This window comes from Salvelinus namaycush, unplaced genomic scaffold, assembly GCF_016432855.1.
Source record: "Salvelinus namaycush isolate Seneca unplaced genomic scaffold, SaNama_1.0 Scaffold773, whole genome shotgun sequence".
Lineage (NCBI taxonomy): Eukaryota > Metazoa > Chordata > Actinopteri > Salmoniformes > Salmonidae > Salvelinus > Salvelinus namaycush.
The window spans coordinates 46627-118438 of record NW_024061501.1 but is presented as its reverse complement, the minus strand read 5'-3'; the positions used below and the strand labels follow the sequence as shown (position 1 = coordinate 118438).

At 45.4% G+C, this 71812-nt stretch overlaps 2 protein-coding genes across 2 annotated transcripts; one reads left to right on the top strand and one right to left on the bottom strand.

The window, feature by feature from the left end:
- Window positions 1–22567: 22567 nt before the first annotated feature.
- On the bottom strand, window positions 22568–24908 carry LOC120042768 (uncharacterized PE-PGRS family protein PE_PGRS54-like). The gene is made up of 2 exons (XM_038987570.1): window positions 24849–24908; window positions 22568–24706 (listed from the first exon to the last, which is right to left on the bottom strand). Exons 1-2 carry the CDS (start codon window positions 24906–24908, stop codon window positions 22568–22570), a joined length of 2199 nt encoding a protein of 732 aa, XP_038843498.1.
- A 1070-nt stretch (window positions 24909–25978) lies between these two features.
- Window positions 25979–70803, top strand: LOC120042767 (phospholipid phosphatase-related protein type 1). Its single transcript, XM_038987568.1, has 5 exons — window positions 25979–26182; window positions 39645–39777; window positions 55289–55539; window positions 69558–69734; window positions 70651–70803. The coding sequence occupies exons 1-5, from the start codon at window positions 25979–25981 to the stop codon at window positions 70801–70803; spliced, it is 918 nt and encodes a 305-aa protein (XP_038843496.1).
- The last annotated feature ends 1009 nt before the right edge of the window (window positions 70804–71812 follow it).

Here is a 71812-nt window from a genome sequence, read left to right as displayed (position 1 = left end):
GAATACATTCTACACAACACACTGAGCTATTCCTGGAATACATTCTACACAACACACTGAGCTATTCCTGGAATACATTCTACACAACACACTGAGCTATTCCTGGAATACATTCTACACAACACACTGATCTGTTCCTGGAATACATTCTACACAACACTGAGCTATTCCTGGAATACATTCTACACAACACACTGAGCTATTCCTGGAATACATTCTACACAACACACTGAGCTATTCCTGGAATACATTCTACACAACACACTGAGCTATTCCTGGAATACACTACACAGCACACTGAGCTATTCCTGGAATACATTCTACACAACACTGAGCTATTCCTGGAATACATTCTACACAACACACTGAGCTATTCCTGGAATACATTCTACACAACACACTGAGCTATTCCTGGAATACATTCTACACAACACACTGAGCTATTCCTGGAATACATTCTACACAACACTGAGCTATTCCTGGAATACATTCTACACAACACACTGAGCTATTCCTGGAATACATTCTACACAACACACTGATCTATTCCTGGAATACACTACACAGCACACTGAGCTATTCCTGGAATACATTCTACACAACACACTGAGCTATTCCTGGAATACATTCTACACAACACACTGAGCTATTCCTGGAATACATTCTACACAACACACTGAGCTATTCCTGGAATACATTCTATACAACACACTGAGCTATTCCTGGAATACATTCTACACAACACACTGAGCTATTCCTGGAATACATTCTACACAACACACTGATCTGTTCCTGGAATACATTCTACACAACACTGAGCTATTCCTGGAATACATTCTACACAACACACTGAGCTATTCCTGGAATACATTCTACACAACACACTGAGCTATTCCTGGAATACACTACACAGCACACTGAGCTATTCCTGGAATACATTCTACACAACACACTGAGCTATTCCTGGAATACATTCTACACAACACACTGAGCTATTCCTGGAATACATTCTACACAACACTGAGCTATTCCTGGAATACATTCTACACAACACACTGAGCTATTCCTGGAATACACTCTACACAACACACTGAGCTATTCCTGGAATACATTCTACACAACACACTGAGCTATTCCTGGAATACATTCTACACAACACTGAGCTATTCCTGGAATACACTCTACACAACACACTGGTCTGTTCCTGGAAGACACTACACAACACACTGAGCTATTCCTGGAATACACTCTACACAACACACTGATCTGTTCCTGGAATACATTCTACACAACACACTGAGCTATTCCTGGAATACATTCTACACAACACACTGATCTGTTCCTGGAATACATTCTACACAACACACTGAGCTATTCCTGGAATACATTCTACACAACACACTGAGCTATTCCTGGAATACATTCTACACAACACACTGAGCTGTTCCTGGGATAATACTCTTGTCTTAACCTATACATTTTGATCCTAGACTGTAGTATTCTATAGTCAGCCATCCTAGACTGTAGTATTCTATAGTCAGCCATCCTAGTCTGTAGTATTCTATAGTCAGCCATCCTAGACTGTAGTATTCTATAGTCAGCCATCCTAGACTGTAGTATTCTGTAGTCAGCCATCCTAGACTGTAGTATTCTGTAGTCAACCATCCTAGACTGTAGTATTCTGTAGTCAGCCATCCTAGACTGTAATATTCTATAGTCAGCCATCCTAGACTGTAGTATTCTATAGTCAGTCATCCTAGACTGTAGTATTCTATAGTCAGCCATCCTAGACTGTACTATTCTATAGTCAGCCATCCTAGACTGTAGTATTCTATAGTCAGCCATCCTAGACTGTAGTATTCTGTAGTCAGCCATCCTAGACTGTAGTATTCTGTAGTCAACCATCCTAGACTGTAGTATTCTGTAGTCAGCCATCCTAGACTGTAGTATTCTATAGTCAGCCATCCTAGACTGTAGTATTCTATAGTCAGCCATCCTAGACTGTAGTATTCTGTAGTCAGCCATCCTAGACTGTAGTATTCTGTAGTCAGCCATCCTAGACTGTAGTATTCTATAGTCAGCCATCCTAGACTGTAGTATTCTATAGTCAGCCATCCTAGACTGTAGTATTCTATAGTCAGCCATCCTAGACTGTAGTATTCTATAGTCAGCCATCCTAGACTCTAGTATTCTATAGTCAGCCATCCTAGACTCTAGTATTCTGTAGTCAGCCATCTTAGACTGTAGTATTCTGTAGTCAGCCATCCTAGACTGTAGTATTCTGTAGTCAGCCATCCTAGACTGTAGTATTCTATAGTCAGCCATCCTATACTGTAGTGTTCTGTAGTCAGCCATCCTAGACTGTAGTGTTCTATAGTCATCCATCCTAGACTGTAGTATTCTATAGTCAGCCATCCTAGACTGTAGTGTTCTATAGTCATCCATCCTAGACTGTAGTATTCTATAGTCAGCCATGTTATACTGTAGTGTTCTGTAGTCAGCCATCCTAGACTGTAGTATTCTATAGTCAGCCATCCCAGACTGTAGTATTCTATAGTCAGCCATGTTATACTGTAGTGTTCTGTAGTCAGCCATCCTAGACTGTAGTATTCTATAGTCAGCCATGTTATACTGTAGTGTTCTGTAGTCAGCCATCCTAGACTGTAGTGTTCTATAGTCATCCATCCTAGACTGTAGTATTCTATAGTCAGCCATCCTAGACTGTAGTGTTCTATAGTCATCCATCCTAGACTGTAGTATTCTATAGTCAGCCATGTTATACTGTAGTGTTCTGTAGTCAGCCATCCTAGACTGTAGTATTCTATAGTCAGCCATCCCAGACTGTAGTATTCTATAGTCAGCCATGTTATACTGTAGTGTTCTGTAGTCAGCCATCCTAGACTGTAGTATTCTATAGTCAGCCATGTTATACTGTAGTGTTCTGTAGTCAGCCATCCTAGACTGTAGTATTCTGTAGTCAGCCATCCTAGACTGTAGTATTCTATAGTCAGCCATGTTATACTGTAGTGTTCTGTAGTCAGCCATCCTAGACTGTAGTATTCTATAGTCAGCCATGTTATACTGTAGTGTTCTGTAGTCAGCCATCCTAGACTGTAGTGTTCTATAGTCATCCATCCTAGACTGTAGTATTCTATAGTCAGCCATGTTATACTGTAGTGTTCTGTAGTCAGCCATCCTAGACTGTAGTGTTCTATAGTCATCCATCCTAGACTGTAGTATTCTATAGTCAGCCATGTTATACTGTAGTGTTCTGTAGTCAGCCATCCTAGACTGTAGTATTCTATAGTCAGCCATGTTATACTGTAGTGTTCTGTAGTCAGCCATCCTAGACTGTAGTGTTCTATAGTCATCCATCCTAGACTGTAGTATTCTATAGTCAGCCATGTTATACTGTAGTGTTCTGTAGTCAGCCATCCTAGACTGTAGTATTCTATAGTCAGCCATGTTATACTGTAGTGTTCTGTAGTCAGCCATCCTAGACTGTAGTGTTCTATAGTCATCCATCCTAGACTGTAGTATTCTATAGTCAGCCATGTTATACTGTAGTGTTCTGTAGTCAGCCATCCTAGACTGTAGTGTTCTATAGTCATCCATCCTAGACTGTAGTATACTATAGTCAGCCATCCTAGACTGTAGTGTTCTGTAGTCAGCCATCCTAGACTGTAGTATTCTATAGTCATCCATCCTAGACTGTAGTATACTATAGTCAGCCATCCTAGACTGTAGTGTTCTGTAGTCAGCCATCCTAGACTGTAGTATTCTATAGTCATCCATCCTAGACTGTAGTATACTATAGTCAGCCATCCTAGACTGTAGTGTTCTGTAGTCAGCCATCCTAGACTGTAGTGTTCTATAGTCATCCATCCTAGACTGTAGTATACTATAGTCAGCCATCCTAGACTGTAGTGTTCTGTAGTCAGCCATCCTAGACTGTAGTATTCTATAGTCATCCATCCTAGACTGTAGTATACTATAGTCAGCCATCCTAGACTGTAGTGTTCTGTAGTCAGCCATCCTAGACTGTAGTATTCTGTAGTCAGCCATCCTAGACTGTAGTGTTCTGTAGTCAGCCATCCTAGACTGTAGTGTTCTATAGTCAGCCATCCTAGACTGTAGTGTTCTGTAGTCAGCCATCCTAGACTGTAGTGTTCTGTAGTCAGCCATCCTAGACTGTAGTGTTCTATAGTCAGCCATCCTAGACTGTAGTATTCTATAGTCAGCCATCCTAGACTGTAGTGTTCTATAGTCAGCCATCCTAGACTGTAGTGTTCTGTAGTCAGCCATCCTAGACTGTAGTGTTCTGTAGTCAGCCATCCTAGACTGTAGTGTTCTGTAGTCAGCCATCCTAGACTGTAGTATTCTATAGTCAGCCATCCTAGACTGTAGTATTCTATAGTCAGCCATCCTAGACTGTAGTATTCTATAGTCAGCCATGCTTGTTTCTCTGCATGATGTTAATTTAGTTGTTATGATTTGACTAGTGAAACGGTTTATGGCTCAACACTGACCTCTGCTGGTAGAGGACCTTGTAAAACTGTTTATGGTTAAACACTGACCCTCTGCTGGTAGCAAGGAACTTGTGAAACTGTATGTTTAAACTCTGACCCGTGCTCAAAGAGAGGATCACACTGTATATGTTTAAACACTGATCTCTGCTAGTAGAGAGAGGAACTGCATCTGAATAAGCTCCATCTGATACATGTTTTACCTAATAGTTAATTGCACTCACCAGTTTCTCCGGGTCTAAATCAGTCCCTGACTGTCCCTGACTGATTTAGAATTTAAATCAGCAGTGAAAATAAAGTTAAGGTTCAGATTTGAGTTTTATTTATTTATTTCTATTTGCTCATAGAGTCTGATATGACTTCAGGTTTAACCAGTAACAGAACATTAACACAGCGAAACCATTTGCCGAATAACTAATTATTTCAAGTTGTTATGATAATTATTTCTGTTATTAAACCGGAAATGATTGACGTGTCAGATTGGATCACAGGAGGCTGCTGGGGGATAGAACGGATCGTAATAACGGCCGGAACGGAGCCAATGGAATGGCATCGAACACCTGGAAACCATGGAAACCATGCGTTTGATGTATTTGATACCATTCCACTGATTCCGCTCCAGTCGTTACCACGAGCCCGTCCTCCCCAATTAAGGTGTCACCAACCTCCTGTGCATTGGACCATTGACCAACAGGCTGTGATATGTCATTCAGCATCTTGTGGTTAGTAGGCTATGCCAGTGGTGGGAAAAGTTCTCAATTTAAAGATACATTTACATTTACATTACATTTAAATTTAAATTTGTATAAAATGATTCAAGTAAATAGTGAAAGTCACCCAGTAAAATACTTCTTGAGTAATTTTATTTTATTGGTTTAAAATATACTTAGTACTCAATGGTCATGTTCCAGTAAAGTAAAAGTAAATACTATACATCACATTCCTGATATTTAGGAAACCAGAAGGCACAATTGTCTTATTTAAAAAAATATATACTGACAGACAGGGGCAGTAGGGATGACCAGGGATGTTCTCTGTTTAGTGAGTCCTCCAGATCAGAGACAGTAGGGATGACCAGGGATGTTCTCTGTTTAGTGAGTCTTCCAGATCAGAGGCAGTAGGGATGACCAGGGATGTTCTCTGTTTAGTGAGTCCTCCAGTTCAGAGACAGTAGGGATGACCAGGGATGTTCTCTGTTTAGTGAGTCCTCCAGATCAGAGGCAGTAGGGATGACCAGGGATGTTCTCTGTTTAGTGAGTCCTCCAGATCAAAGGCAGTAGGGATGACAACACTATATATTGATAGGTGTATGAATTGGACCATTTTGCTGTCCTGCCTGAGCATTCAAAATATATCGAGTACTTTTGGGTGTCAGGGAAAATGTATGGGAGTAAAAAGTACATATTTTTCTTTTAGGAATGTAGTGAATTAAATACTACCACAAAAATCAACTGAAGTAGTACTTCAAAAGTATTTTTACTTAAGTACTCTGCACCACTGGGCTGTGCTATGATCAAATGGCACTATGGGCCCTGGTCATGAGTAGTGCAGTACGTAGGGAATGATGGCTTCCCTACAACGGTTTTTCTTGGGCAGGGCTCCGCAGGTGCTCTCCAGATTAGGGCCGTTGTTAACAAAACAAAGAGGCACTGGTGACAAAACATTTGAGAACATTTGAAGCACGCTGGTTTTCGCAGAATGTCTCTGTTATTTGGAGAAGGGTTTAAGCTGCAGCAACAGGGGGGAGAAATGGTTTACAACGTTTAATTCGGACATTTCTGAAGTGATATTTGGCTTTGCAGGCTAGCATGAGTGACAAGAAGTAGCTAGCCACAATGAGATTCGTTTTGAGAAAAGTCGGCTAACCTAAGCTACTAGAGTATAACTAGTTAGCTAGTAGCTAGTTCAATTTCTCTCAGGATTATTAAACCAACTAAATGTTAATAAACATTTTAATGAACTAAAAGGTTAGCTGTGTTAGCCCAGTCGCTAGCTTATCCAGGGTCAGTGATACATAGAGCAACCATGTATTGTCTATCTATGGGAACAACTCCAGTCATTTTGCAAGCAACGTTGCTAACTAAAATTGAAAATAAAACGAACCTCCAGAAAATGTTACCTGTAACGCTCATCTCCTGTAGCCTAATTGTCATCTCTTTATTTTTCATACTATATCTATATTACAAGGGTTGGATTTGCACTAAACAAATGTATATGTCAGCACCTTAAAAGGTACGTACAAAATCTGGTATATTTTCAATTGAGAACATTTAACTCAACATGTATACGGTGTGAGTTGAGCTATTCTCTGCTTCAGATGACAAGGGGTGCATTGCACATGCCCGTAAGGTCAGTAATGCCATGGTAACTCTCTATTGTATGGTTCCATTGGCGATGCCATATGATAGGCTGACAAGCCAATGAAACAGGCCATATGATAGGCTGACAATCCAATGAAACAGATTGGAGCGTCTACAACCAGACGAAAAAAGGAAATGTTAATTTGAGAAAACGACACAGACACACAGACGCATTACAGACAGAACCACCCCTTCCCCTCTTTATTGCAACATTGCCATGTGTGATTCATCGACATTGGCACTAGTTCAACATGTACAAATAAACTAACTGGTATGTAAAGATTAGACATCTGTCTAAACAACACTTAGAAAATGAATTAGTAACAAATAGACTATTATTACTAAAGCATACATTCAGGTGAACAATCCCCCCAAAAAAACTCCATTGGCTGACTTCTCTCCCAGCCCAGCCAATCATATGCTAGGTTTGATAAGTTGAATCAGGTGTGTTATCCTGTACACCCAGCAGATCTCCAGCAGGGTTGACCTGCTCCCAGTTTAACAGGTTTATACATTGTGTGTGATGTTTTAACTGTGTTTTCAGCACCTGCTCCCAGTTTAACAGGTTTATACATTGTGTGTGATGTTTTAACTGTGTTTTTGTAAACAACATTCGCTAACGTAGGTAGTAGGCCAACACATATAACCCCATGGCGTATAGGATATACCCTTAGTCTCTCGGGAGATTCATTGGGACCTCTCTCTTCATCTGCAAACAAGCTTCCATAGCTGAGGACAGCCTTCATTATAGTCAAATTAGAATGCACTGAATAATATGTTGCTATTATCTCTCTATCCTCGTAGTTTTCCCCTCTAAGGACTGGAACTGGAGAATATTTTCATAATGTACTCCCACAAAGTGACCTACCCTGTCCAGTAGCCTACACTCTCCTGTCCAGTAGTCTACACTCTCCTGTCTAGTAGCCTACACTCTCCTGTCCAGTAGTCTACACTCTCCTGTCCAGTAGTCTACACTCTCCTGTCCAGTAGTCTACACCCTCCTGTCCAGTAGCCTACACTCTCCTGTCCAGTAGCCTACACTCTCCTGTCTAGTAGCCTACACTCTCCTGTCCAGTAGCCTACACTCTCCTGTCCAGTAGCCTACACTCTCCTGTCCAGTAGCCTACACTCTCCTGTCCAGTAGCCTACACTCTCCTGTCCAGTAGCCTACACTCTCCTGTCTAGTAGCCTACACTCTCCTGTCTAGTAGCCTACACTCTCCTGTCCAGTAGCCTACACTCTCCTGTCCAGTAGCCTACACTCTCCTGTCTAGTAGCCTACACTCTCCTGTCTAGTAGCCTACACTCTCCTGTCCAGTAGCCTACACTCTCCTGTCCAGTAGCCTACACTCTCCTGTCCAGTAGCCTACACTCTCCTGTCCAGTAGCCTACACTCTCCTCTCCTGTCCAGTAGCCTACACTCTCCTGTCCAGTAGTCTACACTCTCCTGTCTAGTAGCCTACACTCTCCTGTCCAGTAGCCTACACTCTCCTCTCCTGTCCAGTAACCTACACTCTCCTGTCCAGTCCAGTAGCCTACACTCTCCTGTCCAGTAGCCTACACTCTCCTGTCCAGTAGCCTACACTCTCCTGTCCAGTAGTCTACACTCTCCTGTCTAGTAGCCTACACTCTCCTGTCCAGTAGCCTACACTCTCCTGTCCTGTCCAGTAGCCTACACTCTCCTGTCCAGTAGCCTACACTCTCCTGTCCAGTAGCCTACACTCTCCTGTCCTGTCCAGTAGCCTACACTCTCCTGTCCAGTAGCCTAAACTCTCCTGTCCAGTAGCCTACACTCTCCTGTCCTGTCCAGTAGCCTACACTCTCCTGTCCAGTAGTCTACACTCTCCTGTCCTGTCCAGTAGCCTACACTCTCCTGTCCAGTAGCCTACACTCTCCTGTCCAGTAGCCTACACTCTCCTGTCTAGTAGCCTACACTCTCCTGTCCAGTAGCCTACACTCTCCTGTCCTGTCCAGTAGCCTACACTCTCCTGTCCAGTAGCCTACACTCTCCTGTCCAGTAGCCTACACTCTCCTGTCTAGTAGCCTACACTCTCCTGTCCAGTAGCCTACACTCTCCTGTCCAGTAGCCTACACTCTCCTGTCCAGTAGCCTACACTCTCCTGTCCAGTAGTCTACACTCTCCTGTCTAGTAGCCTACACTCTCCTGTCCAGTAGCCTACACTCTCCTGTCCTGTCCAGTAGCCTACACTCTCCTGTCCAGTAGCCTACACTCTCCTGTCCAGTAGCCTACACTCTCCTGTCCTGTCCAGTAGCCTACACTCTCCTGTCCAGTAGCCTACACTCTCCTGTCCAGTAGCCTACACTCTCCTGTCCTGTCCAGTAGCCTACACTCTCCTGTCCAGTAGTCTACACTCTCCTGTCCTGTCCAGTAGCCTACACTCTCCTGTCCAGTAGCCTACACTCTCCTGTCCAGTAGCCTACACTCTCCTGTCTAGTAGCCTACACTCTCCTGTCCAGTAGCCTACACTCTCCTGTCCTGTCCAGTAGCCTACACTCTCCTGTCCAGTAGCCTACACTCTCCTGTCCAGTAGCCTACACTCTCCTGTCTAGTAGCCTACACTCTCCTGTCCAGTAGCCTACACTCTCCTGTCCAGTAGCCTACACTCTCCTCTCCTGTCCAGTAACCTACACTCTCCTGTCCAGTAGCCTACACTCTCCTGTCTAGTAGCCTACACTCTCCTGTCCAGTAGTCTACACTCTCCTGTCCTGTCCAGTAGCCTACACTCTCCTGTCCAGTAACCTACACTCTCCTGTCCTGTCCAGTAGTCTACACTCTCCTGTCCAGTAGCCTACACTCTCCTGTCCAGTAGCCTACACTCTCCTGTCTAGTAGCCTACACTCTCCTGTCCTGTCCAGTAGCCTACACTCTCCTGTCCAGTAACCTACACTCTCCTGTCCTGTCCAGTAGTCTACACTCTCCTGTCCAGTAGCCTACACTCTCCTGTCCAGTAGCCTACACTCTCCTCTCCTGTCCAGTAACCTACACTCTCCTGTCCAGTAGTCTACACTCTCCTGTCCAGTAGCCTACACTCTCCTGTCCAGTAGCCTACACTCTCCTGTCCAGTAGCCTACACTCTCCTCTCCTGTCTAGTAGCCTACACTCTCCTGTCCAGTAGCCTACACTCTCCTGTCCAGTAGCCTACACTCTCCTGTCCAGTAGCCTACACTCTCCTGTCCAGTAGCCTACACTCTCCTGTCCAGTAGCCTACACTCTCCTGTCCAGTAGCCTACACTCTCCTGTCCAGTAGCCTACACTCTCCTGTCCAGTAGTCTACACTCTCCTGTCCAGTAGCCTACACTCTCCTGTCCAGTAACCTACACTCTCCTGTCCAGTAGCCTACACTCTCCTGTCCAGTAGCCTACACTCTCCTGTCCAGTAGTCTACACTCTCCTGTCTAGTAGCCTACACTCTCCTGTCTAGTAGTCTACACTCTCCTGTCTAGTAGCCTACACTCTCCTGTCTAGTAGCCTACACTCTCCTGTCTAGTAGCCTACACTCTCCTGTCTAGTAGCCTACACTCTCCTGTCCAGTAGCCTACACTCTCCTGTCCAGTAGCCTACACTCTCCTGTCCAGTAGCCTACACTCTCCTGTCCAGTAGCCTACACTCTCCTGTCCTGTCCAGTAGCCTACACTCTCCTGTCCAGTCCAGTAGCCTACACTCTCCTGTCTAGTAGCCTACACTCTCCTGTCCAGTAGCCTACACTCTCCTGTCCAGTAGTCTACACTCTCCTGTCCTGTCCAGTAGCCTACACTCTCCTGTCTAGTAGCCTACACTCTCCTGTCCAGTAGCCTACACTCTCCTGTCCTGTCCAGTAGCCTACACTCTCCTGTCCAGTAGCCTACACTCTCCTGTCCAGTAGCCTACACTCTCCTGTCCAGTCCAGTAGCCTACACTCTCCTGTCCTGTCCAGTAGCCTACACTCTCCTGTCCAGTAGCCTACACTCTCCTGTCCAGTAGCCTACAGTCTCCTGTCCAGTCCAGTAGCCTACACTCTCCTGTCCAGTCCAGTAGCCTACACTCTCCTGTCTAGTAGCCTACACTCTCCTGTCCAGTAGCCTACACTCTCATGTCCTGTCCAGTAGCCTACACTCTCCTGTCCAGTAGCCTACACTCTCATGTCCTGTCCAGTAGCCTACACTCTCCTGTCTAGTAACCTACACTCTCCTGTCCAGTAGCCTACACTCTCCTGTCCAGTAGCCTACACTCTCCTGTCCAGTAGCCTACACTCTCCTGTCCAGTAGCCTACACTCTCCTGTCCAGTAGCCTACACTCTCCTGTCCTGTCCAGTAGCCTACACTCTCCTGTCTAGTAGCCTACACTCTCCTGTCCAGTCCAGTAGCCTACACTCTCCTGTCCAGTAGCCTACACTCTCCTGTCCAGTAGTCTACACTCTCCTGTCTAGTAGCCTACACTCTCCTGTCCTGTCCAGTAACCTACACTCTCCTGTCCTGTCCAGTAACCTACACTCTCCTGTCTAGTAGCCTACACTCTCCTGTCCAGTAGCCTACACTCTCCTGTCCAGTAGCCTACACTCTCCTGTCTAGTAGCCTACACTCTCCTGTCCAGTAGCCTACACTCTCCTGTCCAGTAGTCTACACTCTCCTGTCTAGTAGCCTACACTCTCCTGTCCAGTAGCCTACACTCTCCTGTCCAGTAGTCTACACTCTCCTGTCTAGTAGCCTACACTCTCCTGTCCAGTAGTCTACACTCTCCTGTCTAGTAGCCTACACTCTCCTGTCTAGTAGCCTACACTCTCCTGTCCAGTAGCCTACACTCTCCTGTCCAGTAGCCTACACTCTCCTGTCCAGTAGCCTACACTCTCCTGTCCAGTAGTCTACACTCTCCTGTCCAGTAGCCTACACTCTCCTGTCTAGTAGCCTACACTCTCCTGTCCAGTAGCCTACACTCTCCTGTCCAGTAGTCTACACTCTCCTGTCCAGTAGTCTACACTCTCCTGTCCAGTAGGCTACACTCTCCTGTCTAGTAGCCTACACTCTCCTGTCCAGTAGCCTACACTCTCCTGTCCAGTAGCCTACACTCTCCTGTCCAGTAGCCTACACTCTCCTGTCCTGTCCAGTAGCCTACACTCTCCTGTCCAGTAGCCTACACTCTCCTGTCCAGTAGCCTACACTCTCCTGTCTAGTAGCCTACACTCTCCTGTCCAGTAGCCTACACTCTCCTGTCCAGTAGCCTATACTCTCCTGTCCAGTAGCCTACACTCTCCTGTCCAGTCCAGTAGCCTACACTCTCCTGTCCAGTAACCTACACTCTCCTGTCCTGTCCAGTAGCCTACACTCTCCTGTCCAGTAGCCTACACTCTCCTGTCTAGTAGCCTACACTCTCCTGTCCAGTAGCCTACACTCTCCTGTCCAGTAGCCTATACTCTCCTGTCCAGTAGCCTATACTCTCCTGTCCAGTAGCCTACACTCTCCTGTCCAGTCCAGTAGCCTACACTCTCCTGTCCAGTAACCTACACTCTCCTGTCCTGTCCAGTAGCCTACACTCTCCTGTCCAGTAGCCTACACTCTCCTGTCTAGTAGCCTACACTCTCCTGTCTAGTAGCCTATACTCTCCTGTCCAGTAGCCTACACTCTCCTGTCCAGTAGCCTACACTCTCCTGTCCAGTAGCCAACACTCTCCTGTCCTGTCTAGTAGCCTACACTCTCCTGTCCAGTAGCCTACACTCTCCTGTCCAGTCCAGTAGCCTACACTCTCCTGTCTAGTAGCCTACACTCTCCTGTCTAGTAGCCTACACTCTCCTGTCTAGTAGCCTACACTCTCCTGTCCAGTAGCCTACACTCTCCTGTCCAGTAGCCTACACTCTCCTGTCCAGTAGCCTACACTCTCCTGTCCTGTCCAGTAGCCTACACTCTCCTGTCCTGTCTAGTAGCCTACACTCTCCTGTCCAGTAGCCTACACTCTCCTGTCCAGTAGCCTACACTCTCCTGTCCAGTAGCCTACACTCTCCTGTCCAGTAGCCTACACTCTCCTGTCCAGTAACCTACACTCTCCTGTCCAGTAACCTACACTCTCCTGTCCAGTAGCCTACACTCTCCTGTCCAGTAACCTACACTCTCCTGTCCAGTAGCCTACACTCTCCTGTCCAGTAGCCTACACTCTCCTGTCCAGTAGCCTACACTCTCCTGTCCTGTCCAGTAGCCTACACTCTCCTGTCCTGTCTAGTAGCCTACACTCTCCTGTCCAGTAGCCTACACTCTCCTGTCCAGTAGCCTACACTCTCCTGTCTAGTAGCCTACACTCTCCTGTCCAGTAGCCTACACTCTCCTGTCCAGTAACCTACACTCTCCTGTCCTGTCCAGTAGCCTACACTCTCCTGTCCAGTAGCCTACACTCTCCTCTCCTGTCTAGTAGCCTACACTCTCCTGTCCTGTCCAGTAGCCTACACTCTCCTGTCCAGTAGCCTACACTCTCCTGTCCAGTAGCCTACACTCTCCTGTCCAGTAGCCTACACTCTCCTGTCCAGTAGCCTACACTCTCCTGTCCAGTAGCCTACACTCTCCTGTCCTGTCCAGTAGCCTACACTCTCCTGTCCAGTAGCCTACACTCTCCTCTCCTGTCCAGTAGCCTACACTCTCCTGTCCAGTAGCCTACACTCTCCTGTCCAGTAGCCTACACTCTCCTGTCCAGTAGCCTACACTCTCCTGTCCAGTAGCCTACACTCTCCTGTCCTGTCCAGTAGCCTACACTCTCCTGTCCAGTAGCCTACACTATCCTGTCCAGTCCAGTAGCCTACACTCTCCTGTCCAGTAGCCTACACTCTCCTGTCCAGTAGCCTACACTATCCTGTCCAGTCCAGTAGCCTACACTCTCCTGTCCAGTAGCCTACACTCTCCTGTCCAGTAGCCTACACTCTCCTGTCCAGTCCAGTAGCCTACACTCTCCTGTCCAGTAGCCTATACTCTCCTGTCCAGTAACCTACACTCTCCTGTCCTGTCCAGTAGCCTACACTCTCCTGTCCAGTAGTCTACACTCTCCTGTCTAGTAGCCTACACTCTCCTGTCCAGTAGCCTACACTCTCCTGTCCAGTCCAGTAGCCTACACTCTCCTGTCCAGTAGCCTACACTCTCCTGTCCAGTAGCCTACACTCTCCTGTCTAGTAGCCTACACTCTCCTGTCCAGTAGCCTACACTCTCCTGTCCTGTCCAGTAGTCTACACTCTCCTGTCTAGTAGCCTACACTCTCCTGTCCAGTAGCCTACACTCTCCTGTCCAGTAGCCTACACTCTCCTGTCCTGTCCAGTAGCCTACACTCTCCTGTCCAGTAACCTACACTCTCCTGTCCTGTCCAGTAGTCTACACTCTCCTGTCCAGTAGTCTACACTCTCCTGTCCAGTAGTCTACACTCTCCTGTCCAGTAGCCTACACTCTCCTGTCTAGTAGCCTACACTCTCCTGTCTAGTAGCCTACACTCTCCTGTCTAGTAGCCTACACTCTCCTGTCCAGTAGCCTACACTCTCCTGTCCTGTAGTCTACACTCTCCTGTCCAGTAGCCTACACTCTCCTGTCCAGTAGCCTACACTCTCCTGTCCAGTAGCCAACACTCTCCTGTCCTGTCTAGTAGCCTACACTCTCCTGTCCAGTCCAGTAGCCTACACTCTCCTGTCTAGTAGCCTACACTCTCCTGTCTAGTAGCCTACACTCTCCTGTCTAGTAGCCTACACTCTCCTGTCCAGTAGCCTACACTCTCCTGTCCAGTAGCCTACACTCTCCTGTCCAGTAGCCTACACTCTCCTGTCCAGTAGCATACACTCTCCTGTCCAGTAGCCTACACTCTCCTGTCCTGTCCAGTAGCCTACACTCTCCTGTCCTGTCTAGTAGCCTACACTCTCCTGTCCAGTAGCCTACACTCTCCTGTCTAGTAGCCTACACTCTCCTGTCCAGTAGCCTACACTCTCCTGTCCAGTAGCCTACACTCTCCTGTCCAGTAGCCTACACTCTCCTGTCCAGTATCCTACACTCTCCTGTCCAGTAGCCTACACTCTCCTGTCCAGTAGCCTACACTCTCCTGTCTAGTAGCCTACACTCTCCTGTCCAGTAGCCTACACTCTCCTGTCCAGTAACCTACACTCTCCTGTCCTGTCCAGTAGCCTACACTCTCCTGTCCAGTAGCCTACACTCTCCTCTCCTGTCTAGTAGCCTACACTCTCCTGTCCTGTCCAGTAGCCTACACTCTCCTGTCCAGTAGCCTACACTCTCCTGTCCAGTAGCCTACACTCTCCTGTCCAGTAGCCTACACTCTCCTGTCCAGTAGCCTACACTCTCCTGTCCAGTAGCCTACACTCTCCTGTCCAGTCCAGTAGCCTACACTCTCCTGTCCAGTAGCCTATACTCTCCTGTCCAGTAACCTACACTCTCCTGTCCTGTCCAGTAGCCTACACTCTCCTGTCCAGTAGTCTACACTCTCCTGTCTAGTAGCCTACACTCTCCTGTCCAGTAGCCTACACTCTCCTGTCCAGTCCAGTAGCCTACACTCTCCTGTCCAGTAGCCTACACTCTCCTGTCCAGTAGCCTACACTCTCCTGTCCAGTAGCCTACACTCTCCTGTCCAGTAGCCTACACTCTCCTGTCCTGTCCAGTAGTCTACACTCTCCTGTCTAGTAGCCTACACTCTCCTGTCCAGTAGCCTACACTCTCCTGTCCAGTAGCCTACACTCTCCTGTCCTGTCCAGTAGCCTACACTCTCCTGTCCAGTAACCTACACTCTCCTGTCCTGTCCAGTAGTCTACACTCTCCTGTCCAGTAGTCTACACTCTCCTGTCCAGTAGTCTACACTCTCCTGTCCAGTAGCCTACACTCTCCTGTCTAGTAGCCTACACTCTCCTGTCTAGTAGCCTACACTCTCCTGTCTAGTAGCCTACACTCTCCTGTCCAGTAGCCTACACTCTCCTGTCCAGTAGTCTACACTCTCCTGTCCAGTAGCCTACACTCTCCTGTCCAGTAGCCTACACTCTCCTGTCCAGTAGCCAACACTCTCCTGTCCTGTCTAGTAGCCTACACTCTCCTGTCCAGTCCAGTAGCCTACACTCTCCTGTCTAGTAGCCTACACTCTCCTGTCTAGTAGCCTACACTCTCCTGTCTAGTAGCCTACACTCTCCTGTCCAGTAGCCTACACTCTCCTCTCCTGTCCAGTAGCCTACACTCTCCTGTCCAGTAGCCTACACTCTCCTGTCCAGTAACCTACACTCTCCTGTCCAGTAGCCTACACTCTCCTGTCCAGTAGCCTACACTCTCCTGTCCAGTAGCCTACACTCTCCTGTCCAGTAGCCTACACTCTCCTGTCCAGTAGCCTACACTCTCCTGTCCTGTCCAGTAGACTACACTCTCCTGTCCTGTCTAGTAGCCTACACTCTCCTGTCCAGTAGCCTACACTCTCCTGTCTAGTAGCCTACACTCTCCTGTCCAGTATCCTACACTCTCCTGTCCAGTAGCCTACACTCTCCTGTCCAGTAGCCTACACTCTCCTGTCTAGTAGCCTACACTCTCCTGTCCAGTAGCCTACACTCTCCTGTCTAGTAGCCTACACTCTCCTGTCCAGTAACCTACACTCTCCTGTCCAGTAGCCTACACTCTCCTGTCCAGTAGCCTACACTCTCCTGTCCAGTAGCCTACACTCTCCTGTCCAGTAGTCTACACTCTCCTGTCTAGTAGCCTACACTCTCCTGTCCAGTAGCCTACACTCTCCTGTCCAGTAGCCTACACTCTCCTGTCCAGTAGCCTACACTCTCCTGTCCAGTAGCCTACACTCTCCTGTCCAGTAGCCTACACTCTCCTGTCTAGTAGCCTACACTCTCCTGTCCAGTAGCCTACACTCTCCTGTCCAGTAACCTACACTCTCCTGTCCAGTAGTCTACACTCTCCTGTCCAGTAGCCTACACTCTCCTGTCCAGTAGTCTACACTCTCCTGTCTAGTAGTCTACACTCTCCTGTCTAGTAGCCTACACTCTCCTGTCCAGTAGCCTACACTCTCCTGTCCTGTCCAGTAGCCTACACTCTCCTGTCCTGTCTAGTAGCCTACACTCTCCTGTCCAGTAGCCTACACTCTCCTGTCCAGTAGCCTACACTCTCCTGTCCAGTAGCCTACACTCTCCTGTCCTGTCCAGTAGCCTACACTCTCCTGTCCAGTAGCCTACACTCTCCTCTCCTGTCTAGTAGCCTACACTCTCCTGTCCAGTAGCCTACACTCTCCTGTCCAGTAGCCTACACTCTCCTGTCTAGTAGCCTACACTCTCCTGTCTAGTAGCCTACACTCTCCTCTCCTGTCTAGTAGCCTACACTCTCCTGTCCAGTAGCCTACACTCTCCTGTCTAGTAGCCTACACTCTCCTGTCCAGTAGCCTACACTCTCCTGTCCTGTCCAGTAGCCTACACTCTCCTGTCTAGTAGCCTACACTCTCCTGTCCAGTAGCCTAAACTCTTCCTTTTCTGACAGCTGGAGCTGCAATGTCACCCTCTTCCATGGTTGTTATCTACAAATACATTTGGAGACTGTGTCTTCAATTTACAATGATTACATACAAGATAGCTAGCTATTAGGAATTTTGCTAGCTGATGTCATTTAATTAACTTAGCTAAACAGGGTGTAAAGTTAGCTAGTTAGCTAGTTAGCTAGCTAGCAGCTCAGTTGAGTTAGCCTACAAAGTGGCCTACTGCCTCTGTCTTTTGGGTCCTTACAAAACAAAATAACGGGCAATCTTCACAATTTTTTCTGTGCTAGCAAAGCGTAGCCAGCAGCCCTGTGGACGAATGGAGTGTGTGTATTTGTCACCAGAGCGGTTTAGAACGTGTAGCGACGTTTGACTTTACCAGCGTAATCCACTTTCAATTTCAATAAATATAAATCACAGACTGTCGGCCACACTTGAAAAGCTAGCATAGGCAACAACTACCTGGACGGAAAACAAGGGAGGCATGACAACGACGTGGTTTTGTAGGTCTAGGTAACAAAATGCCCATTACACTTCCGTGGAAATATCTGCAGTCATTGGTCCAATCGCGAATGGACCCCTAGACCCTATGCACTTGTGGAGATCTGATTGGGTTTGATTAATATAAGCAATATGTTGACACTTTCACATTGCCTATCAGAGGGTCCATTGGGGATTGGGCCCTAGACTGAGTAACCTTTTCAGTCACCTTGGTCCTGGATGCTGGGCCACAAAACTGTCACTTCTAGAGTTCCTCTCGTATGTATGTCACCATCTCCTGTCACCCAGTCCTGTGCTGATGACAGAGTGGTCATTGTGGACACTGATATTAGTGACTAACGACCTAGTGGAATAGAGGTGTAACTTGAAAATGAGATTGAATTTAATCTAGCTAGTTGTACAGCGATATTCAGATGGGCTGTAATTAAAGTATAGGGCTACATCCGAAATGGCATGCTATCAGAGGTACTCCACTACGCTGAACAAAAATATAAACTCAACATGTAAAGTGTTGGTCCCGTGTTTAATGAGCTGTAAAAGAAAGATCCCAGAAATGTTCCATACTGTATGCAGAAAAAGCTTATTTCTCAAAAAAATTTGCAATATTTTTTTTTACAAATCTGTTAGTGAGCATTTCCTAAAATAACGTTTCTCACAATAAAAGGCCACTATAAAATGTGCAGTTTTGTCACACAACACAATGCCACAGATGTCTCAAGTTTTGAGGGAGTAGGCAGTTGGCATGTTGACTGCAGGAATGTACACCAGAGATGTTGCCAGAGAATTTGTTAATTTCTCTACCATAAGCCGCCTCCAACATAGTTTTAGAGAATTTGGCAATAAGTCCAACCGGCCTCTCAACCGGAGACCACGTGTTACCAGGTCAGAACTTCCACATCCTGCTTCTTAACCTGCGGGATCGTCTGAGGGTGAAGGGCGAGCCTAATAAATACATTTTTATTGACTGATATTCTTATACACTATATATACAAAAGTATGTGGACCGCTAACTGAAAGCAGTCTTCCCTAACTCAGAGGAGACCCGTGGAACCTCTAGAACCAACCAGTCTAGAGATTTTAACTTAGAGGTGAGGTAGTATGAGAGTTTCTGGAGAAGTGCTTTACATACAAATAATAGCCAACGTTGTTCCTTTCTGGTAGTCAGAGACTCCCAACCAGCAGAACTATATGAGACACTGTTGTTCCCTTCTGGTAGTCAGAGACCCCCAACCAGCAGAACTATATAAGAGACACTGTTGGTCCCTTCTGGTAGTCAGAGACTCCCAACCAGCAGAACTATATAAGAGACACTGTTGTTCCCTTCTGGTAATCAGAGACTACCAACCAACAGAACTATATAAGAGACAATGATGGGCCCTTCTGGTAATCAGAGACTACCAACCAACAGAACTATATAAGAGACAATGATGGGTCCTTCTGGTAATCAGAGACTACCAACCAACAGAACTATATAAGAGACAATGATGGGCCCTTCTGGTAATCAGAGACTACCAACCAACAGAACTATATAAGAGACAATGATGGGCCCTTCTGGTAATCAGAGACTACCAACCAACAGAACTATATAAGAGACAATGAGGCTGAGTGGTATACTGAATCTAGAGGATTTAACACAGAGACTGAGTGGTAGACTGAATCTAGAGGTTTTAAACACAGAGACTGAGTGGTAGACTGAATCTAGAGGTTTTAACACAGAGGCTGAGTGGTAGACTGAATCTAGAGGTTTTAACACAGAGACTGAGTGGTAGACTGAATCTAGAGGTTTAAACACAGAGGCTGAGTGGTAGACTGAATATAGAGGTTTTAACACAGAGACTGAGTGGCAGACTGAATCTAGAGGTTTTAACACAGAGACTGAGTGGTAGACTGAATCTAGAGTTTTAACACAGAGACTGAGTGGTAGACTGAATCTAGAGTTTTAACACAGAGACTGAGTGGTAGACTGAATACAGAGGTTTTAACACAGAGACTGAGTGGTAGACTGAATCTAGAGGTTTTAACACAGAGACTGAGTGGTAGACTGAATATAGAGGTTTTAACACAGAGACTGAGTGGTAGACTGAATATAGAGGTTTAAACACAGACTGCTGTGTGCATGTATATTGAGTCGTCAGTCAATTACTGGGAGGAGAGATGCTTGAACAATCTTCCTCCTTTTTAAAAAAAGTGAGACTGTATTTATTTCTATACAGGAAATCAATGTTTACTCACAACTTTTTTTTTGTCCGCTTATCAATGTGTGTCTTAAAATACATCTTATCGTAAATCCAAATACCTAGATACTTGTAATGGGAGACTCGCTCGATTCGGGATCCTCTCAACGTAAAGGTACGATACATTTGGTACGATACGAGACCTGGAGAGAAAAACATAAACTTTGTTTTATCAGCATTCAGTATTCATTTAAGATCAGTGAGCTATTCTTGAATTTAATTAAAACCAAGCTGGAGGTTGTGAATGACCTGCTGCACTGAGGGGGCACAGAAATAAATTACTGTCCTCTGCGTAGAGATGTAAGCCCCAGTTATTATTATTCAGGGACAAACAAACATGTTAAATGTAAAAAGTGAACAGTAAAGCACTTAGTATTGAGGCTTGTGGGACTCCTTTAGTTTATGTTCAGAAAATGACACTGAAATTCATCAACAGAGTTTGGTCTAGAGCAATTTTGGGTGGCTTTCGTAGCCGGAGTGCATGATCAACAGTATCTAGTGCTTTCGACAGATCAATATACAGGGCAGTGCTGTGTCCTGTCTAGTGGGTTAACCAGGTCATTATGACTAGAGAAGCAGCTGAGATGGTGTCCTGTCTAGTGGGTTAACCAGGTCATTATGACTAGAGAAGCAGCTGAGATGGTGTCCTGTCTAGTGGGTTAACCAGGTCATTATGACTAGAGAAGCAGCTGAGATGGTGTCCTGTCTAGTGGATTAACCAGGTCATTATGACTAGAGAAGCAGCTGAGATGGTGTCCTGTCTAGTGGGTTAACCAGGTCATTATGACTAGAGAAGCAGCTGAGATGGTGTCCTGTCTAGTGCGTTAACCAGGTCATTATGACTAGAGAAGCAGCTGAGATGGTGTCCTGTCTACTGGGTTAACCAGGTCATTGTGACTAGAGAAGCAGCTGAGATGGTCCTGTCTAGTGGGTTAACCAGGTCATTATGACTAGAGAAGCAGCTGAGATGGTGTCCTGTCTAGTGGGTTAACCAGGTCGTTATGACTAGAGAAGCAGCCGAGATGGTGCTGTGTCCTGTCTAGTGGGTTAACCAGGTCGTTATGACTAGAGAAGCAGCTGAGATGGTGTCCTGTCTAGTGGGTTAACCAGGTCATTATGACTAGAGAAGCAGCTGAGATGGTGTCCTGTCTAGTGGGTTAACCAGGTCATTATGACTAGAGAAGCAGCTGAGATGGTGTCCTGTCTAGTGGGTTAACCAGGTCATTATGACTAGAGAAGCAGCTGAGATGGTGTCCTGTCTAGTGGATTAACCAGGTCATTATGACTAGAGAAGCAGCCGAGATGGTGCTGTGTCCTGTCTAGTGGGTTAACCAGGTCGTTATGACTAGAGAAGCAGCTGAGATGGTGTCCTGTCTAGTGGGTTAACCAGGTCATTATGACTAGAGAAGCAGCTGAGATGGTGTCCTGTCTAGTGGGTTAACCAGGTCATTATGACTAGAGAAGCAGCTGAGATGGTGTCCTGTCTAGTGGGTTAACCAGGTCATTATGACTAGAGAAGCAGCTGAGATGGTGTCCTGTCTAGTGGGTTAACCAGGTCATTATGACTAGAGAAGCAGCTGAGATGGTGCTGTGTCCTGTCTAGTGGGTTAACCAGGTCGTTATGACTAGAGAAGCAGCTGAGATGGTGTCCTGTCTAGTGGGTTAACCAGGTCATTATGACTGAGAAGCAGTCGAGATGGTGCTGTGTCCTGTCTAGTGGGTTAACCAGGTCATTATGACTAGAGAAGCAGCTGAGATGGTGTCCTGTCTACTGGGTTAACCAGGTCATTATGACTAGAGAAGCAGCTGAGATGGTGTCCTGTCTACTGGGTTAACCAGGTCATTATGACTAGAGAAGCAGCTGAGATGGTGTCCTGTCTAGTGGGTTAACCAGGTCGTTATGACTAGAGAAGCAGCTGAGATGGTGTCCTGTCTAGTGGGTTAACCAGGTCATTATGACTAGAGAAGCAGCTGAGATGGTGTCCTGTCTAGTGGGTTAACCAGGTCATTATGACTAGAGATGAAGACAACACAGATCCCTGCAACATAGAAATTAACACCTGCTGTGGTGGATGGAGGGCGATAGATCCCTGTAATTAACATTTCTAACTAGTATTTCAAATTGCTTGGGAAGCGAGACATTGAGATATTGGGTCTCCTTAAAGTTGTTTTTCACTGAAATATCTACACCACATTCTTTGGCCTATTACATCTGTAAACATTATAATCATGAAGTGCAATGGAATTGTCATCACCAGAGATTTTAACCATGTTTCAGAGCACACTGAAATGACGGGATTTGTATCCTGGAACCAAATGTCCAACATGCCCATCTTGGGGATAATACTTTGTACATTCATAGCCCCATTAGCTCTGTTAGCCCCATTGGCACCATTAGTACCGTTGGCTCCGTTAGTCCCGTTGGCTCTGTTAGCCCCATTGGCTCCGTTAGTCCCGTTGGCTCCGTTAGTCCCGTTGGCTCAGTTAGCCCCGTTGGCTCCGTTAGTCCCGTTGGCTCCGTTAGTCCCGTTGGCTCTGTTAGTCCCGTTGGCTCCGTTAGCCCCGTTGGCTCCGTTAGTCCCGTTGGCTCCGTTAGTCCCGTTGGCTCCGTTAGTCCCGTTGGCTCCGTTAGCCCCGTTGGCTCCGTTAGTCCCGTTGGCTCCGTTAGTCCCGTTGGCTCCGTTAGCCCCGTTGGCTCCGTTAGTCGCCTTGGCTCCGTTAGTACCGTTGGCTCCGTTAGCCCCATTAGCTCCGTTAGTCCCGTTGGCTCTGTTAGCCCCGTTGGCTCCGTTAGTCCCGTTGGCTCCGTTAGTCCCGTTGGCTCCGTTAGCCCCGTTGGCTCCGTTAGTCCCGTTGGCTCCGTTAGTACCGTTGGCTCCGTTAGTCCCGTTGGCTCCGTTAGCCCCGTTGGCTCCGTTAGCCCCGTTGGCTCCGTTAGTCCCGTTGGCTCCGTTAGCCCCGTTGGCTCCGTTAGCCCCGTTGGCTCCGTTAGCCCCGTTGGCTCCGTTAGCCCCGTTGGCTCCGTTAGTACCGTTGGCTCCGTTAGTACCGTTGGCTCCGTTAGTACCGTTGGCTCCGTTAGCCCCGTTGGCTCCGTTAGTACCGTTGGCTCCGTTAGTCCCGTTGGCTCCGTTAGCCCCGTTGGCTCCGTTAGCCCCGTTGGCTCCGTTAGTACCGTTGGCTCCGTTAGTACCGTTGGCTCCGTTAGTCCCGTTGGCTCCGTTAGTCCCGTTGGCTCCGTTAGCCCCGTTGGCTCCGTTAGTACCGTTGGCTCCGTTAGTCCCGTTGGCTCCGTTAGCCCCGTTGGCTCCGTTAGTCCCGTTGGCTCCGTTAGCCCCGTTGGCTCCGTTAGTCCCGTTGGCTCCGTTAGTCCCGTTGGCTCCGTTAGTCCCGTTGGCTCCGTTAGTACCGTTGGCTCCGTTAGTCACCTTGGCTCCGTTAGCCCCGTTGGCTCCGTTAGTCCCGTTGGCTCCGTTAGTCCCGTTGGCTCCGTTAGTCGCCTTGGCTCCGTTAGCCCCGTTGGGTCCGTTAGTCGCCTTGGCTCCGTTAGCCCCGTTGGCTCCCTTAGTCCCGTTAGCTCCTTTAGCTCCGTTAGCCCCGTTATCTCCGTTGGCCCCGTTAGCCCCGTTAGCTCTGTTAGCTCTATTAGCTCCATTAGCTCTGTTAGCTCCATTAGCTCCATTATCCCTGTTAGCTCCATTATCCCTGTTAGCTCCGTTATCCCCATTTGCTCCGTTATCCCCATTTGCTCCGTTATCCCTGTTAGTTCCGTTATCCCTGTTAGCTCCATTATCCCTGTTAGCTCCGTTATCCCTGTTAGCTCCATTATCCCCGTTAGCTCCATTATCCCTGTTAGCTCCGTTATCCCTGTTAGCTCCATTATCCCCGTTAGCTCCATTAGCTCCGTTATCCCTGTTAGCTCCATTAGCTCCGTTATCCCCGTTAGCTCCGTTATCCCCGTTAGCTCCGTTATCCCCATTAGCTCCGTTATCCCCATTTGCTCCGTTATCCCCATTTGCTCCGTTATCCCCGTTAGCTCCGTTATCCCCGTTAGCTCCATTATCCCTGTTAGCTCCATTAGCTCCGTTATCCCCGTTAGCTCCGTTATCCCGGTTAGCTCCATTATCCCCGTTAGCCCCATTAGCTCTGTTAGCCCCATTTGTTCCGTTAGCCCCATTTGCTCCGTTAGCCCCATTTGCTCCGTTAGCCCCATTTGCTCCGTTAGCCCCATTAGCTCCGTTATCCCCATTAGCTCCGTTATCCCCATTTGCTCCGTTATCCCCATTTGCTCCGTTATCCCCATTAGCTCCGTTATCCCCATTAGCTCCATTATCCCCGTTAGCCCCATTAGCTCTGTTAGCCCCATTTGTTCCGTTAGCCCCATTTGCTCCGTTAGCCCCATTTGCTCCGTTATCCCCATTTGCCCCGTTAGCCCCATTTGCTCCGTTATCCCCATTAGCTCCGTTATCCCCATTTGCTCCGTTATCCCCATTTGCTCCGTTATCCCCATTAGCTCCGTTATCCCCATTAGCTCCGTTATCCCCATTAGCTCCGTTATCCCCGTTAGCTCCATTAGCTCTGTTAGCCCCATTAGCTTCGTTAGCTCCATTAGCCTCAGGCTGGTTTTAAAGTCTGCCGGAGAGTGTACAGTCTGATTTCACCCCCCCTAGAATTGAGAGAATTTCCAGCAGACAATACACAAAACTCATGTAGTAATAACGGGAATTACCTGGGGGCTGTCAGAGTCACTGGGTTAGTTACTGTGCTATGTTCCAAGACAGCCGCTGTGGTCCGCAGCCTCTTGGTTGTATTTGTCTTCATTTGAACATTTGAACAATCCACTCGCTTCCAAAACCGGTGGAAATTGCCACTTTCACTGTGGCACAGTATGTTTTCACTTAGAAACGTATGTAAACTTACCTTCTATTGTTACACTCAACAGCAGTACGTTTTATGGTCCCCCCACGATGAAATCGAGAAGGTGACAATGAATCTGTCTCCGTACATTTGTTCATGTGTACGTCACACGCTATCTCAGACACCACTGGGTGAATGATGCCTCATTCATGGGGGATGATATGTTAAGATTGCCTTGTTTGTCCGTTTTTTTTGACGGGACCCGTTGTCCGTATTGATCACTGATGCTGATTAGACTCTGTAATATCAAAGTGTAGGTATTTGATTAGACTGTCTGTAATATCAAAATGTAGGTATTTGATGAGACTGTCTGTAATTTCATAGTGCTGATTAAAGTGTAGGTATTTGATTAGACTGTCTGTCTCCTTCCTTACTCCATCAAGGTCAATGGAACGGAAGCTTCTCTCTTGTAACTAAGGCCGGTTCTCTTGTAACTAAGGGCCGATTTACCCCAAACGGTTTAACCCTATACCTGGACTAAGACTCCATTTCAATGGAGAATGTCCATTGGGTTTGCTTTGTCTGTCCAGGACTAGGCTTAATCTGTGTCTGGGAAACTGGTCCTAAGAGTCGTACAAAAATATCCTCTTGCTGTTTGGACAGTCAGTATTCCATAACGGATTTGAAAAACAAAATTGGTTTGCGTATTAAGGCCTGCAGTGTAAACAAAGCCTTAGTCACTAATGTGACCGCGTTGTTCTTTCAGGTGGTGATCATGGTGGGCTCCGTCCTCCTGGCCTACTACTTTGAGTTGAGTCAGGTTGTATTTAGGTTAGGTTAGGTTGTGTTTGAGTTAAGTCAGGTTGTATTTAAGTTAGGTTAGGGTTCCAGTCTGATCTCTCCCTGATGTTGTCTCTCCAGCTGGTGATAATGGCAGGGACCGTCCTGCTGGCCTACTACTTTGCGTTAAGTCAGGTTGTATTTAGGTTAGGTTAGGTTAGGTTAGGTTAGGGTTCCAGCCTGATCTCTCCCTGATGTTGTCTCTCCAGCTGGTGATCATGGCAGGGACCGTCCTGCTGGCCTACTACTTTGAGTTGACCGACACTTTCGGCATCCACGTCCAGGGGTTCTTCTGCAACGATGCTGACCTGATGAAGCCGTACCCCGGGGTGGACGAGAGCAGCTTCATCCCTCCCCTCATCCTCTACTGCGTGGTCGCCGCCACTCCCACCATCATCGTGAGTACTGTATGTCCTGTCTGTCCTGTCTGTCCTGTCTGTCCTGTCTGTCTGTCTGTCTGTCTGTCTGTCTGTCTGTCTGTCTGTCTGTCTGTCTGTCTGTCTGTCTGTCTGTCTGTCTGTCTGTCTGTCTGTTGAACCTCCTCTGGGACTTCTGTCTCAGTTTGTGTAACACGTTGAACCTCCTCTGGGACTTCTGTCTCAGTTTGTGTAACACGTTGAACCTCCTCTGGGACTTCTGTCTCAGTTTGTGTAACACGTTGAACCTCCTCTGGGACTTCTGTCTCAGTTTGTGTAACACGTTGAACCTCCTCTGGGACTTCTGTCTCAGTTTGTGTAACACGTTGAACCTCCTCTGGGACTTCTGTCTCAGTTTGTGTAACACGTTGAACCTCCTCTGAGACTTCTGTCTCAGTTTGTGTAACACGTTGAACCTCCTCTGGGACTTCTGTCTCAGTTTGTGTAACACGTTGAACCTCCTCTGGGACTTCTGTCTCAGTTTGTGTAACACGTTGAACCTCCTCTGGGACTTCTGTCTCAGTTTGTGTAACACGTTGAACCTCCTCTGGGACTTCTGTCTCAGTTTGTGTAACACGTTGAACTTCCTCTGGGACTTCTGTCTCAGTTTGTGTAACACGTTGAACCTGCTCTGAGACTTCTGTCTCAGTTTGTGTAACACGTTGAACCTCCTCTGGGACTTCTGTCTCAGTTTGTGTAACACGTTGAACCTGCTCTGGGACTTCTGTCTCAGTTTGTGTAACACGTTGAACCTCCTCTGGGACTTCTGTCTCAGTTTGTGTAATAAATTGGACCTCCTCTGGGACTTCTGTCTCAGTTTGTGTAACACGTTGAACCTCCTCTGGGACTTCTGTCTCAGTTTGTGTAACACGTTGAACCTCCTCTGGGACTTCTGTCTCAGTTTGTGTAACACGTTGAACCTCCTCTGGGACTTCTGTCTCAGTTTGTGTAACAAGTTGAACCTCCTCTGGGACTTCTGTCTCAGTTTGTGTAACACGTTGAACCTCCTCTGGGACTTCTGTCTCAGTTTGTGTAACACGTTGAACCTCCTCTGAGACTTCTGTCTCAGTTTGTGTAACACGTTGAACCTCCTCTGGGACTTCTGTCTCAGTTTGTGTAACAAGTTGAACCTCCTCTGGGACTTCTGTCTCAGTTTGTGTAACACGTTGAACCTCCCCTGGGACACGAAGGTGCTTTTATCAGCGCTCCATTATCTTAGTTGTTTTCTGTATTTAATGGAGAGATATGTTAATTAATAAAACTGAAAAGATCAATACATCAACCTAATTTATCTTTTAATATTTATTTCTACGTTTGATTGTGACCGCTATTTTCACTGTGTTTTGACTTTGGCTTTAGATAGTGTTTACTGCAGATGTGGTGCATGGAAGTGGCTGGAGTCTTCAGAGATTTAAGGATAGCTGCACCAGGGGTCACATAGAGGCCACATCAGTTATGTTCCACCAGGGGTCACATAGAGGCTACATCAGTAATGTTCCACCAGGGGTCACATAGAGGCCACATCAGTAATGTTCCACCAGGGGTCACATAGAGGCCACATCAGTAATGTTCCACCAGGGGTCACATAGAGGTCACATCAGTAATGTTCCACCAGGGGTCACATAGAGGTCACATCAGTAATGTTCCACCAGGGGTCACATAGAGGTCACATCAGTTATGTTCCACCAGGGGTCACATAGAGGTCACATCAGTTATGTTCCACCAGGGGTCACATAGAGGTCACATCAGTTATGTTCCACCAGGGGTCACATAGAGGCTACATCAGTTATGTTCCACCAGGGGTCACATAGAGGTCACATCAGTTATGTTCCACCAGGGGTCACATAGAGGCTACATCAGTTATGTTCCACCAGGGGTCACATAGAGGCTACATCAGTTATGTTCCACCAGGGGTCACATAGAGGCTACATCAGTCAGGTTCCACCAGGGGTCGCCAGTGGCTACATCAGTCAGGTTCCACCAGGGGTCGCCAGTGGCTACATCAGTCAGGTTCCACCAGGGGTCGCCAGTGGCTAGGCTATCAGTTCACATCCGTATTTGGACACTGGTTTCTCACCGTTTTGATCCTACTATGTAATTACCATTGTTAATATAATCAGTTACTGCCACCTTGTTTACACAGACACAGTGTCACACTAAGGGTCAATTCAATGAGGTATTTACATGTACCTTTAGCTGAGGGCCGCCTGGTCCAGTGGGGAGACATGGCGGCGTGGTAGGCAGGGAAAAGGGGGGGTCAATGGTCCTGGTGTTGGAGCTTTCAGACTAAGGGGCTGCTTCCTCTCGTAGGAGGTCACGCGTTCGCTCGCTGTTCTTTCTCAGTTCAGTTCTCAAATCGTTCAGTCCGAGGAGATAAACGTTTGTTTAAGACACTGGTGTTTAATATAATGTTTGGGGTCCCTTCTGAGAGAGATAGGAAACTCAGCGGTTCGTTTATGAGTGATCGGAGTGTGTTGTTCAGCAACAGTTCCTCTCAGGGGATAACGGTCAGAGTTAGTTCCCAAGCGATGAATCATTGAACCTCTAAGGTGGTGACCACACACCTCCCGAAGTTCTGATCTGATTTCTGGTTAGTAAGACCGGGTAATTATAGGGAGACTCACGGAGGGCTCTAAGGGCTGATCTGTGTCATTGGGACCGCCCAGTTGATTTGTAAGGAATCATAATGGCAAGGTTCGTATGATATATAACATGAGATTTGCTCATATGTGTTCACAGAATGACAAAAGGTGTCTTGAACAATGAAAAAAACTATCTCCAGGATGAAATGCATTGTCTGCGGAGTCCAAACATGGTCAAGTCTGATCAAGTCTGTACCTTTCATATAACAGTCAAACACCTATTACAGGAAAAGTAGAAACATTTATATTCTGGTTGTTACAACAGGTCATTAATTGATATGTATTTTTCCTCTCTGGGTCATGTCCTCTTTCTCTCTGGGTCATGTCCTCTTTCTCTCTGGGTCATGTCCTCTTTCTCTCTGGGTCATGTCCTCTTTCTCTCTGGGCCTTGTCCTTTTTCTCTCTGGGTCATGTCCTCTTTCTCTCTGGGTCATGTCCTCTTTGTTGCAGAGAAAGGGGAGAGAAGGGTTCCTTTGTTGGACCATAGTAGTGAACCCCCCCCCTTCCCCGTTCTACATGTGGGTCATAAAGTGGCTCTGATAATGACCTTCAGCAGACCATTCCGTGACATCTCTTTTGTTTGTCTTGTGATAGGCTTGAAAAGGACGCCGATTAAAGAATCTTGGCACGTAATGTTATGAGTTATCCACTCGTGGGCTCACGACACAACAACTGGGTAAAATATATAATTTTCAAGTCTTCACGTAGAAAACACTGAGATATCGATCGTTTTTATTACTTCAGAGAATCAACACTAGAGGGCACTGTTTCTACACTCCAGTTATCACTGCACCACATCTCCTGGTTTCAGACAACTTATTATCCTGACGCCTCTGAAGACTCTAGCCACTTCCATGCCAGTCAGAAGACCTTTGGTGTTTTATACCCTCTCTCTCTTTATTGTAACATCCCCTCTCTCTCTTTATTGTAACATCCCCCTCTCTCTCTTTATTGTAACATCCCCCCTCTCTCTTTATTGTAACATCCCCCCTCTCTCTTCATTGTAACATCCCCCTCTCTCTCTTTATTGTAACATCCCCCTCTCTCTTTATTGTAACATCCCTCTCTCTCTCTTTATTGTAACATCCCTCTCTCTCTCTTTATTGTAACATCCCCCTCTCTCTCTGTATTGTAACATCCCCCTCTCTCTCTTTATTGTAACATCCCCCTCTCTCTTTATTGTAACATCCCCCTCTCTCTTTATTGTAACATCCCTCTCTCTCTCTTTATTGTAACATCCCCTCTCTCTTTATTGTAACATCCCCCTCTCTCTTTATTGTAACATCCCTCTCTCTCTCTTTATTGTAACATCCCCCTCTCTCTTTATTGTAACATCCCCCTCTCTCTTTATTGTAACATCCCCCTCTCTCTTTATTGTAACATCCTCTCTCTCTCTTTATTGTAACATCCCCTCTCTCTTTATTGTAACATCCCCATCTCTCTCTTTATTGTAACATCCCCTCTCTCTCTTTATTGTAACATCCCCCTCTCTCTCTTTATTGTAACATCCCCCCTCTCTCTTTATTGTAACATCCCCCCTCTCTCTTCATTGTAACATCCCCCTCTCTCTCTTTATTGTAACATCCCCCTCTCTCTCTTTATTGTAACATCCCCCCTCTCTCTTTATTGTAACATCCCCCCTCTCTCTTTATTGTAACATCCCCCCTCTCTCTTTATTGTAACATCCCCCCTCTCTCTTTATTGTAACATCCCCCTCTCTCTTTATTGTAACATCCCCCTCTCTCTTTATTGTAACATCCCTCTCTCTCTCTTTATTGTAACATCCCTCTCTCTCTCTTTATTGTAACATCCCCCCTCTCTCTCTTTATTGTAACATCCCCCTCTCTCTCTTTATTGTAACATCCCCCCTCTCTCTCTTTATTGTAACATCCCTCTCTCTCTCTTTATTGTAACATCCCTCTCTCTCTTTATTGTAACATCCCCCTCTCTCTTTATTGTAACATCCCCCCTCTCTCTCTTTATTGTAACATCCCCCCTCTCTCTTCATTGTAACATCCCCCCTCTCTCTTCATTGTAACATCCCCCCGCTCTCTTTATTGTAACATCCCTCTCTCTCTCTTTATTGTAACATCCCCCTCTCTCTTTATTGTAACATCCCCCCTCTCTCTTTATTGTAACATCCCCCCTCTCTCTTTATTGTAACATCCCCCCTCTCTCTTTATTGTAACATCCCCCTCTCTCTTTATTGTAACATCCCCCCTCTCTCTTTATTGTAACATCCCCCCTCTCTCTCTTTATTGTAACATCCTCCTCTCTCTTTATTGTAACATCCCCCCTCTCTCTCTTTATTGTAACATCCCCCTCTCTCTTTATTGTAACATCCCTCTCTCTCTTTATTGTAACATCCCTCTCTCTCTCTTTATTGTAACATCCCCTCTCTCTCTTTATTGTAACATCCCCCCTCTCTCTTAGGTTATCCTAACATGTTACATTTCAAACCCACTAGTCCACATCCTAACATGTTACATTTCAAACCCTATAGAGTTATCTCTATAGAAACAACCACATTGTCCTCCTTTCTTACACTGTCCTCTTTGAAGCAACACAAACACTGGCACACACACACACACACACACACACACACACACACACACACACACACACACACACACACACACACACACACACACACACACACACACACACACACACACACACACACACACACACACAACACAACACACACAATAATATATGCAGTATACATACACATAGAGTTAGTACTGTAGATATGTGGTAGTGGTGGAGTAGGGGCCTGAGGGCACACTGTGTGTTGTGAAATCTGTGAATGTTTTGTAATGTTTTTATAATTGTATAAACGTCCTTAATTTTGCTGGACCTCATATGGGGATCCATAATAAATACAATACAATACAGAAGCTAACACATTGCCTCAGGACATTTCCTTTCCTTGTGCAAAAAAGGCTTTTTCCAACATACTTAGATTCAAAAAGCTTTTTCATAAATAAAAAAAACACAGCCACAAGGTGTCCATTAGGTCAAAATGTACTCCTGTAAAATAGATTCAGGACATGTACTGTAATTATTATATTGTCCTGTAAAATAGATTCAGATTTAAAATAGATAAATGCTGTCTTCCTTGTGTTGGTTTGTCATGGAGGTAAAACTGCTGTAATACAACCACAACACATTTTATTTGTGTTTGTGTTTGTTTGTTGACACAGTGTGTCTGTGTTTGTCCCCCCCGGGTTAGGGCTGACTTTTAGGGTGTTAGGATTCATGGTTCGGGCTACGGTAGCCTCGTCGCAAACCAGGCTTCCTAAAATGGGAAGCCTACAGGAAGTCCATGGCAGAAATCAGCTAAAGACGGATGGGAACCAGTCAGTGACGCCTCACAACTTGTCAAACCAATCAAATACCCTGCTCCAAAAGTGCTCCCAAGATTAGCGCCGTCGGAGAAACCGTGCGTGCCACTGGCAGACTGGTTTTAGGACACTATTTACCCCCTGGCAGACTGGTTTTAGTACACTATTCACCCACTGGCAGACTGGTTTTAGGACTATTTACCCACTGGCAGACTGGTTTTAGTACACTATTCACCCACTGGCAGACTGGTTTTAGGACACTATTCACCCATTGGCAGACTGGTTTTAGGACACTATTTACCCACTGGCAGACTGGTTTTAGGACACTATTCACCCACTGGCAGACTGGTTTTAGGACACTATTCACCCACTGGCAGACTGGTTTTAGGACACTATTCACCCACTGGCAGACTGGTTTTAGGACACTATTTACCCACTGGCAGACTGGTTTTAGGACACTATTTACCCACTGGCAGACTGGTTTTAGGACACTATTTACCCACTGGCAGACTGGTTTTAGGACACTATTCACCCACTGGCAGACTGGTTTTAGGACACTATTCACCCACTGGCAGACTGGTTTTAGGACACTATTCACCCCCTGGCAGACTGGTTTTAGGACACTATTCACCCACTGGCAGACTGGTTTTAGGACACTATTCACCCACTGGCAGACTGGTTTTAGGACACTATTCACCCACTGGCAGACTGGTTTTAGGACACTATTTACCCACTGGCAGACTGGTTTTAGGACACTATTTACCCACTGGCAGACTGGTTTTAGGACACTATTCACCCACTGGCAGACTGGTTTTAGGACACTATTCACCCACTGGCAGACTGGTTTTAGGACACTATTTACCCACTGGCAGACTTGTTTTAGGACACTATTTACCCACTGGCAGACTGGTTTTAGGACACTATTCACCCCCTGGCAGACTGGTTTTAGGACACTATTCACCCACTGGCAGACTGGTTTTAGGACACTATTTACCCCCTGGCAGACTGGTTTTAGGACACTATTCACCCACTGGCAGACTGGTTTTAGGACACTATTCACCCACTGGCAGACTGGTTTTAGGACACTATTCACCCACTGGCAGACTGGTTTTAGGACACTATTTACCCACTGGCAGACTGGTTTTAGGACACTATTCACCCACTGGCAGACTGGTTTTAGGACACTATTTACCCACTGGCAGACTGGTTTTAGGACACTATTCACCCACTGGCAGACTGGTTTTAGGACACTATTTACCCACTGGCAGACTGGTTTTAGGACACTATTCACCCACTGGCAGACTGGTTTTAGGACACTATTTACCCACTGGCAGACTGGTTTTAGGACACTATTCACCCACTGGCAGACTGGTTTTAGGACACTATTCACCCACTGGCAGACTGGTTTTAGGACACTATTTACCCCCTGGCAGACTGGTTTTAGGACACTATTTACCCACTGGCAGACTGGTTTTAGGACACTATTCACCCACTGGCATGCTGGTTTTAGGACACTATTTACCCACTGGCAGACTGGTTTTAGGACACTATTCACCCACTGGCAGACTGGTTTTAGGACACTATTTACCCCCTGGCAGACTGGTTTTAGGACACTATTCACCCACTGGCAGACTGGTTTTAGGACACTATTCACCCACTGGCAGACTGGTTTTAGGACACTATTCACCCACTGGCAGACTGGTTTTAGGACACTATTCACCCACTGGCAGACTGGTTTTAGGACACTATTCACCCACTGGCAGAATAGTTTTGAAAAAACTCAGCTAACTTTGAAAGCTACCTACGTATATCTAGCTAGCTAGTTCAATTTCTCTCACAATTATAAAGCCAACGAAATGTGTGGGGTACAAACAGGGTTAAAAACAGCAAATTATTGAACTAAAAGGTTAGCTGCGTTAGTCTCTATCTATCTACGAGAACAACTGCAAACTTTGTGTAAACAACATTGCAAAAATGAATCTACAAAATCTTGTATATGGTTATCCTCATACACAGAGCCTTTAGAAGTATTGACACCTCTTTACTTTTTCCACATTGTGTTGTCTTACAGTCTGAATTTAAAATGTATTAATTTGAGATTTTGTGTCATGGATCTACACACAATACCCCATAATGACATCACAATATCCCATAATGACATCACAATACCCCATAATGACATCACAATACCCCATAATGGCATCACAATACCCCATAATGACATCCATAATGACATCACAATACCCCATAATGACATCACAATATCCCATAATGACATCACAATACCCCATAATGACATCACAATACCCCATAATGGCATCACAATACCCCATAATGACATCACAATATCCCATAATGACATCCATAATGACATCACAATATCCCATAATGACATCACAATATCCCATAATGACATCACAATACCCCATAATGACATCACAATATCCCATAATGACATCACAATACCCCATCATGTCAAAGGAATTTTCATTTGTAGAACATTTTCTCAATTCATTAAACATGAAAAGCTGAAATGTCTTGAGTCAATAAGTATTCAACCCCTTTGTTATGGCAAGCCTAAATAAGATCAGGAGTAAATATTTGCTTAACAAGTCACATAATAGTTTGCAATAATAGTGTTTATCATGGGTTTTGAAGGATATCTCTGTACCCCACACATAGAATGTCCCTACCAGCGTGCCAGTGTCGAGCAGTGAATTACAAGCAGTTTCAACCACAAAGACCAGGTTTTCCAAAGCCTCGCAAAGATGGCCACCTTTTGGTAAATGAGTTAAAAAAAAGCAGACATTAACTATCCCTTTCAGCATGGTGAAGTTATTAATTGTTACACTTTGAATGGTGTATCAATACAGCCAGTCACTATAAAGATACAGGTGTCCTTCCTAACTTAGTTGACGGAGAGAAAGGAAACCGCTCAGGGATTTCACAATGAGGCCAGTGGTGACTTTAAAACAGTTACAGAGTTTAATGGCTGTGATAGGAGAAAACTGAGAATGGATAAAAAACATTGTCGATTCTCTACCATACTAACATAAATTACAGATTGCAAAGAAAAAAGCCTGTACAGAATAAAAAATATTCCCATACATGCATCCTCTTTGCAATAAGGCCTTAACGTAATACTGCATAAAATGCAAGACATGTGCTTTTTGTCCTGAATACAAAGCATTATGTTTGCACTTGAAACTAGCATATTCTACCCAGAACGGTAGTGACACACAGCACTCCTTCTACCCTGGGCATGTGGGGGGGGGGGGTGTTCTTAAAATGTAACATCCAATCAAAATGTAGCCGCTGTAATCCAAAGGCCCATTCAAACCGTTTCGGCGAATGCAAAATTCTCCAGACCAAAAATGTGATTTTGGAGGTATGGCAAAGCAAGACCAGTGCAATAGCTAGGGGTTAGGACTAGGTTTTAGGGTTAGGGGTTAGGACTAGGTGTTAGGGTTAGGTGTTAGGACTAGGGGTTAGGACTAGGTGTTAGGACTAGGTGTTAGGACTAGGTGTTAGGGTTAGGTGTTAGGACTAGGTGTTAGGGTCAGGACTAGGTGTTAGGGTTAGGACTAGGTGTTAGGACCCGGTGTTAGGACTAGGTGTTAGGGTTAGGACTAGGTGTTAGGATCAGGACTAGGTGTTAGGGTTAGGACTAGGTGTTAGGGTCAGGTGTTAGGGTTAGGACTATGGGTTAGGGTTAGGTGTTAGGACTAGGTGTTAGGGTTAGGTGTTAGGACTAGGTGTTAGGACTAGGTGTTAGGACTAGGTGTTAGGGTTAGGACTATGGGTTAGGACTAGGTGTTAGGGTTAGGTGTTAGGACTAGGGGTTAGGACTAGGTATTAGCACTAGGTGTTAGGGCTAGGTGTTATGACTAGGTGTTAGGACTAGGTGTAGGGTTAGGACTATGGGTTAGGACTAGGTGTTAGGGTTAGGTATTAGGACTAGGTATTAGGACTAGGTATTAGGACTAGGTATTAGGACTAGGTATTAGGACTAGGTATTAGGACTAGGTATTAGGACTAGGTATTAGGACTAGGTATTAGGTCTAGGTATTAGGACTAGGTATTAGGACTAGGTGTTAGGACTAGGGGTTAGGACTAGGGGTTAGGACTAGGTGTTAGGACTAGGGGTTAGGACTAGGTGTTAGGACTAGGGGTTAGGACTAGGTGTTAGGGCTAGGGGTTAGGGTTAGGACTATGGGTTAGGACTAGGTGTTAGGACTAGGTGTTAGGACTAGGACTATGTGTTAGGACTAGGTGTTAGGACTAAGTGTTAGGGTCAGGACTAGGTGTTAGGGATAGGACTAGGAGTTAGGGTTAGGACTAGGAGTTAGGGTTAGGGTTAGGGTTAGGACTAGGTGTTATGGTTAGGACTAGGTGTTAGGGTCAGGACTTGGTGTTAGGGTTCGGACTAGGAGTTAGTAGTGGGAGTTAGGGTTAGGACTAGGAGTTAGGGTTAGGGTCAGGACTAGGAGTTAGGACTAGGAGTTAGGGTCAGGACTAGGAGTTAGGGTCAGGTGTTAGGGTCAGGACTAGGAGTTAGGGTTAGGGATAGGACTAGGTGTTAGGGTTAGGACTAGGAGTTAGGGTCAGGACTAGGTGTTAGGGTTAGGACTAGGAGTTAGGGTCAGGACTAGGTGTTAGGGTCAGGACTAGGTGTTAGGGTCAGGACTAGGTGTTAGGGTCAGGACTAGGTGTTAGGGTCAGGACTAGGTGTTAGGGTTAGGACTAGGAGTTAGGGTCAGGACTAGGTGTTAGGGTTAGGACTAGGTGTTAGGGTCAGGACTAGGTGTTAGGGTTAGGACTAGGAGTTAGGGTCAGGACTAGGTGTTAGGGTCAGGACTAGGTGTTAGGGTCAGGACTAGGTGTTAGGGTTAGGACTAGGTGTTAGGGTCAGGACTAGGAGTTAGGGTTAGGACTAGGTGTTAGGGTCAGGACTAGGAGTTAGGGTTAGGACTAGGAGTTAGGGTTAGGACTAGGAGTTAGGGTTAGGACTAGGAGTTAGGGTTAGGACTAGGTGTTAGGGTCAGGACTAGGAGTTAGGGTCAGGACTAGGTGTTAGGGTCAGGACTAGGTGTTAGGGTCAGGACTAGGTGTTAGGGTCAGGACTAGGTGTTAGGGTCAGGACTAGGTGTTAGGGTCAGGACTAGGAGTTAGGGTTAGGACTAGGTGTTAGGGTCAGGACTAGGAGTTAGGGTCAGGACTAGGTGTTAGGGTTAGGACTAGGTGTTAGGGTTAGGACTAGGAGTTAGGGTCAGGACTAGGTGTTAGGGTTAGGACTAGGTGTTAGGGTCAGGACTAGGAGTTAGGGTTAGGACTAGGTGTTAGGACTAGGTGTTAGGGTCAGGACTAGGTGTTAGGGTTAGGACTAGGAGTTAGGGTTAGGACTAGGTGTTAGGACTAGGTGTTAGGACTAGGTGTTAGGGTCAGGACTAGGAGTTAGGGTTTGGACTAGGTGTTAGGACTAGGAGTTAGGGTCAGGACTAGGAGTTAGGGTTAGGACTAGGTGTTAGGACTAGGAGTTAGGGTCAGGACTAGGTGTTAGGGTCAGGACTAGGAGTTAGGGTCAGGACTAGGAGTTAGGGTCAGGACTAGGAGTTAGGGTCAGGACTAGGTGTTAGGACTAGGTGTTAGGGTCAGGACTAGGTGTTAGGGTTAGGACTAGGAGTTAGGGTCAGGACTAGGTGTTAGGGTTAGGACTAGGTGTTAGGGTTAGGACTAGGAGTTAGGGTCAGGACTAGGTGTTAGGGTTAGGACTAGGAGTCAGGACTAGGTGTTAGGGTCAGGACTAGGTGTTAGGGTTAGGGTTAGGACTAGGAGTTAGGGTCAGGACTAGGTGTTAGGGTTAGGACTAGGTGTTAGGGTCAGGACTAGGTGTTAGGGTTAGGACTAGGTGTTAGGGTTAGGACTAGGTGTTAGGGTTAGGACTAGGTGTTAGGACTAGGAGTTAGGGTTAGGACTAGGTGTTAGGGTTAGGACTAGGTGTTAGGACTAGGAGTTAGGGTCAGGACTAGGTGTTAGGGTTAGGACTAGGTGTTAGGGTTAGGACTAGGTGTTAGGACTAGGTGTTAGGGTTAGGACTAGGAGTTAGGGTCAGGACTAGGTGTTAGGGTCAGGACTAGGTGTTAGGGTCAGGACTAGGTGTTAGGGTTAGGACTAGGAGTTAGGGTTAGGGATAGGTGTTAGGGTCAGGACTAGGTGTTAGGGTCAGGACTAGGTGTTAGGGTCAGGACTAGGTGTTAGGGTTAGGACTAGGAGTTAGGGTCAGGACTAGGTGTTAGGGTTAGGACTAGGTGTTAGGACTAGGAGTTAGGGTCAGGACTAGGTGTTAGGGTTAGGACTAGGAGTTAGGGTCAGGACTAGGTGTTAGGGTCAGGACTAGGAGTTAGGGTCAGGACTAGGAGTTAGGGTTAGGGATAGGTGTTAGGGTTAGGACTAGGAGTTAGGACTAGGAGTTAGGGTTAGGACTAGGAGTTAGGGTTAGGACTAGGAGTTAGGGTTAGGACTAGGTGTTAGGACTAGGTGTTAGGACTAGGTGTTAGGACTAGGTGTTAGGACTAGGTGTTAGGACTAGGTGTTAGGGTCAGGACTAGGTGTTAGGACTAGGTGTTAGGGTCAGGACTAGGTGTTAGGGTCAGGACTAGGTGTTAGGGTCAGGACTAGGTGTTAGGGTCAGGACTAGGTGTTAGGACTAGGTGTTAGGGTCAGGACTAGGTGTTAGGGTCAGGACTAGGAGTTAGGGTCAGGACTAGGTGTTAGGGTCAGGACTAGGTGTTAGGGTCAGGACTAGGTGTTAGGGTCAGGACTAGGAGTTAGGACTAGGTGTTAGGGTTAGGACTAGGAGTTAGGGTCAGGACTAGGTGTTAGGGTCAGGACTAGGTGTTAGGGTCAGGACTAGGTGTTAGGGTCAGGACTAGGTGTTAGGGTCAGGACTAGGTGTTAGGGTCAGGACTAGGTGTTAGGGTTAGGGTTAGGGTTAGGGTTAGGACTAGGTGTTAGGACTAGGTGTTAGGACTAGGTGTTAGGACTAGGTGTTAGGACTAGGTGTTAGGACTAGGTGTTAGGGTCAGGACTAGGTGTTAGGACTAGGTGTTAGGGTCAGGACTAGGTGTTAGGGTCAGGACTAGGTGTTAGGGTCAGGACTAGGTGTTAGGGTTAGGACTAGGAGTTAGGGTTAGGAGTTAGGGTCAGGACTAGGTGTTAGGACTAGGAGTTAGGACTAGGTGTTAGGGTCAGGTAAAGGTATAAGGTTGTAACTCTGGTCACACCTTGTGTTTCATTTTTATTTATTAATTTAACCTTTATTTAATTCAGTTAAGGCAAGTCAGTTAAGAACATATTCTTTTTTACATTGACTGCCTGGCAAAAGACCTCCTGTGGGGACAGGGGGCTGGGATTATATCAAATAAAAACTAAATAAGTGTATCTGTCTGTCGTCAGATCTTCATCGGAGAGGTATCCATGTACATCATGAAGTCCACACGGGCGGTGCTACTAACCCAGGAGAAGACCATCTTGACGGGGGAGTGCTGCTACCTGAACCCCCTCATCAGAAGAATCGTCAGGTTTATTGGTGAGTCAGTTCTACTGGTCTTTAGGTTTTGTCATTTTGTTTTACTGGTCATGTCTACAGCTTTGTCAGTTGTTCTACTGGTCTTGGCCGTAGGTTTTGTCAGTTGTTAGACTGGTATTGCCTGTATGGTTTGTCAGTTGTTAGACTGGTATTGCCTGTGCGTTTGTCAGTTGTTATACTGGTCTTGCCTGTATGGTTTGTCAGTTGTTAGACTGGTATTGCCTGTGCGTTTGTCAGTTGTTCTACTGGTCTTGGCCGTAGGTTTTGTCAGTTGTTAGACTGGTATTGTCTGTGCGTTTGTCAGTTGTTTTACTGGTCTTGGCCGTAGGTTTTGTCAGTTGTTAGACTGGTATTGCCTGTGCGTTTGTCAGTTGTTATACTGGTCTTGCCTGTATGGTTTGTCAGTTGTTAGACTGGTATTGCCTGTGCGTTTGTCAGTTGTTATACTGGTCTTGCCTGTAGGTTTTGTCAGTTGTTAGACTGGTATTGCCTGTGCGTTTGTCAGTTGTTATACTGGTCTTGCCTGTAGGTTTTGTCAGTTGTTAGACTGGTATTGCCTGTGCGTTTGTCAGTTGTTATACTGGTCTTGCCTGTAGGTTTTGTCAGTTGTTAGACTGGTATTGCCTGTGCGTTTGTCAGTTGTTATACTGGTCTTGCCTGTAGGTTTTGTCAGTTGTTAGACTGGTATTGCCTGTGCGTTTGTTGGTTGTTCCACTGGTCTTGGTTGTAGTTTTGTCAGTTGTTCCACTGGTCTTTGCTGTAGATTTGTCAGTTGTTTTACTGGTCTTGCCTGTATGTTTTGTCAGTTGTTCTACTGGTCTTTGCTGTATGTTTAGTCAGTTGTTATACTGGTCTTGGCTGTATGTTTTGTCAGTTGTTTTACTGGTCTTGGCTGTAGTTTTGTCAGTTGTTTTACTGGTCTTGGCTGTATGTTTTGTCAGTTGTTTTACTGGTCTTGGCTGTAGTTTTGTCAGTTGTTCTACTGGTCTTGCTGTAGGTTTTTCCATCCAGCCACTTTATAACGTCCATGTATTAGTTCTTCTATTCCTGTGGTACCTTCCCATATATAATGACATAATATCTCAGCTGGAAATGACATTTATCAGATCTCTCCGAGAGGAGAGGAGGGGGCACTGAATACACTGGGCCAGATCGTACCAATCCCAAGCCTGAGAAGACACCATTACCCACGTACCCCTGCTCAGACAGAGCCAGGGGCAGCAGCATCAGATTAATTTTACACTGTCTTCCACACTAGTGACCAGAGAGCTCACCTCTCTCTGAGCCTCTTGTCTCTCCCTCAACTCCTCAGCTCAGCGCTGGTGATATTTGTTTATACTCATGGTTCAGTCCCAAACCCCACACTATTCTTTGTATAGGTAGTAGGGGACTACTGTTGGCCAGGGCCTTCAGGTAGTAGGGGACTACTGTTAACCAGGGCCCGCAGGTAGTAAGGAACAGACAGAGAGGCCCAGGCAGACAGAGAGGCCCAGGCCCAGGCAGACAGAGAGGCCCAGGCCCAGGCAGACAGAGAGGCCCAGGCCCAGGCAGACTTAGAGGCCCAGGCAGACTTAGAGGTCCAGGCAGACTCAGGGAATTAGAATACAAAGGATTGTTATTTCATGGGCAAACAATCCAGATAATAATGCGTCATACACAGAGGTTGTGTCTGAAAAGGCATTCTGCCTTGCTCTGAGCAAGGAGGGTCGGAGAATGAGAGCAAGGAGGGTCGGAGAATGAGAGCAAGGAGGGTCGGAGAATGAGAGCAAGGAGGGTCGGAGAATGAGAGCAAGGAGGGTCGGGGAATGAGAGCAAGGAGGGTCGGAGAATGAGAGCAAGGAGGGTCGGGGAATGAGAGCAAGGAGGGTCGGAGAATGAGAGCAAGGAGGGTCGGAGAATGAGAGCAAGGAGGGTCGGAGAATGAGAGCAAGGAGGGTCGGAGAATGAGAGCAAGGAGGGTCGGAGAATGAGAGCAAGGAGGGTCGGAGAATGAGAGCAAGGAGGGTCGGAGAATGAGAGCAAGGAGGGTCGGAGAATGAGAGCAAGGAAGGTCGGAGAATGAGAGCAAGGAGGGTCGGAGAATGAGAGCAAGGAGGGTCGGAGAATGAGAGCAAGGAGGGTCGGGGAATGAGAGCAAGGAGGGTCGGAGAATGAGAGCAAGGAGGGTCGGAGAATGAGAGCAAGGAGGGTCGGAGAATGAGAGCAAGGAGGGTCGGAGAATGAGAGCAAGGAGGGTCGGAGAATGAGAGCAAGGAGGGTCGGGGAATGAGAGCAAGGAGGGTCGGAGAATGAGAGCAAGGAGGGTCGGGGAATGAGAGCAAGGAGGGTCGGAGAATGAGAGCAAGGAGGGTCGGAGAATGAGAGCAAGGAGGGTCGGAGAATGAGAGCAAGGAGGGTCGGAGAATGAGAGCAAGGAGGGTCGGAGAATGAGAGCAAGGAGGGTCGGAGAATGAGAGCAAGGAGGGTCGGAGAATGAGAGCAAGGAGGGTCGGAGAATGAGAGCAAGGAAGGTCGGAGAATGAGAGCAAGGAGGGTCGGAGAATGAGAGCAAGGAGGGTCGGAGAATGAGAGCAAGGAGGGTCGGGGAATGAGAGCAAGGAGGGTCGGAGAATGAGAGCAAGGAGGGTCGGAGAATGAGAGCAAGGAGGGTCGGAGAATGAGAGCAAGGAGGGTCGGAGAATGAGAGCAAGGAGGGTCGGGGAATGAGAGCAAGGAGGGTCGGAGAATGAGAGCAAGGAGGGTCGGAGAATGAGTCCAAATCAAAGTATGTGAAACGGAGCACGAAGGGCACCTCGAATGCGTATTCCATGTTGTACATATTTGTAAGAATTGGTAGCTACCCACAAAAAATGTACATCTACCTTGTGTAACATTAGTTTTATGTAATTTTTACCAGTTTTTTTTCCTATTTATTTATCTGTATATGTTGTATGTATGTATGTATCTATGTGTATTTATACCGTGTGTATGTATGTATGTATGTATATTATTGTACAGCTCTAGTGATAAAATTTACTATTATGTATTGATTTTTACCTTACTTTTTATTGTTTTTATTTTATTATTTTAAAATGTTTCACTCTTTATGTGATGTGCAATACAGAGAACACCAGAATAATAATTAGCATTTAATTATCACAGTGAATTATTGTAATGTTTGTTTATGTGTCAATTAATCCCGTAAGGGATGAGTTGACAACAGGCAAGTTGACACAAAAATAAAACGTCATTCATTCATTCAGCTGGCTAGCTAGATTAGTACGGTTCACATATCTATCTGATAATTATGAAGTAAAAGGTTTGCTTTATTGCCGTTGTCGTGGCTGGAAGACGACTCAGTGAATTGGCAGATGCAGCATGAGGTAATACTGTAGGGGGAGAGCTTCTCTAATGTAACGAATGCTTTCGACACCTTGTAGAGTCCATGCCCCGACGAATTGAGGCTCTTCTGCGGGCAAAAGGGGGTGGATGCAACTCAATATTAGGAACGTGTTCTTAATGTTTTGTACACTCTGTGTATTTCATGAACATATAAAACGACACAGGATCCCCAGGCAGAGAGGCCCAGGCAGAGAGGCCCAGGCAGAGAGGCCCAGGCAGAGAGGCCCAGGCAGAGAGGCCCAGGCAGAGAGCCCAGGCAGAGAGGCCCAGGCAGAGAGGCCCAGGCAGAGAGGCCCAAACAGAGAGGCCCAGGCAGAGAGGCCCAGGCAGATAACCTAGTAGCCTAGTGGTTAGAGCGTTGGGCCAGTAACCGAAAGGTTGCTAGATTGAATCCCTGAGCTGACAAGGTAAAGATCTGTCGTTCTGCCCCTGACCAAGGCAGTTAACCCACTGTTCCTAGGCCGTCATTGTAAATAAGAATTTGTTCTTAACTGACTTGCCTAGTTAAATAAAAAATGTTTTAGAAAAAATTATCACAGTTTATCACAGGTCAGGATCACAGTTTACCATGCAGGTCAGGATCACAGTTTACCATACAGGTCAGGATCACAGTTTACCATGCAGGTCAGGATCACAGTTTACCATGCAGGTCAGGATCACAGTTTACCATGCAGGTCAGGATCACAGTTTACCATGCAGGTCAGGATCACAGTTTACCATGCAGGTCAGGATCACAGTTTACCATGCAGGTCAGGATCACAGTTTACCATGCAGGTCATGATCAAAAGGGCTATTCATTCACTACTTTAGGGGACCTGCATTGACTTGCGAAAGTATTCAACCCCCTTGGCATTTTTCCTTTTTTGTTGCCTTACAACCTGGAATTAAAATTGATTTTTGGGGGGGGTTGTATTATTGGATTTACACAACATACCTACCACTTTGAAGACGCCAAATATTTTGTATTGTGAAACAAACAAGAAATAAGAAAAGAAAAAAAACTTGAGCGTGCATAACTATTCACCCCCCCAAAGTCAATACTTTGTAGAGCCACATTTTGCAGCAATTACAGTTGCAAGTCTCTTGGGGTATGTCTCTATAAGCTTGGCACATCTAGCCACTGGGATTTTTGCCCATTCTTCAAGGCAAAACTGCTTCAGCTCCTTCAAGTTGGATGGGTTCCTGCTGGTGTACAGCAATCTTTATGAGGATTGGTGTGTCCCCTGTGGGACGGTTGAGCTAACGTAGGCTAATGCGATTAGCATGAGGTTGTAAGTAACAAGAACGTTTCCCAGGACATAGACATATCTGATATTGGCAGAAAGCTTAAATTCTTGTTAATCTAACTGCACTGTCCAATTTACAGTAGCTATTACAGTGAAAGAATACCATGCTATTGTTTGAGGAGAGTGCACAGTTTTGAACATGAAAAGTTATTAATAAACAAATTAGGCACATTTGGGCAGTCTTGATACAACATTTGGAACAGAAATGCAATGTTTCATTGGACCACACTAAAACGTTGCACATACACTGCTGCCATCTTGTGGCCAATACCTAAATTGCACCTGGGCCGGAATAATACATTATGGCCTTTCTCTTGCATTTCAAAGACGATGGTACAAAAAAATGATGGTACAAAAAAAAACAAAAAAAAAACAACGGTTGTTTTTTTCTTTGTATTATCTTTTACCCGATCTAATGTGTTATATTCTCCTACATTCCTTTCACATTTCCACAAACTACAAAGTGTTTCCTTTCAAATGGTATCAATAATATGCATATCCTTGCATCAGGTCCTGAGCTACAGGCAGTTAGATTTGGGTATGTCATTTTAGGAGAAAATTGAAAAAAAGAGGCCGATCCTTAACCATTCTCAATTGGATTGAGGTCTGGGCTTTGACTAGGCCATTCCAAGACATTTAAATGTTTCCCCTTAAACCACTTGAGTGTTGCTTTAGCACTATGCTTAGGGTCATTGTCCTGCTGGAAGGTGAACCTCCGTCCCAGTCTCAAATCTCTGGAAGACTGAAGCAGGTTTCCCTCCAGAATTTCCCTGTATTTAGCGTCATCCATCATTCCTTCAATTCTGACCAGTTTCCCAGTCCCTGCCGATGGAAAAATATGGTGTCCTTGGGGTGATGAGAGGTGTTGGGTTTGCGCCAGACATAGCGTTTTCCTTGATGGCCAAAAAGCTCAATTTTAGTCTCATCTGACTAGAGTACCTTCTTCCATATGTTTGAGGAGTCTCCCACACGTCTTTTGGTTAACACCAAACGTGTTTGCAATTTTTTTTCTTTAAGACAATGGCTTTTTTCTGGCCACTCTTCCGTAAAGCCGAGCTCTGTGGAGTGTACGGGTTAAAGTGGTCCTATGGACAGATACTACAATCTCTGCTGTGAGCTTTGCAGCTCCTTCAGGGTTATCTTTGGTCTCTTTGTTGCCTCTCGGATTAATGCCCTCCTTCCTGGTCCGTGAGTTTTGGTGGGCGGCCTTCTCTTGGCAGGTTTGTTGTGGTACCATATTCTTTCCAATTTCTTAATCATGGATTTATTGGTGCTCCGTGGGATGTTAGAGCCACACGAGCCACACGGGTAGAGCCGTGTGGCTCAGTTGGTAGAGCATGGCGCTTGCAACGCCAGGGTTGTGGGTTCGTTTCCCACGGGGGGCCAGTACAAAAAAGTATGAATGTATGTACTTGTAAGTCGCTTGACTTAAATGACTTAAATGTAATGTTCAAAGTTTCAGATATTGTTTTATAACCCAACCCTGATCTGTACTTCTCCACAACTTTGTCCCTGACCTATTTGGAGAGCTCCTTGGTCTTCATGGTGCTGCTTGCTTGGTGTTGCCCCTTGCTTAGTGTTGTTGCACACTCTGGGGCCTTTCAGAACAGGTGTATGTATACTGAGATCATGTGACAGATCATGCGACACTTAGATTGCACACTGGGGGACTTTATTTAATTAATCATGTGACTTCTGAAGGTAATTGGTTGCACCAGATCTTTTTTAGGGGCTTCATAGCAAAGGGGGTGAATACATATTTACACACCACTTTTATGTTAAAATTATTTTGGAATCTTTTGAAACAAGTATTTTTTTTTCATTTCACTTCACCAATTTGGACTATTTTGTGTTTGTCCATTACATGAAATCCAAATAAAAATCCATTACAGCTTGTAATGTTACAAAATAAGATGAATGCCAAGGGGGGTGAATACTTTTGCAAGGCACTGTACATCCCAGCTGGCATCCTTCCTGCAGCTTTCCTAAAAATAGAAGAAAAAAATATATATAAATAGATATCCTAAATTATAATAATTTTGAACTGATTTCCTGGTGATCTTACTTTATTTTATGTCCAACAATGAAAATTATACATCTGTTCCCAAGTATTCCCACGCATTAAGAGAGAGACCTGATCGTATCCCAATGTAATCAAGGTTTGACAAAAATTCTGTTTTTGTCAAATGCTGAATCTGTTTGGGATTATTGCGGTTCATTTGTAGCAACATCCGCCCTGACCATCCGCTGGTAAAATAGGCTGCTGATTGTAATTATGGACCCCGGCCTTATGGTCAAAAGAGAGGGAATAGGATGCCACTTTTCAGTGTTTCTATTTGTATTTATTATGGATCCCCATTAGTTCCTGTCAAGTCAGCAGCTACTCTTCCTGGGGTTTATTATGGAACCCCATTAGTTCCTGTCAAGGCAGCAGCTACTCTTCCTGGGGTTTATTATGGATCCCCATTAGTTCCTGCCAAGGCAGCAGCTACTCTTCCTGGGGTTTATTATGGATCCCCATTAGTTCCTGCCAAGGCAGCAGCTACTCTTCCTGGGGTTTATTATGGAACCCCATTAGTACCTGCCAAGGCAGCAGCTACTCTTCCTGGGGTTTATTATGGATCCCCATTAGTACCTGCCAAGGCAGCAGCTACTCTTCCTGGGGTTTATTATGGATCCCCATTAATTCCTGCCAAAGCAGCAGCTACTCTTCCTGGGGTCCAGCAAAATTAAGGCAGTTTATACAATTTTAAAAACATTACAATACATTCACAGATTTCACAAAACACGGTGTGCCCTCAGGCCCCTACTCCACCACTACCACATATCTACAGTACTAAATCCATGTGTATGTATAGTGCATATGTTATCGTGTGTGTGTGTGTGTGTGTGTGTGTGTGTGTGTGTGTGTGTGTGTGTGTGTGTGTGTGTGTGTGTGTGTGTGTGTGTGTGTGTGTGTGTGTGTGTGTGTGTGTGTGTGTGTGTGTGTGTGTGTGTGTGTGTGTCTGTGCCAATGTTTGTGTCTCTTCACAGTCCCCGCTGTTCCATAAGGTGTTTTTTTATCTGTTTATTAAATCTGATTCTACTGCTGCATCAGTTACCTGATGTGGAATAGAGTTCCATGTAGTCATGGCTCTATGTAGTACTGTGCACCTTCCATAGTCTGTTCTGGACTTGGGGACTGTGAAGAGACCTCTGGTGGCATGTCTTGAGGGGTATGCATGGGTGTCCGAGCTGTGTGCCAGTAGTTTAGACAGACAGCTTGGTGCTTTCAACATGTCAATACCTCTCATAAATAAAAGTAGTGATGAAGTCAATCTCTCCTCCACTTTGAGCCAGGAGAGATTGACCTGCATATTATTAATATTAGCTCTCTGTGTACATCCAAGGGCCAGCCGTGCTGCCCTGTTCTGAGCCAATTTTTGTGGCACCTTTTTGTGGCACCTGACCACACGACTGAACAGTAGTCAAGGTGTGACAAAACTAGGGCCTGTAGGACCTGCCTTGTTGATAGTGTTGTTAAGAAGGTATAAACTAGGGCCTGTAGGACCTGCCTTGTTGATAGTGTTGTTAAGAAGGTAGAAACTAGGGCCTGTAGGACCTGCCTTGTTGATAGTGCTGTTAAGAAGGTAGAAACTAGGGCCTGTAGGACCTGCCTTGTTGATAGTGTTGTTAAGAAGGTAGAAACTAGGGCCTGTAGGACCTGCTTTGTTGATAGTGTTGTTAAGAAGGTAGAAACTAGGGCCTGTAGGACCTGCCTTGTTGATAGTGTTGTTAAGAAGGTAGAAACTAGGGCCTGTAGGACCTGCCTTGTTGATAGTGTTGTTAAGAAGGTAGAAACTAGGGCCTGTAGGACCTGCCTTGTTGATAGTGCTGTTAAGAAGGTAGAAACTAGGGCCTGTAGGACCTGCCTTGTTGATAGTGTTGTTAAGAAGGTAGAAACTAGGGCCTGTAGGACCTGCCTTGTTGATAGTGTTGTTAAGAAGGTAGAAACTAGGGCCTGTAGGACCTGCCTTGTTGATAGTCTTGTTAAGAAGGTAAAAACTAGGGCCTGTAGGACCTGCCTTGTTGATAGTCTTGTTAAGAAGGTAAAAACTAGGGCCTGTAGGACCTGCCTTGTTGATAGTCTTGTTATGAAGGCAGAGCATCGCTTTATTATGGACAGACTTCTCCCTATTTTAACTACTACTGCATCAATATGTTTTGACCATGACAGTTTACAATCTAGGGTTACTCCAAACAGTTTAGTCACCTCAACTTGCTCAATTTACACATTATTTATTAGTAGATTTAGTTGAGGTTTAGGGTTTAGTGAGTGTTTTGTTCCAAAGACAATGCGTTTAGTTTTAGAAATATTTAGGGCTAACGTATTCCTTGCCACCCACTCTGAAACTAACTGCAGCTCTTTGTTTAGTGTTGCAGTGATTTCAGTTGCTGTAGTAGCTGACGTGTGTAGTGTTGAGTCATCCGCATACATCATAGACACTCTGGCTTTTCTCAAAGTCAGTGGCATGTTGTCAATTTCTGTTGTCAATTTGTTTACTGTGAAATAGCATTGTATCTGGTCAAACACCATTTTCTCCAGAAGTTTACTAAGGGTTGGTAACATGCTGATTGGTCAGCTATTTGAGCGTGTAAAGGGTGCTTAGTAGTCTCTTGGAACACAGGCAGGTTCTCCTCAGTGTTTAATAGTCTCTTGGAACACAGGCGGGTTCTCCTCAGTGTTTAAGAGTCTTTTGGAACACAGGCAGGTACTCCTCAGTGTTTAATAGTCTCTTGGAACGCAGGCAGGTTGTCTTCAGTGTTTAATAGTCTCTTGGAACACAGGCATGTTCTCCTCAGTGTTTAATAGTCTCTTGGAACACAGGCAGGTTCTCCTCAGTGTTTAATAGTCTCTTGGAACGCAGGCAGGTTGTCTTCAGTGTTTAATAGTCTCTTGGAACACAGGCAGGTTCTCCTCAGTGTTTAATAGTCTATTGGAACACAGGCAGGTTCTCTTCAGTGTTTAATAGTCTCTTGGAACACAGGCAGGTTCTCCTCAGTGTTTAATAGTCTCTTGGAACACAGGCAAGTTCTCCTCAGTGTTTAATAGTCTCTTGGAACACAGGCAGGTTCTCCTCAGTGTTTAATAGTCTCTTGGAACACAGGCAGGTTCTCCTCAGTGTTTAATAGTCTCTTGGAACACAGGCAGATTCTCCTCAGTGTTTACTAGTCTCTTGGAACACAGGCTGGTTCTCTTCAGTGTTTAATAGTCTCTTGGAACACAGGCAGGTTCTCCTCAGTGTTTAATAGTCTATTGGAACACAGGCAGGTTCTCTTCAGTGTTGTTATGGCTGCAAGGGGCAGTATTGAGTAGCCAGTTAAATCGTGCCCATTTCAAATGGCCTCGTACTCAATTCTTGCTCGTACAATATGCATATTATTATTACTATTGGATAGAAAACACTCTCTAGTTTCTAAAACCGTTTGAATTATTTCTCTGAGTGAAACAGAAGTCATTCTGCAGCACACTTCCTGACCAGGAAGTGGAATGTCAGAAATCGATGCTCTGTTCAACTTCATGCCTATACATGGGCGTGATACGTAAGAGTCTACATACACTTCATACACCTTCCCCTGGTTGTCAAGAGGCGGTGAGAGAAGAAATTTCGTGTCTATCTTGGTCTGAGGTGGAATAAAAGCTCTTTGTTTGACGTGACCGTCCATATCCTGTTTCTGGAGCGCGCGAAAGAGGACATGGATATGCCTTCTGTTTAGCTGTCGTTATGAACGACTAACATCTCCGTCTTAGATTTTATTTGATACATGTGACCATATCATCGTAACGTATGTTTTTTCAATATAGTTTAATCAGATTATTGAAATTTTTTCGGGAGTTTTGCCGTGTTCCGTTCTCTGACTTTGTTGACGTTGGAGAGATCTGTGCGACTCGGCTAGTGTGCATGCTAAATGAAGAGGGATATTTGCCGTTCCAGATCAAAACAAAGACTGTTCTGGACAAAGGACACCTTGTCCAACATTCTGACGGAAGATCACCAAAAGTAAGAAACATTTTATGATGCTATTTCTAATATCTGTCATGCATGTGAACTGGTCGTGGGCGCCCAAGTGTTTCTGGCTATTGTGGCTACGCTAATATAACGCTACATTTTGTTTTCGCTGTAAAACATTTAATAAATCGGAAATATTGTCTGGAATCACAAGATGCCTGTCTTTCAATTGCTGTACACTATGTATTTTTCAGAAATGTTTTATGATGAGTAATTAGGTATTTGACGTTGGTGTCTGTAAATATTATGGCTGCTTTCGGTGCAATTTCTGATTGTAGCTGAAATGTAAACTATGATTTATACCTGAAATATGCAAATTTTTCAAACAAAACATATGCTATACAATGAATATGTTATCAGACTGTCATCTGATGGAGTTGTTTCTTGGTTAGTGGCAATTTATATCTTTATTTGGTCGAATTTGTGATAGCTACTGATGGAGTAAAAAACTGATGGAGTAAGAATAGTGGTGTCTTTTGCTAACGTGGTTAGCTAATAGATTTACATATTGTGTCTTCCCTGTAAAACATTTTAAAAATCGGACATGTTGGCTTGATTCACAAGATGTGTACCTTTCATCTGGTGTCTTGGACTTGTTAATGTGTGAAAGTTAAATATTTAAAAAAAATATCTTTTGAATTTCGCGCCCTGCACTTGAGCTGGATGTTGTCATAAGTGTACCGGTGTCGGGCTGCAGCCCAAACAGGTTAATAGTCTCTTGGAACACAGGCAGGTTCTCCTCAGTGTTTAATAGTCTCTTGGAACACAGGCAAGTTCTCCTCAGTGATTAATAGTCTCTTGGAACACAGGCAGGTTCTCCTCAGTGTTTAATAGTCTCTTGGAACACAGGCAGGTTCTCCTCAGTGTTTAATAGTCTCTTGGAACGCAGGCAGGTTCTCCTCAGTGTTTAATAGTCTCTTGGAACACAGGCAGGTTCTCTTCAGTGTTTAATAGTCTCTTGGAACACAGGCAGGTTCTCCTCAGTGTTTCATAGTCTCTTGGAACACAGACAGGTTCTCCTCAGTGTTTAATAGTCTCTTGGAACACAGGCAGGTTCTCCTCAGTGTTTAATAGTATCTTGGAACACAGGCAGGTTCTCCTCAGTGTTTAATAGTCTCTTGGAACACAGGCAGGTTCTCCTCAGTGTTTAATAGTATTTTGGAACACAGGCAGGTACTCCTCAGTGTTTAATAGTCTCTTGGAACGCAGGCAGGTTGTCTTCAGTGTTTAATAGTCTCTTGGAACACAGGCATGTTCTCCTCAGTGTTTAATAGTCTCTTGGAACACAGGCAGATTCTCCTCAGTGTTTAATAGTCTCTTGGAACGCAGGCAGGTTCTCCTCAGTGTTTAATAGTCTATTGGAACACAGGCAGGTTCTCTTCAGTGTTTAATAGTCTCTTGGAACACAGGCAGGTTCTCCTCAGTGTTTAATAGTCTCTTGGAACACAGGCAAGTTCTCCTCAGTGATTAATAGTCTATTGGAACACAGGCAGGTTCTCCTCAGTGTTTAAAACCTTTTCTCAATAGGGGGTGCTGTTTTCACTTTGTAAAAATTTCGTTCCCAAATTAAACTGCCTCGTACTCAAATCTTGCTCGTACAATATGCATATTATTATTACTATTGTATAGAAAACACTCTCTAGTTTCTAAAACCTCTTGAATTATATCTGTGAGTAAAACAGAACTCGAGTTGGAGCAATTTTCCTTTGAGGAAGTGAGAAATCTGAAATAAGGCAGGCTGTTCTGCGGTCAGTTTATTAATTTGCATGTCTTCTATTGGTCGAGATGCACTGCATACGCCTTCCCCTAGATGTCGGCAAATAGGGAGAATTGGAATGGAGTTGCTAGGCAGATCTGAGGACATATAAATTGGCTTGGAACGTGGGGTCCAGTCTTTTCAACTTTCGCCATGACGCAAGACAGACCTCAGGATGGCGTTCTAGAAAGCTCTCGTTATAGGAGTTAGATATATCCGGCTCTGATTTTATTCGATATAGGTGTTAACGACATCATAATATTGTTATTTTAAACCGAGTTATATCAGTTTATATCAGTATATTGCAATTTTCTGATATTTATTTGTGCTGCGTTATAGTGAGTTGGACACGTCTTAGCCACATGGCTAATGTTTACTGCTAATTCCAAAGTTGAAGGCGACAATCTACAACCGAGCAACGATTCCTCTGGACAAAGGACAACTTGCCCAAGATTCTGATGGGAGCTCATCAAAAAGTAAGAAGTATTTATGATGTTAATTCGTTGTTCTGTTGAAAAATGTAAATCTACTATTCCGCCATTAATTTCGGTGCGGTCTCGCTTTAACGCACGCTGTATGTCGTAGTAACGTTAATTTTAGAAATCTAACACAGCGGTTGCATTAAGAACTAATGTATCTTTCATTTGCTGTCCAACCTGTATTTTTTTGTCAAGTTTATGATTAGTTACTGATTAGATTAGGTGCCTCTCCCAAGATTTCTCCCGACATTTTGTTTGCATTTTGGCTACTATTCATATTGTATAACCACGATTTGTGCCGCTAAATATGCACATTTTCGAACAAACTCTATATGTATTGTGTAATATGATGTTATAGGACTGTCATCTGAAGAAATTGAGAAGGTTAGTGAAAAAATTAATATCTTTTGCTGGTTTATTCGTTATCGCTATTGTTGGCTTGAATCAATGCTGTTGTGTGGTTGGCTATTGTAGTAAGCTAATATAATGCTATATTGTGTTTTCGCTGTAAAACACTTAAAAAATCTGAAATATTGGCTGGATTCACAAGATCTTTGTCTTTCATTTGCTGTACGCTGTGTATTTTTCATAAATGTTTTATGATGAGTATTTAGGTAATTCACGTTGGTCTCTGTAGTTATTCTAGTTGCTTTGGTGAGAGTTGTGATGGTGGCTGCAATGTAAAACTATGATTTATACCTGAAATATGCAAATTCTTCTAACAAAACATATGCTATACAATAAATATGTTATCAGACTGTCATCTGATGAAGTTGTTTCTTGGTTAGTGACTATTTATATCTTTATTTGGTCGAAATTGTGATAGCTACCTATGCAGGAAAAAAATGGTGGGAAAAAAAAGTTGTGTCTTTTGCTATCGTGGTTAGCTAATAGAAATACATATTGTGTCTTCCCTGTAAAGCATTTTAAAAATCAGAAATGATGGCTGGATTCACAAGATGTGTATCTTTCATCTGGTGTCTTGGACTTGTGATTTAATGATATTTAGATGCTAGTATTTACTTGTGACGCTATGCTAGGCTATGCTAGTCAGCTTTTTTACTGATGGGGGTGCTCCCGGATCCGGGATGGTGTGCAAGTAGAAGTTAATAGTCTCTTGGAACACAGGCAGGTTCTCCTCAGTGTTTAATAGTCTCTTGGAACGCAGGCAGGTTCTCCTCAGTGTTTAATAGTCTCTTGGAACACAGGCAGGTTCTCTTCAGTGTTTAATAGTCTCTTGGAACACAGGCAGGTTCTCCTCAGTGTTTCATAGTCTCTTGGAACACAGACAGGTTCTCCTCAGTGTTTAATAGTCTCTTGGAACACAGGCAGGTTCTCCTCAGTGTTTAATAGTCTCTTGGAACACAGGCAGGTTCTCCTCAGTGTTTAATAGTCTCTTGGAACACAGGCAGGTTTTCTTCAGTGCTTAATAGTCTCTTGGAACACAGACAGGTTCTCTTCAGTGCTTAATAGTCTCTTGGAACACAGGCAGGTTCTCCTCAGTGTTTAATAGTCTCTTGGAACACAGGCAAGTTCTCCTCAGTGTTTAATAGTCTCTTGGAACACAGTCAGGTTCTCCTCAGTGTTTAATAGTCTATTGGAACACAGGCAGGTTCTCCTCAGTGTTTAATAGTCTCTTGGAACACAGGCAGGTTCTCCTCAGTGTTTAATAGTCTCTTGGAACACAGACAGGTTCTCCTCAGTGTTTAATAGTCTCTTGGAACACAGGCAGGTTCTCTTCAGTGCTTAATAGTCTCTTGGAACACAGGCAGGTTCTCTTCAGTGCTTAATAGTCTCTTGGAACACAGGCAGGTTCTCTGCAGTGTTTAATAGTCTCCTGGAACACAGGCAGGTTCTCTTCAGTGCTTAATAGTCTCTTGGAACACAGGCAGGTTCTCTTCAGTGCTTAATAGTCTCTTGGAACACAGGCAGGTTCTCTGCAGTGTTTAATAGTCTCCTGGAACACAGGCAGGTTCTCATCAGTGTTTAATACTCTCTTGGAACACAGGCAGGTTCTCCTCAGTGTTTAATAGTCTCTTGTTGCTAATGGTAGTATAATGTAATTCCTCATGTGTAAATATTGACTTCATCAGGGACCCAGTGGAATTATAGTCTGGAGCTAAACCCTCCGTTTTGTCTTTCTTTTTGTCCCAAATTACTTTCTATTCCCTATATAGTGCACTACTTTTGACCAGAGCCCTATGGACCCCCTACGAGCCCTGATGAAAAGTAGTGTACTATAACAGGAATATTGTATAATTTGGGATGCAGCCTTCTGTGCTGGAAGGTCTAGGGGTTTAGTTGTCTGATGGGGCTTCATGGAGCCTGTGTCTCATTCTCTGCAAACCCAGATGGTTGCTTGTCCCCTGCCAACTCTGGGCTGGTTGACTCTACCTGCAGGTGTATTTGAGCTCAGCCTGTTTGCCAACCAAGTCTCTCTCTCTCTCTCCCTCTCCCTCTCCCTCTCCCTCTCCCTCTCCCTCTCCCTCTCTCCCTCCCCCCCAGGTCTGTTTGCGCTCAGCCTTTTTGCCAACCAAGTCTCTCTGTCTTCCCCTGCAGGTGTGTTTGCATTCGGCCTGTTTGCCACAGACATCTTTGTGAATGCTGGCCAGGTAGTGACTGGTAACCTGGCGCCGTACTTCCTGTCTGTGTGTAAGCCCAACTACACCGGCACCGAGTGTCGCTTCAACCACCAGTTCATCTCCAACGGTAACATTTGTACCGGCAGCCCGGCCGTCGTGGAGAACGCTCGACGCTCCTTCCCTTCCAAAGACGCCTCGCTCAGCGTCTACTCCGCTGTCTATGTCACGGTGAGTTTTACTGCAACGGTCTCTATCATGAAGCTGCTGACACTGGCTGTCCCTGTGTTGTTGATGATGATGATGAAGAGGGTGATGATGGTGTTAGGTTCTAAATTCTGGTACAATAATCCAGACAGACTCCGAGAAAACTCAAGGTAGATTTATTCACCACACCCTGGTGTTGCAACTGCCAAGACAAGAATACAAAGCTCAAGCACACATATATTTATAACTTCTGACTGAAGTAAAGAAGTATAAAACAGTATCCCCTTAATCACAGCAAGTATTTACTACTAATAAATGGATTGTTATTACAACTATTAAGCGGATCATGTAATTGTAAAAGAGCTCATTATGCAACTAAAACGTGTTGTAGTCATCAGTATCGGTAACAGTCCCTCCTCAGTGATCACATGTTCTACACCTCCTATAGAACATGGCTGATTGTCACCCTTGATGAGAAGGAGATTGTGGCCTGGACCGTCCAGCTGATGTTTAACCTTGATGAGAGGGAGATTGTGGCCTGGACTGTCCAGCTGATGTTTAACCTTGATGAGAGGGAGATTGTGGCCTGGACTGTCCAGCTGATGTTTAACCTTGATGAGAGGGAGATTGTGGCCTGGACCATCCAGCTGATTAACCTTGATGAGAGGGAGATTGTGGCCTGGACCGTCCAGCTGATGTTTAACCTTGATGAGAGGGAGATTGTGGCCTGGACCATCCAGCTGATTAACCTTGATGAGAAGGAGATTGTGGCCTGGACCATCCAGCTGATGTTTAACCTTGATGAGAGGGAGATTGTGGCCTGGACTATCCAGCTGATGTTTAACCTTGATGAGAGGGAGATTGTGGCCTGGACCATCCAGCTGATGTTTAACCTTGATGAGAGGGAGATTGTGGCCTGGACCATCCAGCTGATTAACCTTGATGAGAGGGAGATTGTGGCCTGGACCATCCAGCTGATGTTTAACCTTGATGAGAGGGAGATTGTGGCCAGGACCATCCAGCTGATGTTTAACCTTGATGAGAGGGAGATTGTGGCCTGGACCATCCAGCTGATGTTTAACCTTGATGAGAGGGAGATTGTGGCCAGGACCATCCAGCTGATGTTTAACCTTGATGAGAGGGAGATTGTGGCCTGGACCATCCAGCTGATGTTTAACCTTGATGAGAAGGAGATTGTGGCCAGGACCGTCCAGCTGATGTTTAACCTTGATGAGAGGGAGATTGTGGCCTGGACCGTCCAGCTGATGTTTAACCTTGATGAGAAGGAGATTGTGGCCAGGACCATCCAGCTGATGTTTAACCTTGATGAGAAGGAGATTGTGGCCTGGACCGTCCAGCTGATGTTTAACCTTGATGAGAGGGAGATTGTGGCCAGGACCATCCAGCTGATGTTTAACCTTGATGAGAGGGAGATTGTGGCCAGGACCATCCAGCTGATGTTTAACCTTGATGAGAGGGAGATTGTGGCCTGGACTGTCCAGCTGATGTTTAACCTTGATGAGAGGGAGATTGTGGCCTGGACTATCCAGCTGATGTTTAACCTTGATGAGAGGGAGATTGTGGCCTGGACCGTCCAGCTGATGTTTAACCTTGATGAGAGGGAGATTGTGGCCTGGACCATCCAGCTGATGTTTAACCTTGATGAGAGGGAGATTGTGGCCTGGACTATCCAGCTGATGTTTAACCTTGATGAGAGGGAGATTGTGGCCTGGACCGTCCAGCTGATGTTTAACCTTGATGAGAGGGAGATTGTGGCCTGGACCATCCAGCTGATGTTTAACCTTGATGAGAGGGAGATTGTGGCCAGGACCATCCAGCTGATGTTTAACCTTGATGAGAGGGAGATTGTGGCCTGGACCATCCAGCTGATGTTTAACCTTGATGAGAGGGAGATTGTGGCCTGGACCATCCAGCTGATGTTTAACCTTGATGAGAGGGAGATTGTGGCCTGGACCATCCAGCTGATGTTTAACCTTGATGAGAGGGAGATTGTGGCCTGGACCATCCAGCTGATTAACCTTGATGAGAGGGAGATTGTGGCCTGGACCATCCAGCTGATTAACCTTGATGAGAGGGAGATTGTGGCCTGGACCGTCCAGCTGATTAACCTTGATGAGAGGGAGATTGTGGCCTGGACCGTCCAGCTGATGTCTAACCTTGATGAGAGGGAGATTGTGGCCTGGACCATCCAGCTGATGTTTAACCTTGATGAGAGGGAGATTGTGGCCAGGACCGTCCAGCTGATGTTTAACCTTGATGAGAAGGAGATTGTGGCCTGGACCGTCCAGCTGATGTTTAACCTTGATGAGAGGGAGATTGTGGCCTGGACCCTCCAGCTGATGTTTAACCTTGATGAGAGGGAGATTGTGGCCTGGACCGTCCAGCTGATGTTTAACCTTGATGAGAAGGAGATTGTGGCCTGGACCGTCCAGCTGATGTCTAACCTTGATGAGAGGGAGATTGTGGCCTGGACCGTCCAGCTGATGTTTAACCTTGATGAGAGGGAGATTGTGGCCTGGACCGTCCAGCTGATTAACCTTGATGAGAGGGAGATTGTGGCCTGGACCGTCCAGCTGATTAACCTTGATGAGAGGGAGATTGTGGCCTGGACCATCCAGCTGATGTTTAACCTTGATGAGAGGGAGATTGTGGCCAGGACCGTCCAGCTGATGTTTAACCTTGATGAGAGGGAGATTGTGGCCTGGACCATCCAGCTGATGTTTAACCTTGATGAGAGGGAGATTGTGGCCTGGACCGTCCAGCTGATGTTTAACCTTGATGAGAGGGAGATTGTGGCCTGGACCGTCCAGCTGATTAACCCTGATGAGAGGGAGATTGTGGCCTGGACCATCCAGCTGATGTTTAACCTTGATGAGAGGGAGATTGTGGCCTGGACCGTCCAGCTGATGTTTAACCTTGATGAGAGGGAGATTGTGGCCTGGACCGTCCAGCTGATGTTTAACCTTGATGAGAGGGAGATTGTGGCCTGGACCGTCCAGCTGATTAACCTTGATGAGAAGGAGATTGTGGCCTGGACCATCCAGCTGATTAACCTTGATGAGAGGGAGATTGTGGCCTGGACCGTCCAGCTGATGTTTAACCTTGATGAGAGGGAGATTGTGGCCAGGACCGTCCAGCTGATGTTTAACCTTGATGAGAGGGAGATTGTGGCCTGGACCATCCAGCTGATGTTTAACCTTGATGAGAGGGAGATTGTGGCCTGGACCATCCAGCTGATTAACCTTGATGAGAAGGAGATTGTGGCCTGGACCATCCAGCTGATTAACCTTGATGAGAGGGAGATTGTGGCCTGGACCATCCAGCTGATGTTTAACCTTGATGAGAGGGAGATTGTGGCCTGGACCATCCAGCTGATTAACCTTGATGAGAGGGAGATTGTGGCCTGGACCATCCAGCTGATGTTTAACCTTGATGAGAGGGAGATTGTGGCCTGGACCATCCAGCTGATTAACCTTGATGAGAGAGAGATTGTGGCCTGGACTATCCAGCTGATGTTTAACCTTGATGAGAGGGAGATTGTGGCCTGGACCGTCCAGCTGATGTTTAACCTTGATGAGAGGGAGATTGTGGCCAGGACCATCCAGCTGATGTTTAACCTTGATGAGAAGGAGATTGTGGCCTGGACCATCCAGCTGATGTTTAACCTTGATGAGAAGGAGATTGTGGCCTGGACTATCCAGCTGATGTTTAACCTTGATGAGAGGGAGATTGTGGCCTGGACCGTCCAGCTGATGTTTAACCTTGATGAGAGGGAGATTGTGGCCTGGACCGTCCAGCTGATGTTTAACCTTGATGAGAAGGAGATTGTGGCCTGGACTGTCCAGCTGATGTTTAACCTTGATGAGAGGGAGATTGTGGCCTGGACCATCCAGCTGATGTTTAACCTTGATGAGAGGGAGATTGTGGCCAGGACCATCCAGCTGATGTTTAACCTTGATGAGAGGGAGATTGTGGCCTGGACCATCCAGCTGATTAACCTTGATGAGAAGGAGATTGTGGCCTGGACCGTCCAGCTGATGTTTAACCTTGATGAGAGGGAGATTGTGGCCTGGACCGTCCAGCTGATTAACCTTGATGAGAAGGAGATTGTGGCCTGGACCGTCCAGCTGATTAACCTTGATGAGAAGGAGATTGTGGCCTGGACCGTCCAGCTGATGTTTAACCTTGATGAGAGGGAGATTGTGGCCTGGACTGTCCAGCTGATGTTTAACCTTGATGAGAGGGAGATTGTGGCCTGGACCGTCCAGCTGATGTTTAACCTTGATGAGAGGGAGATTGTGGCCTGGACCCTCCAGCTGATGTTTAACCTTGATGAGAAGGAGATTGTGGCCTGGACCATCCAGCTGATGTTTAACCTTGATGAGAAGGAGATTGTGGCCTGGACCCTCCAGCTGATGTTTAACCTTGATGAGAAGGAGATTGTGGCCTGGACCATCCAGCTGATGTTTAACCTTGATGAGAGGGAGATTGTGGCCTGGACTGTCCAGCTGATGTTTAACCTTGATGAGAGGGAGATTGTGGCCTGGACCGTCCAGCTGATGTTTAACCTTGATGAGAGGGAGATTGTGGCCTGGACCCTCCAGCTGATGTTTAACCTTGATGAGAAGGAGATTGTGGCCTGGACCATCCAGCTGATGTTTAACCTTGATGAGAGGGAGATTGTGGCCTGGACCATCCAGCTGATTAACCTTGATGAGAGGGAGATTGTGGCCAGGACCATCCAGCTGATTAACCTTGATGAGAGGGAGATTGTGGCCTGGACCGTCCAGCTGATGTTTAACCTTGATGAGAGGGAGATTGTGGCCTGGACCGTCCAGCTGATGTTTAACCTTGATGAGAAGGAGATTGTGGCCTGGACCGTCCAGCTGATGTTTAACCTTGATGAGAGGGAGATTGTGGCCTGGACCGTCCAGCTGATGTTTAACCTTGATGAGAGGGAGATTGTGGCCTGGACCATCCAGCTGATGTTTAACCTTGATGAGAGGGAGATTGTGGCCTGGACCGTCCAGCTGATGTTTAACCTTGATGAGAAGGAGATTGTGGCCTGGACCGTCCAGCTGATTATCACCCTTGATGAGAAGGAGATCATCCAACTTATTTGTCCAATGGGACTCATGATCTTCTGCTGAGCTCTGTGAAAATAGGTCCCGAGGGGGGAGTGTGGTGGAGGAGAGTGAATGCTCAGGAGAGAGGGAGGAGTGTGGTGGAGGAGAGTGAATGCTCAGGAGAGAGGGGGAGTGTGGTGGAGGAGAGTGAATGCTCAGGAGAGAGGGAGGAGTGTGGTGGAGGAGAGTGGATGCTCAGGAGAGAGGGAGGAGTGTGGTGGAGGAGAGTGAATGTTCAGGAGAGAGGGAGGAGTGTGGTGGAGGAGAGTGAATGTTCAGGAGAGAGGGGGGAGTGTGGTGGAGGAGAGTGAATGCTCAGGAGAGAGGGGGGAGTGTGGTAGAGGAGAGTGAATGTTCAGCAGAGAGGGAGGAGCGTGGTGGAGGAGAGTGAATGGTCAGCAGAGAGGGGGGAGTGTGGTGGAGGAGAGTGAATGCTGAGGAGTGTTGTGGAGGAGAGGGAATGTTCAGTAGAGAGGGGGGAGTGTGGTGGAGGAGAGTGAATGCTCAGGAGAGAGGGGGGAGTGTGGTGGAGGAGAGTGAATGCTCAGGAGAGAGGGAGGAGTGTGGTGGAGGAGAGTGAATGCTCAGTAGAGAGGGAGGAGTGTGGTGGAGGAGAGTGAATGTTCAGGAGAGGGAGGAGTGTGGTGGAGGAGAGTGAATGTTCAGGAGAGAGGGGGGAGTGTGGTGGAGGAGAGTGAATGTTCAGGAGAGAGGGAGGAGTGTGGTGGAGGAAAGTGAATGCTCAGTAGAGAGGGAGGAGTGTGGTGGAGGAGAGTGAATGTTCAGCAGAGAGGGGGGAGTGTGGTGGAGGAGAGCGAAAGCTCTCAGATCCCCAGCTGGAATCCCAGCAGCAGTGCAGCAGGCAACGGGAGTAGGTGTCACACCCACTTGGGAGAAGCTTTTATTTCTGGAGGCAGATTTCTTGTAGAAAATGCCAATGAATGATCTTTGAACAGCAGGAGGGGGTTTCAAAGACTCCTGCCGCTTGTTGGGTCCAAAGGCCTCGACACATTTCACTTCACACATCAGTGCTAATTGTTGTTGTATCTGGACTGTCCTAGCAAGCCTGGCAGCCTTAACTCAGCATTCAGTCTCTGTAAAGTAAAATATACCATTGTAATGTACTTTCTTTTTCATTTTACTTTTCTTCTTGGCTTTCAAAATAGCATCAGACCAAACACTACCCGCTCAGTTCCAGGTTGGATGGGGTCCTCAGGTCTCTGCTGGTTGTTTGCTAGAGCACACTTTGTATAGCTTGGAAAAATAAAAGCAGTAATGTCTCCGGTTAATTTTGGTCAAAATTAGGTTGTCGGTTTGGAGTTTTGATCTGGAGTGAAGGTTATATTGTGGAGGGTAGTATCCTGCATATGTCCTTGACAGAAAATCCAAGTTTATATAACTCCAAATCTATCATTTTTGTAAAAAACATGTTGAAAAATGTGAAGGGCTCCCATGCAGCTGTGTCTCTCTCTCTCTATCTCTCTCACACACACTCGGGTTGGTTTGATTTCATCAGCGACATCACAGAGGGTTGGTTTGAATGCAGGCAGGAGAGACCGTCTCGTCTGGACCTTAAATGTTGAAGTCCCCATTCTGCTCACTCCAGATTCCTTCCTGCAAAAACAATTACTCTGTCCCAGACACAGCCCACTGTCATGACGTTGCCCTCTTTGGGTATAGCGAGCACCATCCCCCTCTCTCTGTCTCCTACACTCAGGCTGCTGCGACCTCAGGTCGTACATTCCTGGAGGAGATGATCTCCTCATGGCCACAGTATAGAGACAGAGTGGATTTTCATAGAGAGAACAAAGGAATTTCTTCCACCTCACAGAACTTGAGGTCCGAACAACATGTATGTTCTGGAGAAGGTATAAAAGATCGGTGAAGAATCCAGCTACGAACTGGTCCGTTTGGTACAATTTTGTGAAACTCATGAGAGACAATACGGCCACATTACCATAACGCTGTTTATATAATAGCCTCAGTTATGAGGCTTGCATCTAATTGCTGTACAGGATGAATGAGGAAAGATTCAACTATTTGTGAAATTTTGTAATGATGTAATGTGAGAGAATTGTATTTCTGTGTAAAGTTTCACTTAAGTCACTGGCACGCCCCCATGAACACAGCCAGGACTTGGTGTCATGAGACAGCCTTTTTCTGCTCTTCCGAATAAAACCCTCACCTTGAGAATTTCTCAACAGACCATGTTTCTCTCAATTACGAGAGGTTAAAGGTTGCAGACCAGCTTACCTCGATAACGAGAGGGCCAAGGTTTGAGACGATTGCTGAATATTTTAACCATACCACGTGGTTAAACTCTTAGACTATCGATTCCGACAGAATAAGAACACGTCTTTGATATTAATTACTAGTCTGCAGCTAGGAATTCGGTATCATTGAACGCGAAGACCGACAACCGCCGAAACATCTATTCTATAACGACATGAATGAATGTCACTCGGAACTATCCATTCTAACCACGACAGAGAGAGAGAGGACGGACAGACTCTCCAACAGAAACAACATTTTCAACAGAGATCCCGACGACACACTGAGCGTAAATATATACATTGATTGCAATTATTCCCGAATGAGTGAGCGTTCATGTGCAAAGGATTAGCATTTCAATTGTTATAATTATCAACTGTGTGTTGTCTTATCTCAGTCGACCCCCAGTTCCTTTTTGTACACCAAGCCGCGATGCCGGTTTATCCCACTAGGGAAACTCCGCTATCATTTCCTTGTAACTATCTACTGTTTGTTTATGCATTTCTGTGAATTACTTAGTTAGTAAAGACATGATTTAAGACAATTGATGTATGGATGACTCATAGTGAAGACTGGGTTTGTGAAGATAACCAAGAATTTCAGATGAGACAGAAATAAGGTGACGATTAATATTGACTGCTATTGATGTAAAATATTACTAGGTCTTTAAGAGTTTATTCGGAAGATAACTGCTCTATAAATATTATTTTGTGGTGCCCCGACTTTCTAGTTAATTACATTTACATGATTAGCTCAATCAGGTAATATTAATTACAGAGAAAGGATTTTATAGAATAGCATGTCATATCACTTAATCCGGCATAGCCAAAGACACGACAACCCACCCTCAAAGTATGGTTGTGTTATCTCCCAGAACCACTGTAGGTACAGAGCACTGTGTGGGACCCAGACCAGCACTGTCCCAACACTCCAGATATTTTTCACTTTACCTGTGAATACACACACTGCAATGCATGGGTCATTTTCCGACAGTAAGACAACATAGATTCAACCAAAACTGACAAATCATTAATATGGGACATATAAATAATGGCGCCTGGGACTCTCATCGGTCTCCCGGTAACCACTTTGTGTAGTGTGAGTCCAGTGGTTGACGGCCTCATAGACATCAATACCTCTTTACCAGATAGGTGGACACTACTGGTACCTGTGTAACCCAGATTTACCTCTTGTCGTGCTTTTGTTTTCCTTATTCTTGAAGACACTACTATTTTGGGGTTGATCGGGGCAGCAGCGACAACTCGTTCTGCTGCAAAGTTGGTGGAATTAATTCGGCTAGCAATGCAGCTTGTACTATCTTTTCCAAGGTGGAATATTGATTCATCACTCCGGCAATAGCAGCCTTTATAGTGGGTTCAAGGTGGAGGTACAAAGTAGTACACAATGTTTCTTCCATCATATTGCTGTAATCACTGACTCCCTCTTTAGGACCCTGAATAAATGTAATAATTTGTTCACATCTGATCTGAAAAGAAGTTTCCCAACAGCATGAGCCACATATGAGGTTGCTGGATCACATGCCTCACGCTGAGGGGTTTTGGTGAAGTTCCAGGAGTTGCGTCAACATTGCTCTAGAGCCTCTTAAGGATCGGACCCTTTTTTTAAATTGTCACCTAAGAAGACATACCCAAATCTAACTGCCTGTAACTCAGGACCTGAAACAAGGATATGCATATTCTTGATACCGTTTGAAATGAAACACTTTGACGTTTGTGGAAATGTGAAATTAATGTAGGAGAATATAACACATTAGATATGGTATTAGACAATTCAAACAAAAAAAATGTGTTTTCTATATAATTTTTTCAATTTTTGAAATACAAGATAAAGGACATAATATAATATTGCAGTTTAGGCGCAATTTAGATTTTGGCCACAAGATGGCAGCAGTCTGTGCAGATTGCTATATTGCTATATTGCACAGTACTCCAAACAATAGCATGGTATTTATTCACTGTAATAGCTACTGTAAATTGGACAGTGCAGTTAGATGAACAAGTATTTAAGCATTCGGCCTTCATAAGACGTCCTGGAAAGTTTGCTGTTACTTACAACATCATTCTAGTCACATTAGCGCACGTTAGCTCAACCGTCCCGGTATAGGGACACCAATCCCGTAGAGGTTGCGCCAACATTGCTCTAGGTAGGAGAGAGCGGACTATGTGATCATAATCGCCCGTGTGTAATACAAATATCCGGCCCTGTTTTCTCAGGAAACTGATAAATTCCTGACCCTCTTTAACTGTGTCAGGCACTTCATTCATTATGCTACGCATTTTACCAATAATCAACTGTTGGTGTTGATTTTACTACCGGCTGGAAGTCTGGCTGTCTGGCGGTATAGGATTTCCTCCCTCTGGGATTACTAGCCCAGGATAATAAGTAACTGGGACTGTATGAGTACGAACCTGTCGCACATCTCTATGGTTCCCCAGGTCTTTTGTAATCCCGTCCACGGGACTGTGTGGGCTGGTAATGCGCCCATCTCTGCCTCCCTCAACCCGTAGCGCTCCTTTTCCTCTTTAAGAGAGGGATATAGTGGAGAGGTGACCCGTTTAGCCTAGGATACATGATATCCCAGGGTGAACGGGGGAGGGGTGGCCAGCGCATATACCCCCCCATGTGTTCTGATGCTGCTGGAGGGTAAGATGTTGAATTTTCGCGAGGTCCTGGTTCTGACCAAATGGATGAGCTCATTTTTTACTAGTCGGTCGCCTGGACAAGCTGAGACTGCAGGTCTTTGATTTTAACTTTATTGGTTCTGTTGATACAACGCCGACATCAAAACCTTGTGTATTAAGCTTGTGATTTCTCCTTGATATCACTGTGCCACACCACAACAGAATATTTCTGTTCTTTATTTGATTGGGATTTTTCGTCAGCGAGAAAAACACTGACCAAATTTTACTCGAGCCGAATTGGTAGATTGCTGGTGCGCGTCTTCCAGCGCATCCATGGCTTTGTTAGATGTGTCCTCTTCTACTCCCTTTTACGGTGTCAGGACCCCGGATGCCCTTTCAGTAGTTATTTCTGCCCCTCACCCCGGATGCCCTTTCAATAGTTATTTCTGCCCCTCACCCCGGATGCCCTTTCAATAGTTATTTCTGCCCCTCACCCGACAGTATCTAGGGTGTTTCATCACCCACGTCTGTAATACTTGCCTTTTAGTTAAAAAAAATCCAAGGTATTGTAGGTGCTTAATACATTTGTCAAGCTACCTAATGATTCCGGTGATTGACGACACTAGATTACAATAATTTACCAAGGGAGACTCTGTGGAAGGTTGATGTGGATCACAGGAAGGTGTAAGATTCCACCCTCCCTCCTCAAATATCACTGTTCCCAGGTCAACCACGGTGGTTTTCCTATTTCCACCTAAATCGATCTCAGTTATCTGCCCGAATAGGACTCAAACCAACATCCTTACTAAGTTTTGACGGTCAATACACATAAATAGTTCTCAAACAACTTCTTAATACTACTATTATTCTCCAACCACCTTCATAATTTACAGGAAACTGACATTTCCATCTACCGACAATGTCTCATCCTTCAAGGGTCGTTATTAATGGAAAACGCCTATGTTTTCCTCCTGGTATGACTTCCACGGGACTTGTTGAATAACGTAGACTTTCAATATGGACTTACTTCTCGACAACCGAACGTACTACTATACAAATGTGGAAACATCGCCACATACCACACAATAAACAGGGTTTAACCATCCCCTAGGACTAGGGGTTGAAGTCCACTAGGAGGGTTTAACTATCCCCTAGGACTAGGGGTTGAAGTCCACTAGGAGGGTTTAACTATCCCCTAGGACTAGGGGTTGAAGTCCACTAGGAGGGTTTAACTATCCCCTAGGACTAGGGGTTGAAGTCCCCTAGGAGGGTTTAACTATCCCCTAGGACTAGGGGTTGAAGTCCGTTAGGAGGGTTTAACTATCCCCTAGGACTAGGGGTTGAAGTCCGTTAGGAGGGTCGAGGGGAATGGCCGACCCTACGACATTACTGCAACCCCTAGTCCTAGTGGACTTCAACCCCTAGTCCTAGGGGATAGTTAATTCCTCGTAGTGGACTTCAACCCCTCGTCCTAGTGGATGGTTAAACCCTCCTAGTGGACTTCAACCCCTAGTCCTAGTGGATGGTTAAATCCTCCTAGTAGACTTCAACCCCTCGTCCTAGTGGATGGTTAAACCCTCCTAGTGGACTTCAACCCCTAGTCCTAGGGGATGGTTAAACCCTCCTAACGGACTTCAACCCCTAGTCCTAGTGGACTTCAACCTAGGGATGGTTAAACCCTCCTAACGGACTTCAACCCCTAGTCCTAGTGGACTTCAACCCCTAGTCCTAGTGGACTTCAACCCCTAGTCCTAGGGGATGGTTAAACCCTCCTAACAGACTTCAACCCCTAGTCCTAGTGGACTTCAACCCCTAGTCCTAGTGGACTTCAACCCCTAGTCCTAGGGGATAGTTAAACCATCCTAGGGGACTTCAACCCCTAGTCCTAGTGGACTTCAACCCCTAGTCCTAGTGGATAGTTAAACCCTCTTAAGGGACTTCAACCCCTAGTCCTAGGGGATAGTTAAACCCTCCTAGGCACGTAGACCCTAGGAGTCTAACCTATATGCATAGTCTAAACTATATGGAGGCTTACCCTCTTAAGCAGGCCGTCCCGGCAGTGCCCAGTCTAACCAATATTGGGGCTAAACCCCTAGGTCTATACCCAGTTGGCCTACTGAATAAATCCAGGCTTTCTAGGTCTGTTTCCCATCATTTATATTCAGCCTATGACCCTCATCTCACCGCAAGATGTCAGAAAGAGTGGAAACGGGTGTAGAGGAACTTTCATACCTCGTTTTGTGTGCAGGTTCCTGTTCCACTGATTCCTACTCTCTAGTTTAACTGAATATCACGGTGAATCCTGCCGACAACACAACTTGTTAGGTTCTATGGTCTGGTACAATAATCCAGATGGACTCTGAGAAAACTTGAAGCTAGATTTATTCACCACAGTAGGTGTTGCAGTTGCCAAGACAACAATACAGCTGCCAAGACACCCCCCCCCCCCTTTATTTTTCTAGGATGAACACCTCTTATACTGGGCAGATGGTGTTATCGTGTCCCAGCTTGAGTCCAGAACCTTTATACTCCCCCATGTCTCTCACAGGTCCTCCTATCAGTCAGGAGAGGCCTTGAGTTAGGGGACTAAACATTACTGCAGTCCACTACATAATTACTCTTCTCATACACAAGGAGAACACTATTTTCAATCTCAGAGAATATGTAAAAACAATCTATTCATACGAAGAGGATATGATGATATAACGCAGTAAATATATAAAACTGTAATGTACAACCTAAACCACTAACTCAATAACACGTTTTTACTACCAATTAACTGATTATTACGACTAATAAGAAGATTATGCAATTATAAAATAACTCATTATGCAACTAAAACGTGCTCTAGTCATTAGTATTTAACAATGGCAATGATGGTGGTGATAATGATGATGAGAGTAATGATTATGAAAACAATGATGATGGTTTGGATGATGAGGGTGATGATGGTGATGATGAGGGTGATGATGATGGTGAGGGTGATGGTGAGGGTGATGGTGATGATGGTGATAAGAATGATGTTGAGGAGGATGGTGATAAGAATGATGTTGATGATTGTGATGGTGATGATGAGAATGATTATGGTGATGGTGATGGTGATTATGATAATGGTGATGATAATGGTTTGTTATGGTGATGATGATTATGGTGATGATGATAATGATTATGGCGATGATGATAATGGTGATTATGGTGATGGTGATGATAGTAATGGTGATTATGATGATGGTGATTATGATGGTGATGGTGATGGTGGTGCTTATGGTGATGGTGATTATGATAATGGTGATGATGATAATGGTGATGGTGATTATGGTGATGGTAATGGTGATGATGGTAATGGTGATAATGGTGATGGTAATGACTAAACACAAACTGACAGTTTGTGTCAATGGGATATGTAATTCCTACTCCCCTGTTTTACAGAGGCTGGTAATTCAGTCATAGTGTTGTCTCTTATCGAGCTCTGTTTTTCAGATCTAGAGTAGCTGTCTGTTTTACAGAGGCTGGTAATTCAGTCATAGTGTGGTCTCTTATCGAGCTCTGCTTTTCAGATCTAGAGTAGCTGTCTGTTTTACAGAGGCTGGTAATTCAGTCATAGTGTGGTCTCTTATCGATCTCTGTTTTTCAGATCTAGAGTAGCTGTCTGTTTTACAGAGGCTGGTAATTCAGTCATAGTGTTGTCTCTTATCGAGCTCTGCTTTTCAGATCTAGAGTAGCTGTCTGTTTTACAGAGGCTGGTAATTCAGTCATAGTGTTGTCTCTTATCGAGCTCTGCTTTTCAGATCTAGAGTAGCTGTCTGTTTTACAGAGGCTGGTAATTCAGTCATAGTGTTGTCTCTTATCGATCTCTGTTTTTCAGATCTAGAGTAGCCATCTGTTTTACAGAGGCAGGCTGCTCTGTTCATAGAGATGGATACAGTATTTTTTAAATCTCTGTGGTTCTGTCTCACCATGTTCCGGTGTCTTGTTGTTCCAGATGTACATCACTAGCACCATAAAGACTAAGAGTAGTCGCCTGGCCAAACCGGTGCTGTGCCTGGGTACCCTGTGTACAGCCTTCCTCACCGGGCTCAACCGGGTCTCGGAGTACCGGAACCACTGTTCTGATGTCATCGCTGGGTTCGTCTTGGGCAGCTCTATCGCTCTCTTTCTGGTGAGGACTAATGTTTCTTTATCTCTTCCTGGTGAGAACGAATGTTTATTTATCTCTTCCTGGTGAGGACTGTTTATTTATCTCTTCCTGGTTAGGACTAATGTTTATTAATCTCTTCCTGGTTAGGACTAATGTTCATTTATCTCTTCCTGGTTAGGACTAATGTTTATTTATCTCTTCCTGGTTAGGACTAATGTTTATTTTTCTCTTCCTGGTTAGGACTAATGTTTTTTTATCTCTTCCTGGTTAGGACTAACATGTCTTTATCTCTTCCTGGTTAGGACTAACATGTCTTTATCTCTTCCTGGTTAGGACTAAAGTTTATTTACCAGACACTGGGAGACAAATTCACCTTTCGGCAGGACTATAACCTTAAACACAATGCCAAATATACACTGATTATACCTGACATTAGGAACCCCTTCCTGATATTGATGAAGGTGCCATCAGAACAGACTCAATTTGTCAGGGAATGGACTCTACATGGTATCTAAAGCGTTCCACGAAGATGCTGACCCATGTTGACTCCAATGCTTCCCACAGTTGTGTCAAGTTGGCTGGATGTCCTTTGGGTGGTGGACCATTCTTGATACACACAGAAATCTGTTGAGTTTGAAAATCCCAGCAGTGTTGCAGTTCTTGGCACACACAAACCGGTACTCCTGGGACCTTTTAACATACCCCGTTCAAAGTCACTTAAATCTTTTGTCTTGCCTGTTTTCCCTCTGAATGGCCCACATACACAATCCATGTCTCAATTGTCTCAAGGCTTAAAAATCCTTATTTATCCTGTGTTCTCCCATTGATATACACTGATTTATTTAAGTGGATTTAGCAAGTGACATCAATAAGCCTATGTCATGGAAAGAGTAGGTGTTCTTAATGTTTTGTCCCCTCTGCGTTATGTCTCCTTCAGGGTATCTGTGTGGTGAACAACTTTAAAGGAGCCCACTCGACTGCCACCAAGCAGAAGACTGAAGATTACCGTGGTCTCCCTTTAATGGCCTTCCCCCGCGTCCAGAGCCCCCTGGAGACACTCAGCGCACAGGTAACTGTGGAGTATTATTGAACAGCAGTGTTAAATGGGTTTACCTGTGCAGTAATATTGAACATCAGTGTTAAGTGGATACCTGTGCAGTAGTATTGAACAGTAGTGTTAAGTGGGTATTACCTGTGCAGTAATATTGAACAGTAGTATTAAGTGGATACCTGTGCAGTAATATTGAACAGTAGTGTTAAGTGGGTATTACCTGTGCAGTATTATTGAACAGTAGTGTTAAGTGGATACCAGAGCAGTAATATTGAACAGTAGTGTTAAGTGGATACCTGTGCAGTAATATTGAACAGTAGTATTAAGTGGATACCTGTGCAGTAGTATTGAACAGTAGTGTTAAGTGGGTATTACCTGTGCAGTAATATTGAACAGTAGTGTTAAGTGGGTTTCCACTTAACACTACTGTTCAATACTACTGCACAGGTAATTAACACTACTGTTCAATATTACTGCACGGGTATCCACTTAACACTACTGTTCTATATTAATGCACACTTAACACTACTGTTCAATATTACTGCACTTAACACTACTGTTCAATAATACTGCACAGGTATCCACTTAATCCTACTGTTCAATATTAATGCACACTTAACACTGCTGTTCAATAATACTGCACAGGTAATACTGTTCAATATTACTGCACAGGTATCCACTTAACACGGCTGCTCAAACTCAGTAATGTAATCTGATTACATTCAGTTACTTTTAGATTACTTTGCCCTTAAGAGGCATTAGAAGAAGACAAAAATGTATGTTACCAATTGAACGACATCTATTGCAGGATAAATCCATGTTGAAGGTTAAATAGCTGGATGTAAAATGTTACTTTATGGGTTGGTTATCTAGACTTCTAACCCATGTCTTTCTATTACATATAATAAAATGATTAAATTATATCTTTACATTAATATGTATAATTTATAAGTCCAAAAATAGATGTAAGACACAAATAGCTAAATGAGAGAGCAGCAGTGTGATTCACATCAATGCTCTATGTAGATATCAACCCTGACCATACTAT

What these genes read in the sequence shown, in the direction of transcription:
- LOC120042768 (XM_038987570.1), bottom strand. Translation starts at nt 24,908, where the DNA reads ATGAAGACAAATACAACCAAGAGGCTGCGGACCACAGCGGCTGTCTTG. An exon ending in CTGTCTTGGAACATAGCACA is followed by an intron (nt 24,707 to 24,848) that starts GTAACTAACCCA and finishes CTTTAAAACCAG; the next exon opens with CCTGAGGCTAATGGAGCTAA.
- LOC120042767 (XM_038987568.1), top strand. Translation starts at nt 25,979, where the DNA reads ATGTTGTCTCTCCAGCTGGTGATCATGGCAGGGACCGTCCTGCTGGCC. An exon ending in CCGCCACTCCCACCATCATC is followed by an intron (nt 26,183 to 39,644) that starts GTGAGTACTGTA and finishes GTCTGTCGTCAG; the next exon opens with ATCTTCATCGGAGAGGTATC. An exon ending in ACTCCGCTGTCTATGTCACG is followed by an intron (nt 55,540 to 69,557) that starts GTGAGTTTTACT and finishes TTGTTGTTCCAG; the next exon opens with ATGTACATCACTAGCACCAT.